Genomic DNA, 72,089 nt, shown 5'->3' with positions numbered 1-72,089 from the left:
AAATCTCCCTGCCAGGATATTGGTCCCCCTAGGATTCAAGTGTAAGCTGTCCTTTTCGTACAGATCACACCTGCGCCAAAAGAGGTCCCAATGATCCAAAAACTTGAATCCCTGCCCCCGCTCCAATCCCTCAGCCACGCATTTATCCTCCACCTCATCGCATTCCTACTCTCACTGTCGCGTGTTACTACCTTTGCGGTCCTTTTTCTCAACTCCCTTCATAACTCCCTATATTCTCCTTTCAGGACCTCTTCCCTTTTCCTACCTATGTCATTGGTACCTATATGTACCACGACCTCTGGCTCTTCACCCTCCCACTTCAGGATATCTTGGACACGATCAGAAATATCCCGGACCCTGGCACCAGGGAGGCAAACTACTATCCAGGTCTCTGGAATGCATCCACAGAATCGCCTATCTGACCCCCTTACTATCGAGTCCCCTATTACAACTGCCCTCCTCTTCCTTTCCCTACCCTTCTGCGCTACAGGACCGGACTCTGTGCCGGAGGCACGGCCACTGTCGCTTCCCCCAGGTAAGCTGTCCCCTCCAACTGTACTCAAACAGGCCAGGCAGCTTTTATGGATAGGAATAAACAGTCGACACTTTGGGGCGAGACCCTTCACCAGTACTGAAACGGAAGGAGGAAGACATCGATAACAGAAGGTTTGGGAAGAGGATGGAGTACAAGCTGGCAGGTGTAGACAAAACCAGGTGAGGGGGGAGTTAGATGGGTGGGGAAAGGGGGAATGAAGTGAGAAGATGGGAGGTGATAGTTGGTGAAGGTGTAGGTAGGTAGTTGTGGGCAGTAAACCTCTACTAGTTTTTTTGGAGACATTTGCTGTGTCTCAGTGTATTATGAGTTCATTACACTGGACATTTTTCAGACAGCAGTGAGCAGCAGGTTACAGGGTGAAATAATTGAGCTCAGTGGTTAGAGCTTGAGCAACATGAAGATCGAGATCAGTGGAGGACTGAGCAGGAAATTGAAGAGTTCCTGGAAGAATTAATATTGGTGAAGAAGTGGGATTACAGGCAGAGTCTATGGAGCATATTAGCCGGTGATGGAAACGGATCTCGGGGTGGGCAGGAGAATTCCCCAGTGGGCATTCACTTTAGATGAGAAGATTAAAAAAGGAAGTTATTTTAAGAAACTTGATATCTGAGATTCCTCAGGAGTGGGTCCTTTAATGCTTGGAAGCCATTAGCATTCTGATTCTACTGTGCTCCATATAACCAAGCTTCACATTGTCCATAAACCACAAATGTATTTGAGAAATGTGATATGTCCGCACAATCAATTTCAGCAATTTACAATTTTCCGATGAAATTCACTCACATTGCATGTAACAATGTTACTTTACAGGAACATATTTTGGAGCTGTTATGTCACTCCCACACTCTTCTGCCTATCACCTCCCCTCACTTGGATCCACCTATCATCTGCGTGCATTTGCTCCAACCCTTCTCTCCTCCCTTTTCGTGCTGGCTATAATGCCATTTTATTCAGTCGACACGAAGGGTCTCGAACTGAAATGTCGACTGTCTATTGCCTTCCATAGATGTTTGCTGATCCACTGAATACCGCTTTTGTGTTTGCATGGTGTAATGTCACATTGGTGATGTCAGTCAAGTATCTTCTCCGAGAAAGGACCTCAATCTAATTTGGAGAAATGTGATATGCCTCCACAATCACATTAAGCATTTAATCATTTTTAGATAAAATTCGCTCACGGTGCATGACAAAATGTTCTTTACAAGAACACTTTTTTGAGCTATTATGTCTTTTATAAGAAAAAAGAATGATTTGCTTACAATAACAAAAACAGAATCAGAATTGGCTTTATTATCACTGATATATGTTGTGAAATTTGTTGTTTTGTGACAGTAACAATACTGTGATAGTGCTTTTTAAATCAAACAGTGAAAGAATCATTGGTTGAATACAGTAAACTGGCCTTTTTAAGTAGTAATGGTGCAATAATGGATCATTTATCTATTATGAAGGGTTAAGTTTGCAATTATCTGATGACTCTGAAGTAAAATTATAGGATTCATAACAGGCTGTTTTATACTTCTCAATGTCTTTTTCTGCTTTGATGAAAATCGTTGATGAACCTGAACGTGTGTTGAAAAAATAAATATTGTGTTGTGACAAGAAAACAAATACTGATAGCATAGCTTTAATTCCCAGCCTGCATTTTCAAAAGAATGCAGCGCTGAATACTGAATGCATCTTGCTTGTGTCTAGGGTGGCTGATTCCACCATTTGAACGAGTCGTGTGGCTTTGAATACTGAGTGAACATTTTCCATTCGAGTCATGGACCTGAATTCTGAATGCACACCTTGTGAAAGATGATCTGACTTTGTATGCTGATGGTAACATTTCAGGAATGTTGTACCTGACATCGATAGCGTCCTTACTTTGCTTCCATGCATAAAATAAAATGCATATTGTGTTAACTTGATACTTGTTTTGTGACTTAACTATATTATTGATATCACTCATTTTGATGGGGTTCTTTTTCCAGGTTGCTGTGCAAATCTTGGATTTTAATGGAAGAGAACAAGCAGAGTGAATGTAAAATATTTCTCTTCATATATAATTTACCAGCTTGTCACTTCACTCTGAATGCTTTGAATTAAGAGCTAAGGAATGGGATTTCTTTTGTTTCAACACTTCTTGACCATTGTAGCCATCCCCCAAATATATGATACATTATGTTTTCTTGTACTTTAAACTGATGGAGAATCTTCATGTACGGATTTGCTGCTGTTGAAAGGTGTGTTGCACATGAAGTCCCTCACTGGGCTCATAAGCAAACTTGGCTCATTAGTTTGCTCTGCTAACAGCCACGTGACTCAATGGTGAGAAGACCAACTTCCGTAAACAATATATGTCTAGGGTTGGCATGATTTGGGGTTCAACCAAACAGGAACGTTGTGATGTTCTGATTAAAGAAACCTCTATCTGAGTGAATGCTGTGTAAATACTGCCCATACACAATTGTTGCTTGGCAAGAAATAACAGATGATAAACAATATAAAATTATAGAGAAAGTATATTTACTAATTTCAGCTTTATCAAACAGCTATTAAGAGAAAGAAAAGACAGAAAAAATGAAGGGGCTTATTACTGTTAAGCCTGTCTAAATATGCACACAACATTGGAGCTTGTATTTCTGAAGCTGGGGAGTCGGGGGTGTAACACTCACAACACGCTGGAGGAACTCAACAGGTCGGGCAGCATCCGTGGAAAAGATCGGTCGACGTTTCGGGCCGGAACCCTTCGTCAGGACTGAAGAGAGAGGAGGCAGAGGCCCTATAAAGAAGGTGTGGGGAGGGTGGGAAGGAGAAGAGTGGTAGGTTCCAGGTGAAAAACCAGTAAGGGGAAAGATAAAGGGGTGGGGGAAGGGAAGCAGGGAAGTGATAGGCAGGAAAGGTGAAGAAGGAATAGGGGAAAACACAATGGGTAGTAGAAGGAGGCGGAACCAAGAGGGAGGTGGTAGGCAGCTGGGGGAGGGGGCAGAGTGACATAGGGATAGGGGAAGGGAGGGGGAGGGAAGTACCGGAAGTTGGAGAATTCTATGTTCATACCAAGGGGCTGGAGACTACCTAGATGGTATATGAGGTGTTGCTCCTCCAACCTGAGTTTAGGCTCATCATGGCAGTAGAGGAGACCATGTATGGACATATCTGAATGGGAGTGGGAAGCAGAGTTGAAGTGGATGGCTACTGGGAGATCCTGTCTGTTTTGGCAGACGGAGCGGAGGTGCTTGACGAAGCGGTCCCCCAATCTGCGTTGGGTTTCACCAACGTAGAGGAGGTCGCACCAGGAGCACCAGGAGCAATAGATGACCCCAACAGACTCACAAGTGAAGTGTTGCCTCACTTGGAAGTACTGTTTGGGGCCCTGAATGGTGGCGAGACAGGAGGTGTAGGGACAGGTGTAACACTTGCACTTACAGGGATAAGTCAGGGATGTATCTCCTACTCATGCGATGGACCCTCAGTCCGCATGAAAACACCTGCCACATTTCCAAACTCCTCTTGAAAACTGCTCAAGCAAGTGGGATCTTTCTCTCTCAGGAATATTGCCCTTCTCTTTGGAGTCATTCATCTGCACAAAGCACTTCTTGCAATGGGGACTCTCCTTCTGATAGCATTCTGAGGCATCTTCCCTTCTGAAATCTTCACGGCTCCCGCTGAAAGTCCCCAAAACAAATTACTGTCAATCACAAATCTCTCTCTCTCTAGAACTTTCTCCTGATTCCACCATCCTGATTAGCTGACGCAACATTCCTAAATTGAACAGCAGGGGCTTCTTATCATTAGCTGAAACCAAAATGTTCTGCCAGCAGGACACACTGCATTTGCAGAAAATGCTAAAATGCAATACCTACATCATAGCAATAGAAATCTTAACCAGGGCATTACACACATTTGCTACTAAGAGAAGGAAAAGACAGAAAAATGAAGGGCCCCATTACTGTTAAACTCACCTAAATATGCACACAACATTGGAGCTTATATTTCTAAAGCTGGGGAGTGGGGGGTGTATCGCCTACTCATACTATTCTCTTAATGGCAAATAGCATTGTAACAGGCCATTCTGTCCCAACGAGCACTACTGCCTCATAAGTCTTTGAAATGTAGGCGGAAACTGAAACACCTGGGGGAAGCCCATGTAGTCTCAGTTAGAATGTACAAACTCCTTACAGCCACATATCATCCACTAGTACTCAACTTCATCGGTGTTAAATAGCTTGCTGAAATGAGAGCATGAAGAAACTTATTTAAGTTCAATTTATTACTCTTATTTGTCAGCAATGCCAATGCCTAGTTGCTCAGAAGGTCATTGATTCTGTGCATTTCTGGGAAGGTGTCATGTTTCAGATCTGATGTTAAACCATGCCTCTCTGTCCATTCATTAGATGTTACATGTCATGTAAAGTTTGATGACCACAGGCAGGAATGACTTCTTATGACACTCTGTGTCGCATCTCGGTGAAATGAGTCTCTGGCTGAATGTACTCCTGTGCCCACCCGGTACATTATGTAGTGGATGGGAGACATTGTCCAAGATGGCATGCAACTTAGACAGCATCCTCTTTACAGACACTGCAGCAGGGATCCAATCACAGACCCAGTACTGTGCACACAGTGACATAAATTGAGTAACAAATCCCAAGGTGCAAACAAAGCCAGCATCAAAGTTCAGGCAGAGATCAAAACATCCAGAAAAATCCAAAAAGCAGAATCAGGAAACAGGCAGAGTCGATACTCAGATAGACAGAGTAGGTACAAATGCTGGAAGGCTCAGGAAAATTCATTGGCACAATCTGGCAACAAACAGGTGAAAACACAGGACTAAAATACACTGAGCAATAAACAGAGAGGCAGATGATAGGTGGAGCACAACGAGACAGAAGTAGCAGCAAGGTAATAATGAGAAACGGGTGAGAGATAGAGTACGCATTAATACAGGGGCCGGAGCAGAGCAGGAGCGGGGACAGAAGCACACGGGGCATGACAGCGAACAAGAGCACATGGCAATACAAAACCACAGACTGATGGCTGGGGGCCACACACAAAAAGACAGTTCATCTAGAGGTAATGACACCTTTAGCATCATTTTGCATAAGAGCAAAGAAACCACCCAAAGTCAGTATTTATTCCTCAGTCAATCCCATTTTAAAAACAAGTTTATCTGGCCCTTATGAAATTGCTGCTCATGAAAGCTTGTTACATTTACTTTGGTTGCAGCATTCAAAGATTCAAAGTACATTTATTATCAAAGTATGTATAAAGAATGCATACTGTAGGCAGCCAGGAAACAAAGAAACACCATGGATCCCATTCAAGGAAACATCAAACACCCAATTCATGAAAAAATAACAAATTTTGCGAATGGCACGGATCAAGCAAACAAAACATAGAATATTTCATATAAGTGACCTTGCAGCTAGAAGTACTTAATTTGCTATGGACTGTTTTGTTGAATACTTGACGTTCTTATGTAAATATTGGATAAAAACAGATAATGTTGGGATTATTCGCCAGATCAGGGAGCATTTTAGGAGCAAGAAATAATGCTTTACATTAATTAAAAATCAAGTTCTATTTAATTATATTTTCTATCTTTGTTTAGCTGACTGGATTTATCTAATTATTTTTTTACAAAAACAAATCTTTAGGTAAATGCAGTGACCAGCAATTCCCTTAATAAATTACAGCTACTTTAATAATAACAACAAAATAATACCTTCACATCCATTTTTTTTTCAAAAGGTGCTTGCTTCCTCCTTGAGTTGTTTGGTCATGTCTTTGAGAGATATATTTTTATGTATTCAGAAATAAATGTATTTGGTCAGTAGCCATGCATAAATCCTTATTAGTTCTCCTTAGTAGGAAAGATTGCACAAAATACATCACCACAGGTAAATAATAAATACTTTTACAAATGCGGTTTTAGATAGAATTCTGGGGTAATCTCAATTCATGCTGTTCAGGTTATGAGTCCAGTGGAAGACAATATTGCTCATTACATTGGTGTATAGAATGTTAATTGTATTGCACAAATCTGTGCTACATTGTCCTATGTCATGTAACTCAAAGTCAAGAGCTCTAATTGTGTGCTACAGAGAATTTTTTCAGCTTGTCTTTCCTGGTCCATTACTTCTGATGTCTCCCAAGACTATACATATTGAGGCCTCACTTAATTCTCATCTACATTCTGTGTCTACTTTCAGCTTCATTTTTTTTTGCTGATGAAGCCCGGCTCTGCACTGCAGTCACCACTCCAGATTCTTTTACCATCTTTAATAGACAGATTTCTTATGCAATAACTGCTGTTAAACACACAGAAATTTCCAGCAGCCAAACATAGAGAAATAATTAGATATAGTATTTTTGCATTATACCCAAACCACCCATTCTGCCTTTCTCCCCATGGCTGACTCAGCCTTCTCACAATGTTATTGTCATATCTGAATCCAAAATGAGCTTTGGACCATAATTTGAAACAACCCTTTATTCATTGTTTAAATCCTCCCTGCCTCATTCTTGAAACCTTGTTCATCATTTTGTTAATTCTAGATAATGTTTTTAATACACTGTTGCACCTGCTCTATCCACTGCAGACCAGGAGAATCACAATACTGCTGCCCAGGTCTGAATTTGCATCGCACTCACTCATTTTCTCTGCACTTGAAGAACTATGTGTAAGCTCAAAGGGCTGAATGGCCTACTCCTGCACCTATTTTCTATGTTGATTCTTAACTAATCAATAATTCAATTTTACAATTACTTCAGAGCCTCGTTGATCCCCATTCCTGCAGCCTCCTCCAGCCCCCCAATATTTACTTCCTGTTAGTTGTTGGAGAGAAGTGAAAGAGCAGAAAATCATCAAGATTATAGATAGCTTTGAATGACCACCTGAAATTGACAGCAGAGTCTGACCATCAACATGTGTAGGTTTACAAGTAATTTATATGAGCAATAAATTCTTGCTCAAGAAAAAGAGATTTCACTGCGCTCCCTTAGGCCAGATTCTGAAGCGTAGCTTAGATGTACATGAAACACCTGGTTTCCTTGGCTGCATAAGACAACCTCTGGCCTCGCCAAACTTTAGAGACTGAGGTACACTGGATCCCACCCCAAACCCCAGTCATTTGCTACTCTGTTACAAATTAATGCCACAAAATAACAGACAGAACACTGCATACAATTAAAGGAATTATATTTATTAATTTTAACTGAAGGGTTAGTAAAGAATAACAAAAAGAAAAGGGCCCATTCTAAATAAACAATCAAATGTGCAAAGTTGGAGCTCATCTTGAACTTCCCTGTCGCTCACTCGCTGGGTCCTCGGTCAATGTGAAAGCACACACCACCTTCTGAATGTCGCTCACAATCCATCTCGAACAAAAGGGCTCCCACTGGATCGTATGCTATGATCAGTTCTCCCCAGCATCTTCTCTCTTCATGTCCTCTCGAACGAAAGCCCAAGACCAACCTTATTGTCCTTCATCAAGAAAAACCTCCTGCTAATTGGATGGCACACATTCCACATCATCCCTTATCTTCAACAATAACCCAAATAGGCTGAAAACAGAACAAACCGCTGTTAGAGAGCTGCTAAATGAAATACCTACAGCATAACAGTAAGGATCTGAACCAGGGCATTGCATACAAATGATGCAGCATGGACCCATACTTAGCTTTACACACACAGCATTATACATTCGCAAACACAAGGAATTCTGCAGATGCTGGAAATTCAAGCAACACACATCAAAGTTGCTGGTGAACGCAGCAGGCCCGCCTCCTGTCCCATGATCCTCTGATATCCCATTTGCCAATCACCTGTCCAGCTCTTGGCTCCATCCCTCCCCCTCCTGTCTTCTCCTATCATTTTGGATCTCCCCCTCCCCCTCCCACATTCAAATCTCTTACTAACTCTTCCTTCAGTTAGTCCTGATGAAGGGTCTCGGCCCGAAACATCGACTGTACCTCTTCTTAGAGATGCTGCCTGGCCTGCTGCGTTCACCAGCAACTTTGATGTGTGTTGCCCACATTTACATTATTGTTTTGGTTGTAATATGAAGAATACTGAGATAATCTCAATGAAAAACATGCAATGCATTAATTCTCCATCAGAACAGATAAACAACATCTGTTGTTATCATCAAACAAAATATTACCTGATTATCTTAAATTCTTATATTTGTACTTCAATTAAAATTTAGTAGAATAATTTCTCCATCTACGATCATGTTTTAAATTTGGATGAGCATTAAGGTATAGAAGGTATATTCTGCATGCACAGTTCCTGAGGAGATGTTGGATTATGCATAATTAGGAACTTGGCAAGGGCCAATAAAAAGAAGTTAGGTTTAAGTAGATTGGCCTTTGTGTGAGTGAGCCAGTGTTAGTGAATGGAGCTGAGGTTTTGATTCATAGAGGCTTCAGTGAGGAGAATCAAAGGCTGCAGGTATATTTTTTCATTTAATTTTTCTTTCTTTCTTATTGCTCCATTAGAGCGGTGGAGATGCCAGACAGGAGAATGGAATGTTCCTCTTGCGGTATGTGGGGAGACAGGGAGACCTCCAGTGTCCCTGACGACTACACCTGCAAGAAGTGCATCCAAATGGGCAGCCAGTGCAGGGAACCCCTGTGGCCATTCCCCTCAGCAGGTTTGGATCCTCTTGGATGATGAAGCAGAGGAAAGCCACGGCAATCCGGCCTCTGGAACTGAGTCGTTCTCAGTCGTTCTGAGGTGGGGTGGGTGAGGGGAGATGAGTGCAGTAGTGATAAGAGATTCTATACTTAAAGGAGATTCTGTGGACGTGAAAGAGACACCCGGATGCTATGTTGCCTTCCAGATGCCAGGGTCAGGGGCATCTTGGATCAGGTCCACAGCACTCTAAAGAGGGGAGCAGGCAGCCAGAAGCCATGATATATATTGGTACCAACAACATCAGAAGGAAAAGGGGGAGATCCTGAAGAAAGAATGTTGGCAGTTAGGTAGAAAGCTGAAAAGCTTGTGGGAGGTGACGAGAAGCTGAAATAACCTCCAAGTTATTAATCTCTGGATTACTGCCTGTGTTACACACCATCAAAGGTAATAATAGGATGGTTTGGCAGCTGAATTTATGACTGAGAAATCGGTGCGTAGGGCAGGGTTCTGAATTTCTGGATAATTGGAATCTCTTCTGCAGAAGGTATGATCTGCATAAAAATGACGGGTTATACCTAAACCTGAGAGGGGCCAATATCTTTCTGGGCTTACTCCTGAGTGGTTGGGAAAGAGGTTGGGAACCAGAGTGATACAGCTAAGGATGGAGTAGTTTGTATACAAGTGGATGTATTCTGCAGTGAGGAAACACAGGCAGATGACAGGGCAAAATTGCAGTCAGTTGGACGAGTTGAAGTGCAACATGGGAGCATAATTGAAACGGGTGATGAATACAGAACTAAAGATGTTATATTTGAAACATAGAAATATAGAAAACCAACAGCACAATACAGGCCCTTTGGCCCACAATGCTGTGCCAAACATGTACTTACTTTAGAAATTACCTAGGGTTACTCATAGTCCTCTATTTTTCTAAGCTCCATGTACCAATTCAGGAGTCTCTTAAAAATGGCCGGCAGCCCATTCCATGCACTCACCATTCTCTGCATAAAAAACTTACCCCTGACATCTCCTCTGTACTTACTTCCAAGCACCTTAAACCCGTGCCCTCTTGTGCTAGCCATTTCAGCCCTGGAAAAAAAGCCTCTGACTATCCACACAATCAAAGCCTCTCATCATCTTATAAGCCTCTATCAGGTCACCTCTCATCCTCTGTCGCTCCAAGGAGAAAAGGCCAAGTTCACTCAACCTATTCTCATAAGGCACGCTCCCCAATCCAGGCAACAGTCTTGTAAATCTCCTCTCCATGCTTTCTACAGTTTCCACATCCTTCCTGTTGTGAGGTGACGAGAAGTGAGCACAGTACTCCAAGTGGGGTCTGACCAGGGTCCTATACATCTGTAAAATTACCTCTCGGCTCTTAAACGCAATCCCATGGTTGATAAAGGCCAATGCACCGCAGGCCTTCTTAACCACAGTCAATCTGCACAGCAGCTTTGAGTGCCCTATGGACTCGGACCCCAAGATCCCTCTGATCCTCCACACTGCCAAGAGTCTTGCCATTAATACTATATTCTGCCATCATATTTGACCGACCAAAATGAACCACCTCACAGTAATCTGGGCTGAACTCCATCTGCCACTTCTCAGCCCAGTTTTGCATCCTATCAATGTCCCGCTGTAAGCTTTGACAGTCCTCCACACTATCCACAACACCCCCAAGCTTTGTGTCAGCATCATATTTACTAAACCATCCCTCCACTTCTTCATCCAGGTCATTTATATAAACCATGAAGAGAAGGGGTCACAGGACAGATCCCTGAGGCACATCACTGGCCACCAACCTCCATGCAGAATATGACCCGTCTACAACCACTCTTTGCCTTCTGTGGGCAAGCCAATTCTGGATCCACAAAGCGAGGTCCCCTTGGAATCTATGCCTCCTTACTTTCTCAATAAGGCTTGTATGGGCTACTTTATCAAATGTCTTGCTGAAATCCATATACGCTACATCTACTGCTCTACCTTCATCAATGTGTTTAGTCACATCCTCAAAAAATTCAATCAGGCTCATAGAGCACAACATGCCTTTGACAAAGCCATGCTGACTATTCCTAATCAGATTATGCCTCTCCAAATGTTCATAAATCCTGCCATTCAGGATCTTTTCCATCAACTTACCAACCACTAGAGTAAGACTCACTGGTCTATAATTTCCTGGGCTATCTCTACTCCCTTTCTTGAATAAGGGAACAACACCTGCACCCCTGCAATCCTCTGGAACCTCTCCCGTCCCCATTGATGATGCAAATATCATTGCCAAGGCTCAGAAATCTCCTCCCTCGCCTCCCACAGTAGCCTGGGGTATATCTTGTCCGGTCCCAATGACTTATCCAACTTGATGCTTTCCAAAAGCTCCAGCACATCGTCCTTTTTAATGTCTATATGCTCAAGCTTTTCAGTCCACTGTAAGTTATCCCTACAATTGCCAGGTTCTTTTCCCATAGTAAATACTGAAGCAAAGTATTCATTAAGTACCTCTGCTATCTCCTCCAGTTCCATACACACTTTTCCACTGTCACACTTGATTGGTCCTATTCTCTCATGTCTTATCCTCTTGCTCTTCACATACTTGTAGAATGCATTGGGGTTTACCTTAATCCTGCTCACTCACCAAGGCCTTCTCATGGCTTCTTCTGGCTCTCCTAATTTCATTCTTCAGCTCCTTCCTGCTAGCCTTATAATTTTCTGGATCTCTAACATTATCTAGTTTTTTGAACCTTTTGTAAGCTTTTCTTTTCTTCTTGACTAGATTTTCAACAACCTTTGTACACCATGGTTCCTGTACCCTACTATCCTTTCCCTGTCTCATTGGAACATACCTATGCAGAATGCCAGGCAAAAATCCCCTGAACATTTGCCACATTTCTGCTGTACATTTCCCTGAGAACATCTGTTCCCACTTTCTGCTTCCAAGTTCCTGCCTGATAGCTTCATATTTCCCCTTACTCCAATTATACGCTTTCTTAACTTATCTGTTCCTATCCCTCTGTATATTGTGATGTTAGGCAGTACAGAAAGTGACTAACAAGAGATAATAAAGTAGTGCTGTTGTTTGTGTGTGGAGGTGTTGAGCAGCCTTACTGCTTGGGGAAAGTAACTGTCTTTGAAATTGGTGCTCCTGACATGGATGCCACCTAGCCTCCTCCCTAATGGGTGTAGTAACAGCTATCCGTGAACAGAGTAGGTCGTATTGTTCTGGAGGTGTAGTGTTCTTTGCTACAAGGATAATGGGAGGATTACTGCTTCTCACTGGAATTGTAAAATTATATATTTTAAAAATCTGACATGATTTTGTGTCTAGCTGACTCAGTGCACAGACCATTAATCTAATAATATGGAGTTGTACAAACACCTCAATTAGTGGTTGTGAAAAATGCCTTATAGGTGATATACTTTCCATGTAAGCTCTGTGATTTTTGTACTGATTTGTCTTTCTAAAGATGATTTAGGTGAGCTGTCAATTAGGATTGTAACTTGCAGCTGGATTTGAGTAGTCGGGCCTAATACGCCAATAGTGACTGTCCATTACTTCTGTACTGAATGAAGTTCCTTTACATAGTGGAAATCAAATTTTAACATCAGCAAGGAAACGCATGGAAATTGAAAATGTTACTTTTTAGCTTTTCTTTTGAGTTTTTACGTTGAAGAGTTGAAAATGTCAATTAAACGTATATGGATCACTTCAATTCAATCAGTCACAAAGAATAGAAAATGCCAGATAATATCAACTACAGTCCGTTCATCCAGTGGACTGCTATTGCAGTCTTGGAGTTTGAAGGATGGGAGAAAAACAACTTTCAGTTCAAATATGACTGTGCTATTTTAACAGCCTCTGTTAATAATGAAATGTTTTGGAATCAAGTTGATTAGCTACAGCAGTATCTTCACTGTAGTTGGAATCGGCTGATAAAACATTTATTGAAATTGTCTCTCTAAGCTGAAAAGTCATAGTCATAGTCATAGTCATACTTTATTGATCCCGGGGGAAATTGGTTTTCGTTACAGTTGCACCATAAATAATAAATAGTAATAAAATCCTAAATAGTTAAATAGTAATATGTAAATTATGCCAGTAAATTTTGAAATAAGTCCAGGACCAGCCTATTGGCTCAGGGTGTCTGACCCTCCAAGGGAGGAGTTGTAAAGTTTGATGGCCACAGGCAGGAATGACTTCCTATGACGCTCTGTGTTGCATCTCGGTGGAATGAGTCTCTGGCTGAATGTACTCCTGTGCCCACCCAGTACATTATATAGTGGATAGGAGACATTGACCAAGATGGCATGCAACTTGGACAGCATCCTCTTTTCAGACACCACCGTCAGAGAGTCCAGTTCCATCCCCACAACATCACTGGCCTTACGAATGAGTTTGTTGATTCTGTTCGTGTCTGCAACCCTCAGCCTGCTGCCCCAGCACACAACAGCAAACATGATAGCACTGGCCACCACAGACTCGTAGAACATCCTCAGCATTGTCTGGCAGATGTTAAAGGATCTCAGTCTCCTCAGGAAATAGAGACGGCTCTGACTCTTCTTGTAGACAGCCTCAGTGTTCTTTGACCAGTCCAGTTTATTGTCAATTCATATCCCCAGGTATTTGTAATCCTCCACCATATCCACACTGACCCCCTGGATGGAAACAGGGGTCACCGGTACCTTAGCTCTCCTCAGGTCTACCACCAGTTCCTTAGTCTTTTTCACATTAAGCTGCAGATAATTCTGCTCACACCATGTGACAATGTTTCCTACCGTAGCCTTGTACTCAGCCTCATCTCCCTTGCTGATGCATCCAACTATGGCAGAGTCATCTGAAAACTTCTGAAGATGACAAGACTCTGTGCAGTAGTTGAAGTCCGAGGTGTAAATGGTGAAGAGAAAGGGAGACAAGACAGTCCCCTGTGGAGCCCCAGTGCTGCTGATCACTGTTGGACACACAGTGTTGCAAGCACACGTGCTGTGGTCTGCTAGTCAGGTAGTCAAGAATCCATGACACCAGGGAAGCATCCAGCTGCATCGCTGTCAGCTTCTCCCCCAGCAGAGCAGGGCAGATGGTGTTGAACGCACTGGAGAAGTCAAAAAACATGACCCTCACAGTGCTCGCTGGCTTGTCCAGGTGGCTGTAGACACGGTTCAGCAGGTAGATGATGGCATCCTCCACTCCTAGTCCGGGCTGGTAGGCGAACTGGAGGGGATCTAAGTGTGGCCTGACCATAGGCTGGAGCAGCTCCAGAACAAGTCTCTCCAGGGTCTTCATGATGTGGGAGGTCAATGCCACCGGTCTGTAGTCATTGAGGCTGCTGGGGCACAGTATCTTCGACACAGGGACGAGGCAGGACATCTTCCACAGTACAGGAACCCTCCGGAGCCTCAGGCTCAGGTTGAATACATGGCGAAGTACTCCACATAGCTGAGGGGCACAGGCTTTGAGCACCGTGGTACTGACACCATCCGGTCCTGCAGCCTTGTTTCAGCTGTCTTCTCACCTGTTCAGCTGTGAAGCCCACTGTGGTGGTTTTGTGTGGGGAAGGGGTGTAGTCATGAGATCAGGGTGGGGGACTGTAAGGAGGGGTAGGAGGGGAGAGTGGAATACGTGTTGGTTGGGGGCCGACAACAGATGGCTCATGTGGGGGATGGGCAGGGGCCACAATGTCATATCTGTTAAAGAACAGGTTAAGTTCATTGGCCCTGTCCACACTGCCTTCAGCTCCTCTGTTGCTAGTCTGCCAGAACCCAGTGATGGTCCTCATCCCCCTCCAGACCTCTCTCATGTTGTTCTGCTGGAGTTTCCACTCAAGCTTCCTCCTGTACCTGTCTTTAGCCTCCCTGATCCTGGCTTTCAGGTCTCTCTGTATTGCCCTCAGCTCCTCCCTATTTCCATCTCTAAACGCCCTCTTTTTAGCGTTCAGGATGTCCTTAATGTCCTTTGTCACCCATGGCTTGTTATTTGAATAACAAAGGACAGTTCTTGTCGGAACATTGCAGTCCACACAGAAGTTGATGTAATCAGTAATGCACTCTGTGAGCCCATCAATATCCTCTCCATGTGGCTCACAGAGTGCCTGCCAGTCTGTCACCTCAAAACAACCCTGGAGCGCCTCATAAGCCTCTTCTGACCATTTTCTCACTGTCCTCGAGGTTGCAGGTTTACTCTTCACCAGAGGCACGTAGCAGAGTTTTAGATGCACCAGGTTGTGATCTGACCTTCCCAGTGGGGGGAGGGGAGAGGAGCTGTATGCATCCTTAACGTTAGCATACATCAAATCCAGAGTCCTCTCCCCTCTGGTTGTACAGCTCACATACTGCGTGAAGTTGTGCAGTGTTCTAGCCGTGGTAACCTGGTTGAAGTCACCCGAAATGGTAATGAGGACACTCAGGTGCTGGGTTTGTAATCTGGCTATGACGGTGTAAATGATGTTACACGTCGATGTCGGATTGACAGAGGGAGGGATGTACACAACAACCACAATTGCATGCTAGATTTCCCTTGGCAAATAATACGGCCGGAGTCCAACAGCAGAAAGTTCAATATCCGGGCTACAAACACGTTCCTTGATCGTAATATGCCCAGGATTGCACCATCTGTTGTTTACCAGAACCACAAACCCCCCTCCTTTACGCTTACCGCTCTCAGTGCAATTCCGGTCAGCTCGAATGGTCTGGAAGCCCTCTATGGAAACGCTTTGATCGGGTATGTCCTTGTGCACCCACATCTCAGTGAAGCACATGACACTGTTCTCCCAAAATGTTTTCTGACTCCTGACAAGTGCCGTCAGTTCGTCCATTTTATTCCCCAGCAATCTCACATTTCCCATGATGGGAGAGGGGAGACATGGTTTACAACTTCTCTTCTCCATATGCCTCTGTTGTCTCAACCCAGTCCTCTTCCCTTGCCCTTTTGATCCCCCTCTGCATCCTCTGTGTGTTTTCCTCCAGATTTCAGCCAGGATGTCCGGGGCTCTGTTCACTAAGCCGGCAGGCATGAGCGCAATCAGTTGGTCCCTGGAATAAACAACGCGGCCATCCTGCTGCCACACTAATGAGACGTGTCCGAATGTAACTATTTCTAGCACTAAAAAAACAAGTAAAACTCTCTCCACCAGAATGAGTTACAACTGTACACAGAAGGCGCAAGATGTTAATATTCTTAGTGGTGCAAATGAAAGTGAGTTGACTATTCTCTCTTATACTGTAGCTTGTCCTGAACTTGCCTTCACATATTAGTTGATATGATCTTTAATCTCTCCAGACAAATGTCTCAAGTTCAAGTCTATTATCATTCAACCATATACATGTATAACAGCAAAGGAAACAACGTTCCTGTGGATGAAGGTGTACAACATAGTAGATATAACTCACACATGATACATAAACTCATATTACCACAAATATATTAACAAGTAATAAAGTATATTTCAGCAGAAGATTGACACTTAGCATAAAGTGCATTTACTTCATGAGTTAAAAGGTAAACAGTGTAATGTTACTGGTGCTTCATATGTGATGAGACCTGGGTGGTAGCTGGGAGATCAGTAGCCTTATGGCCTGGGGGAGGAAATTATTTCCCATCCTAACAGCCCCTATCCTAATGCTACAATACTTTCTGCCTAATTGTACGGGGTTTAAGAGACTATGAGACGGATGGGAGGGATCCTTGACAATGCTAAGGACTCTACATATGCAGCGGTCATGATAAGCACCTTGTATGGGTAGGAGAGAGACCCTAATGTTCCTCTTGGCAATACTTGCAGTCTTTGGTAGGGTCTTGTGGTCAGATACATTGGAATTCTTGTTCCAAACAGCGACACAGACATTTGGCTTGTGTAATCCAAGCCAGGTTTTTCTCAACCATTCCTCTAACAGCTCCACATTGACTAGTTGTTTTAATGGCAAATAATGCTTGACAGGAATCAAGGTGCTTTACTTGAATGTATGCAGTATATGGAATGAGAGAGAAGATCTTATAGGATCACTGGGTCATGGCTAAAAGAAGATCACAGTTGTGAGCTTAATATCCAAGGATCCACATTGTATCAGAAGGACAGGCAGGTGAGCAGAGAGGGGTGGGGCAGCTTTATTGATAAAAAAACATGAAATCAAATCCTTAGAAGGAAAAGGACATAGGTTCAGAAGATGTAGAATCCTTGTGGGTAGAGTTAAGAAACTGCAAGGGTAAAGTGACCTTGATGGAAGCTATATACAGGCCTCTGCACAGTAGCCAGGATATTGGTTATGAATTACAATGGGAGATAGAAAAGCAATGTAAAAATGTACAATGTTATGGGGGATTAAAATATTTAGGTAGATTGGGAAAATTTTGGTTCTGGATCCCAAGAGAGGGAATTTGTAGAAGGCTTTTGAAGTTGCTTTGTAGAGCAAGCTATAGTTGTGCCCACTAGGGAAAAGGAAATTCTGGACTGAATGATATGTAATGAACCTGATTTGATTAGGAACTTTAAGGTGAAGGAACACTTAGGGGACAGTAACAATAATATGATAGAATTTACTCTGCAGTTCAGGGGATACAAGCTAAATCATATGTATCAGTATTACAGTGGAGTAAAGGAAATTACAGAGCAATGAAAAAGGAGTTGGCTTAAGTTGATTGCAGGGGGACACTAGCAGGGATGATAGCAGAGCAACACTGACTTGAGTTTCTTGGAGCAATCTGGAAGGTGCAGGATAGAAATATCCCAAAGAAGAAGCATTCTAAAGGAAGAATTAAATACCTATGGCTGACAAGGGAAGGCAAAGACAACATAAAAGTAAAGGAGAGGCATAATTTAATGAGATGCTGGGGGGTTGGAAAGCATAAAAGAAAGCATAAAAACAATGAGAGCATATGAAGATAAGGTAACCAATGATATAAAAGGGGATATCAAAAGTTTTTGTTTTCTGATATGTAAAAAGTAAAAGGGAGGTGAGAGTGGATATCAGATTGCTGGAAAATGTCACAGGGGCGGTAGTAATTGGAGGACAAACAAATAATGGACAAACTAAACAGATATTTTGCATCAGTCTTCACTGTGGAAAACACCAACAATATGGCAGAATTTGGAGAGTGTCAGGGGACAGAAGTGAGTATGATCACGATTACTCGGGAGAATGTGCTTGCGAAGTAGAGAGATCAGAAAGTAGATAAGTCATCTGGACCAGATGGACTAGTCCCCTTGGTTCTGAACAGGTAGCTGATGAGATTATGGAGCAATCAGTAGTGATCTTTCAAGAATCACTAGATTCTGAAATAATTCTGAAGAACTGGAAAATTCCCGACTAGGAGTTGAGGATGCCATCGTCTACCTGCTGAACCGTGTCTACACTCACCTGGACAAGCCAGCGAGCACTATGAGGGTCATGTTTTTTGACTTCTCCAGTGCGTTCAACACCATCTGCCCTGCTCTGCTGGGAGAGAAGCTGACAGCGATGCAGCTGGATGTTTCCCTGGTATCATGGATTCTTGAATACCTGACTGGCAGACCACAGTATGTGTGCTTGCAACACTGTGTGTCCGACAGAGTGATCAGCAGCACTGGGGCTCCACAGGGGACTGTCTTGTCTCCCTGTCTCTTCACCATTTACACCTCGGACTTCAACTACTGCACAGAGTCTTGTCATCTTCAGAAGTTTTCGGATGACTCTACCATAGTTGGATGCAGCAGCAAGGGAGATGAGGCTGAGTACAGGGCTACAGTAGGAAACTTTCTCACATGGTGTGAGCAGAATTATCTGCAGCTTAATGTGAAAAAGACTAAGGAGCTGATGGTAGACCTGAGGAGAGCTAAGGTACCGGTGACCCCTGTTTCCATCCAGGGGGTCAGTGTGGATATGGTGGAGGATTACATATACCTGGGGATACGAACTGACAATAAACTGGACTGGTCTAAGAACACTGAAGCTGTCTACAAGAAGGGTCAGAGCCGTCTCTATTTCCTGAGGAGACTGAGGTCCTTTAACATCTGCCGGACGATGCTGAGGATGTTCTACGAGTCTGCGGTGGCCAGTGCTATCATGTTTGCTGTTGTAACAGACACCAACAGAATCAACAAACTCATTCATAAGGCCAGTGATGTTATGGGGTGGAACTGGACTCTCTCACAGTGGTGTCTAAAAAGAGGATGCTGTCCAAGTTGCATGCCATCTTGGACAATGTCTCCCATCCACTACATAATGTACTGGGTGGGCACAGGAGTACATTCAGCCAGAGACTCATTCCACCGAGATGCAACACGGAGCGTCATAGGAAGTCATTCCTGCCTGTGGTCATCAAACTTTACAACTCCTCCCTTGGAGGGTCAGACACCCTGAGCCAATAGGCTGGTCCTGGACTTATTTCCTGGCATAATTCACTTATTACTATTTAATTATTTATGGTGCAACTGTAACGAAAACCAATTTCCCCCAGGATCAATAAAGTATGACTATGACTCTGACTATGACTAAATTGCAAATGTCACTCCAATCTCTAAGAAGGGAGAGAGGTAAAAAATAGCAAATTATAGACCAGTTAGCCTGACTTCAGTGGTTGCTAAGATGTTGGAGTCCATTGTTAAGAATGATGTTTCAGAGTACTTATTTAAATTGGCCAGGTCAGCATGGCTTACTTAAGGGGAAATCTTGCCTGGCAAAGCTGTTGGAATTCTTTGAGGAAATAACAGGTAAGGTAGACAGAGAAGAGTCTGTGGATAATGTTTTCTTGGATTTTCTGAAGGCTTTTGACAAGGCACATGAGGCTGCTCAACAAGAGAAGAGCCTATGGTATTACAGGAAAGATAATAACCTAGATAGAAGATTGGCTGTTTGCAGGAGGCAAGCAGTGGACATAAAGGAGCCTTTTTTGGTTGTCTGCCACAGACTAGTGGTGATCTGCAGGGGTCAGTGTTGGGACTGCTTCTTATTATACTATACAAGGGGTGATTGATAAGTTTGTGGTCTAAGGTAGAAGGAGTCAATTTTAGAAAACCTAGCACATTTATTTTTCAACATAGTCCCCTCCTACATTTACACACTTAATCCAGTGGTCGTGGAGCATACAGATCCCTTCTTTGTAGAAGTCAGCGTCTTGTACCTCCAGAAAGTGGTCCACAGCATGGGTGGTTGATAAGTTCATGGCCTAAGGTAGAAGAAGATGATTTATTAACTTCAAACCTTCTGCATAATGACTCAGAGAGTTGAACTGCACGTGCATGTAACAAGAGTTGTATAACTCATCTCCTTCTATTTTAGGCCATGAACATCAATCACCCCTGCTGTGGACCACTTTCTGGAGGTCCAAGACGCCGACTTCTACAAAGAAGGGATCCGTATGCTCCATGACCGCAGGACTAAGTGTGTAAATGTAGGAGGGGACCATGTTGAAAAATAAATGTGCTAGGTTTTCTAAACTTGACTCCTTCTACCTTAGGCCACGATCTTATCAATCACCCCTCGTATGCCAATGATATGAATAGCAGAATTAATAACTTTGTCGCCAAGTTTACAGACAATACAAAGATAGTTGGAGACACAGGTAGTGTTGAGGGAGTAGAGAGTCTGCAGAAGACTTGAACAGATTAGGGGAATGGGAAAAGAAGGCATAGATGGATCACAAAGTAAGAAAGTGTATCATCCTGCATTTTAGTAGAGAAAATAAAGGTGCAGACTATTTTTTATGTGGGGAGAAAATTCAGATTCAGAGCTGCAAAAGGACATGGGAGTCCTTGTGCTGAATTCCCTGAAGGTTTACTTGCAGGGTGAGTCGGTAGATAGGAAGGCAAATGTAATGTTGGCATTAATTTCAAGAGAATATAAAAGCAAGGATGTAATACTTATGCCTTATAAGCTCTTGGCCAGACCACACTTGGAATATGGTGAACAATGTTCAGCTTCTCAGCTGAAAAAGGATGTATAGGCATCGGAGAGGTTCCAGATGATGTTCACAAGAATGATCCCAAGCGTGAAAGGGTTAACATATGAGGAGAACTTGGTGGGTCTAGGCTTGTACTTGCTAGAGTTTTGAAGAATGAGAGGGGATCTTATTGAAACCAGTGAATATTGAAAGGTCTAGATAGAGTGGAGGTGGAAAGGATATTTCCTAGAGTTGAGGAATCTAGGACCAGACAGCCTAGCAACAGGGCATGAAGATGTCAATTTAGAACAGAGATGAGGAGGAATTTCATTAGTCAGAGGATGGTGAATCTGTGGAATCCATTGCAAATGATGGCTGTGGAGGCCAAGTCATTTGATACATTTAAAGCAGAGGTTGCTAAGTTTTTGATTAGTAAGGGTGTTAAAGGTTACAGGGAGAAGTCAGGACAATAGGTTGAGGGGGTAATAAATCAGCCATGATAAAATGTGAAGCAGATTCAATGGGCCAAATGGTCTAATTCTTTTCCTATGTCTTATGGTTTATTATTTACAAACAAAATGTTATATCTGTCAAAGGATTACATACCTTTTCCACACTTAAAACTTGTTTGTTTAGTTCCTGCTCTGCCTCAGTTTATGTGCTACAGATACTGTCATGAGTAACTTTATTACCATAAGCTTGACTATTCCAGCACAACCTGGCTGAATTCCAATATTATATTCTCTGTCAACAAAGTTATTCTAGGGTACTGTTCGTACTGCTAAGGGCCGGATCAGAGGCATCCAGATCTGGCAAACAAGTAAGATGCCAGAGGTCCAGCTACAATCTCCAGAAAACCATCTCATGGGTGCAGTGGCAATTCGGGACTAAACTTGAATCTGTGATAGATGCTTGACAGCCGTGGAAGGGCTTGAATGCTATTACACTTACAAAGTGAAATCAAGAGGTGACAACAGTGCTTTGCCTCCAGGTGAGCTCTTGCTTCAACGCTCCCTTTAACAGTCAAAACATGGAGGAACCTTCACAAACTCCCACAGTCCCCAATGACCCTGTGATTTCAGTTTCTGAGGTTGATGTGAGAACACCCTTTAGGAGGGTGATCCAATAGAAAGCAGCTGCCATGGATAAGGTACCTGGCCGAGTATTAACCATATGAGCTGATCAACTGGCTGGAGTGTTCACTGAGATCTTTAACCTCTCACTTCAGCAGTCTGAGGTACCCATCTGCTTCAAGCAGGCCTCAATCATATGCGTGGCTAAGAAGAACGTGGTTATCTGCCTCAATGATTATCATCTAGTAGCACTTAAATCCACTGTGATGAAATATTTTGAGAGGTTGGTGATGGAACATATTAACTCATTCCTGAGAAGTGAATTGGATCCGTTCCAATTGGCAAACTTTCACAACAGGTCCACAGCAGATGCATTTCATTGCCTCTTCACTCAGCCGTGGAATAGCTGGACAGCAAAGATGTATACATCAGGATGTACTATTGTCTACATCCTCTCAAAACTAATCAGCAAGCTTCAAGCCTTTGACCTCAATATCTCCTTGTGCAACTGGATCCTCAATTTCTTCATTTGCAGAACTTAGTCCGTTCAGATAGCAACAACGTCTCCTCCACAATCTTCATTAGCACAGGTGCAACACAAGGCTGTGTGCTTAGCCCCCTGCTCTATTCACTTTACACTTATGACTGTGAGGCTAAGCACAACTCCAATGCCATATTTAAGCTTGATGAGGACACCACTGTCGTTGGCCGAAATGAAGATGAATCAGCATATAGGAGGAAGATTGAAAGTCTGGTGGAGTGTACCACAACAACAAGCTCTCTCTCAATGTCAGCAAGACCAAAGAGCTGATTATTGATTTCAGCAGGAGAACACAGGATGACCATGAGCATGTCTTCTTCAGGAGATCAAGGTAGAGAGGGTCAGCAACTTTAAATTCATGAGTGTTATCATATCAGGGAACCTGTCCTAGGCCCAGCAAGTAAGTGCAGTTATGAAGAAAGCACAGCAGTGCCTCTACTTCCTCCAAAATTTGTGAAGATTTGGCATGACATCTAATACTTTGAAAAACAAACTAAATGTGTGGTGAAGAGTATATTGACTGGCTGCATCACAGCCTGGTATTGAAACATCACTATTGTTGTAGTGGATACAGCCCAGTCTATTACAGGTAAAATCCTCCCCACCATTAAGCACATCTACACGAAACACTTGCAGGAAGGCAACATCCAACATCAGGGACTCCCATCATCCGGAGCATGCTCTCTTCTTACTGCTGCCATTAAGAAGAAGGTACAGAAGCCTCAGGACTCACAACACCAGGTTCAGGAACAGTTATTACCCCTCAACCATCAGGGTTATGAACCAATGGGGATGACTCCACTCCATTTCACTTGCCCCATCATTGAACTGTTCCAACAACCTATGGACTCACTTTCAAGGACTCTTCATCTCATTTTCTCAGTACTTATTGCTTATTTATTTTTACATTAAACTTTATTTTTTCTCTCTCTCTTGTATTTGCAGAGTTTGCATATTGGTTGTTTGTCCACCCTGTTGGGTGCAGTCTTTCATGGATTCTATTATGGTTCCTAGATTTACTGAGTCTGTCCTCACAAAAATGAATCCCACTGTTGTACTGTACATGGTGGCACATATGTACCTTGATAATATATTTATTTTGAACTTTGAACTTCCAGCCTTCTGACTAAGGGTTAATTACTGAAACCTTATCTGTGTTTCCGTTTCCACAAGTGTAGCCTAACCTGTAATGTCTTTCCAGCATTTTCCTTTTTTTTCCAAAATTCCAGCATCTACAATTTTTTTTCCAATGACTTACTTTGTTTAAATGGTACCTTAATTTTCAAATTTTCATCTTTGCTTTTTGGTCTCTCCATGGTCTTGCACATTTCTAGCTCTGTAATCTTCAACATTCTAGAATTTTCTGAGCTCTCTTATTCGAGTATCCTGAGCGTCCCTCATTCTTATTCAGTAGTTCCAAAATTTTTTTGGGTTACCGCTTCCTTGCCTCCCAGATACAGCCCCAGCTCTCCCCTCCACCTTTCTGGCCATTACATATAAACTACAAAGAATTTTGATTTATAATGCACAATGAAACAAAACAGGAACTGAAAATTCAAAGCAGTGGCAAATAATTGCAAAATTATTTAAGTTCATTTAAAGCTACAAATAAATTTATTTCTTTATTTAATTACAGTAAAAATAATTTCCATCATCAATTTTAGAGCATATATTTGTAGTCCGACAATTCACTATTTCATTGCTTTTTCACTTTTCAATGAGATGGATGGGCTTGGAGCAGTGATGTCAGCTTCTCAATGTCAGGCTGAATGTCACTCAGAAGGTGTCTCAGGTCCCCATATTCAATCATTCGCACTCTGTTTCATTGCTTTGAAAGAAGTTTGATGAGTACATTGAAGCCATTCTCTACTGAATATGATGCTGGAAAGATAACAAAGAACATGTTGACCTTTTTTCCCTCAGTGCAGGATAACATTCAAAGACTTCTTACTGTAACCAGAAGTCTTGATATGAGTTTTTGAACCTTGGCTTCAGCTCAACGTCATCTTGTAGCGAGATCAGTTCTTCCTCCATGTTTCCAGTTAATTTCTCATTACAAGTTTTCAGGAATGGATTTATTACCCAACCTGGAATGAGGATCAAAATAAGGATTCTGAAATTTCTCTGATATAACTTTATGCAGCTTACTCATGTTGGCACAGTATACTTGAAATCATCATCTAGTATTCTTCCTTTCTCTTCCAACTCAGAGATGTTTGGAGACTGGTAAAGCTCACAACGGCCAAAATTGCACTTAAATGGGGTTAACTTGGATGAAAATGTGGAGATGATTTATTTGACTTTAATAAGGTTCACATCATTTCCTTATGGTTGAAGACTGATTTCATTAAACTTTGTGAATAATTCTGACAAATAAGCAATATTATGACTAATATTCCTGAGTTGATTACTGAATGAAGCATTTGAGTCTTCAAAGAATTTTATCATGGTTTCAAAAAGTGTACGAAAGCATCTCAGGCAGTTTCTCTTTGAGAGCCATCTGATTTGTGTGTGCAACAGCAAGTATTCAAACTGTTCATCATTCTCAATACAAAGCTCTCAAAATAGTCGAGAATTGAGAGCATGGACTTGATTTTGGTTACCACTGTGATAACAGTATTTAATTATTTGGGCAGCTGATCACTGAACAGCACACACAATGCTGGAAGCATTCAGCAGGCCAGGCAGTATCTTTGGAAAAAAATAGGTAATTGACTTTTTGGGCCAAGACTGAAAAGGAAAGGATAAGATGACAGAATAAATGGGTGAGGGGAGGGAAAAGAGTGTAGCTGGAAGGTGATAGGTCAAGGGCTAGAGAAGAAGGATCTGATAGGAGAGGAGACTGAACTATAGCAGAAAGGGAAAGAAGAGGGGACCTAGGGAGAAATAATAAGCATGTGAGAAGAGATAAAAGGCTGGGGTTGGGGGGTGGTTGTGAGTTTATTTACCAGAAGGAGAAATTGATATTCATGCCATCAAGTTGGAGGCTACTCAGATAGAATATAAGATGTTGACTGCTTTGTCAAGCACCTCCACACCATTTAGCACAAGTGGGACTTCCCAGTGGCCAAATATTTTAATTCTGATTCCCATTTCCATTCTGACATGTCAGTCCATGGTCTCCTTGTGCCAAAATGAGGCCACCCTCGGAGTGGAGGAACAACAATTATATTCTATCTTGGTAGCCTCAGACCTGATGGCATAAATATCAATTTATCCTTCCAATAAACAAATTTCATTTCCCTCCTTCCTCTGTTCCCCATCCACCTGGCTTCACCTATCACCTTCCAGCTAGCCTACTTCTCCTCTGCCCAACTTTTTATTCTGGCATCTTCCCCCTTCCTTCTTAGTACTAATGAAGCGTTTCAGCCTGAAATGCGATTATCTATTCATTTCTATAGTTGCAGCCTGACTCTAGTGAGTTCCTCAGGCATTTTGTGTGTGTTGTTTTGAATTTCCAGCATCTACAAGCTTTTTCATGTTGCTGATCACTTAGATTCTTTTGTGACAAAAAGCTGTCTGTGAATTACACTCCGAATGGTAAATATGTTAAGTACAGCATTTTTTTCAAGAGAGTAATAACCCCATGGTGGTGTCCCATCTGTTACAAAAGCAAGAATGTTAGTGAGTGGAATGTCCTTCTCTTTGAAAAATTTGCAAAGAACCCAAAATATTGACACTCCTTTGAATCTGTTTCTAGCCCTTGTAATTCTTGATTCTTGAACCATGCTTTCTTCTTTTACTGAGTGAACATAACATAATCAAGAAGCAAAGATTTGTTGCTTGGCAAAGTTAACTCATTCAACTGCAGAGTAAGTTCTGTTGTTTTAAATGTAGTATGTTGCGTAATGTGTCTTCCACATTCTCAGACATTTCATTGAACGGAGTTATTGCTGAGCAGAATCACTTTAAATATTGGTCTTGTGACTTATGTAAAACGGTACTCAGAACCTCCCTTACTGCTGGAAGAATCAGTTCTTCTCAAATTGTATGGGGCTTTCCAGATGTAGCAATGAAATGTAGTATGAAGCATACAAGCCATCACTATTTTGTTTTAAAGTGCTGGTAAACATGTTCTGAAGAACTTCACTTCTCTAAAAGTTCTCATGGAGTGACTAAAGATAAGTCAAGTTCTTGTTTGCTTTGTCAGAGTGCTTTTTGTTCAAATGCTCAAACCTGAATGGTTTCATTGCCTCATTTGAAAAGAAAACTTTTTCACACAACAGACACATTGGCTGCTATTGGTTGCTTAGTCTGGTATAAATCCACTTTTCGGATGTCCCACATTATACTGTCGGCACTTCTTTTTTGTTTGGTCTGCTTCTGACATTTTCATTATGGATTATCAATCATAGTCAATCACCCATTGTTTAAGTCCACTCTCAAACACTGTGATCAATAAAGGGAAAGTTATGACATCATAATAGTTCAGGCAAAAACCTTGCTCTTTTCTTGAAGGTAAATAAAGTGGGGCAGCAATATCTCAGTTTGGCTATGGACTACAGAAGTGCGGTCAGGATCATTTGAAAGGGCAGGTTCTGAACTTTACCCCGTTGAATGCCATATCCTAATTCACAAGAATTGTGACACTGCATATTAAAGTATGGGAAGCGTGCTTGCTAAGACTGTTCTACAGTAGTGATTGCCAATAAAGTGTGGACCTGGTGCAGAAATTACACTATTTCTTCAGTCCAGATTTCTCATGATATGCCAAAAACAGAAGTTTCACATTGTTTTTCAACAACTATAAAGTGCTTCAAGCAAATTCTAAGAGAATAGTGAGTTAGCATGAGATGAGGTGATTACGTGATCATTGCAATCAATTATGAGGCACTGAGGATTAAATGCTTATAAGTAATTCATTTCTTACTTTAAGCCTCTAATCCCTCAGCTTTGCCCTTGCTACTGAGCACCTCCCCACCGCCCGCTTTATTTTTCACCCCCTTAGAATCTGCCACTGACACCAGTGGGGGTGTGAGCAATATCAAAGGCTCAAAGGTTCAAAGGTTGAATTTAGTGTCAGAGAAATGTATACAAAATACATCCTGAGATGCTTTATCTTCACAAATATCCACGAAAACAGAGAAGTGCCCCAAAGAATGAATGACAGTTAAACGTGAGAACTCCAACCTACCCCCCCAGTTCTCCCCTCCCACGAGTAAGTGACAGCAAGCAATGATCCCCCCTCCCCCCACCAGCAAAAAAAAGGCGCATCAGTACTGTCACTGAGCCCAAGCGTGTGCTAAGCAATAGCAAAGGCCCAGACCAAAGTTACCCCAAAGGCTTCAGATTTCATCCGACATTCGGCAAACCACAGGTTCTCTCTCTCCCTAATAAGGGAGAGAGAGGTGTCCCCCATTTTCACAGCAAGCAGGAGACATAACAACAACCCGCTGTTTTACAATGTTAAAAGTCTGTTTTGTTGCTTTTTCCAAGCTCTGTGTCCGAAAAGACCTCGGGTCTTCAGGTCCACAGTGAAAGATCTTTCTGGCCTCCTTGACAACACACTAGCCTCCTGCTGTGACACCGACCCGCTTAGATCTTAGGCTTCTGAACACGATCGAGATTCTCAGGCCAAACCCTTGGCATGTCGAATAACGGCCAGTCGTGGAACCCCAAGAGCGGGTCCCATTCTCGCAAAGAACCAAAGCCTGCGTGTAACTCCAGGTCAGGGTCTTCAAAAGAACTCTGAAAGGGAAAAATAAAGATATTAAAGATGGAAATAGAGCTGTTTCCGAAGATGCAAGCAAAGGAGTCGCCGTTAGGCACAATTATCCCTCCTAAGCTCTGCCTTCTTTGAGAACCACTGCTCTAATTACTTCAGAATTGGATACCAATGGTTTCCGCTGACAAGGTTATTATTTTAATTATTCTTTTCCTAGGAGGGGAGGAGAAGATGGCAGCGCGACGCAGCGCACGTGACTGCTCTAAAATGATATCGTATTTGTAAGTAGGTACCGTGCACAATCCTGATTTGATGGAGGCAGACGTGAGAAGCACAGAGGAACATCTGGAGAAACTTCTAAAATGCCTGATTCGCTGCCACTGCTACTGTGCGATCGAGAATCTCCGGAGGCGAAGGCCCCAAATCCTCAGCTTTGCCTATTGCCTGTTGCCAGGGCCGGGGTCGAAGCACTCAGCAGAGATGGTGCTCGGTGCTCGGTGTCGGAGGGCAGGTCGGAGGCTCGAGGTTTTCAGACGGACTCAAGAGTTGGCTGTGGTCAACTGCTTCCAGGGTGCTGCATCGGCAAATTTGCGGCGCTGGAAGCTCATGGCAGGGAAAGTTTTTTTTTCTTCCTTCTACCGTTTGTGTGAGATGATGGGACTTTCGAGAGACTTTGAGACTTTTTTTTACCCTGCCCATGGTCTGTTCTTTATCAAATTATGGTATTGCTTTGCACTGTTGTAACTATATGTTAAAAATATGTGGTTTTTGTCAGTTTTTAAGTCAGTTTATCATGTGTTTCTGTGATATCACACCGGAGGAATATTGTATCATTTCTTAATGCATGCATTACTAAATGACAATAAAAGAGGACTGTGTGTCCTCATAATCTAATCTAATCTAATCTAAACATCTCTGGGTCTTTACTCTCATTCCTATTTTAAGTAATGCACTGGGGCTAACCATGTTTGACCAAACATTTTGTTAACTGCTACCCTAAATTTCAGTATGAATGGAATGCCAAATTTTACAGCATAATGATCCTGAAAATGTACTTGGGCAAAGGTGTTATAATAGCACAGGTTGTTGACGGCTGTGTGCTTTCATTGGGTATCCATTTCCTTAACATCTACCCAGCATTCAAAAATTTGTGCAGAATCTGAAAATATCTTTACTTGCATTTTTCAAATCAATACAAAGTCAAATTGAGTTTAATCAAATCAAGTTTATTGTCATATGCAGAAGTACAAGTACATGAGAAACTTAACTTGTAGCAGCATCACAGGCACACAGCACCACATAAGTAGCATTCACAAGTAAAAGCCTAAATCAGAGGTTAAAAGGTTTGAAGTTTCAAAGGTTCAAAGGTTCACTTGTTATCAAAGTATACAACTCTGAAACTCTTCTCCAGATCGCCATGAAACCGAGAATGAAAAGGATAGCAACATGATCACAACCCCCAAATCCCCCTCCCCCGCACTCAAAAAGGCTATAAAGATCAGGTGAAAATCACAAAATATAAAAAATTATAACACTAAGAACATGTCTATAGTCCAAGTTCATATCCAAAATGCAGAAAACTTCGGTAACATTCTCCAGCAGGCCACACAGGCTTCCCTCTCCAGAAGCAGAGCGATCCCACTAGTGATCAAAAGATAGTCTCTGCTGTCCAGTAGCAGAGCGATCCCATCAGAGATGAAAAGACTATCAGTCACCTTCCTTATTCGCCTCGATGTTTCAGTCTCCCTCATCGCTTTAATCAGCGAACAATGGAAGCTTTATTCAGTGAAATGGAGTCAAACATCGGCTAGTGCCCTGTCCAGCAGCCTTCTCACCATGAGGCTCACACATACTGCCTCTGCCTCCTGGAATTGTCTCAGAGGCTGCAGAGAGCTAAAACAGCCAAACCATTTCCAAATTGTAAATCACAGGCTCCAACAGTTGGAGAATCACATTCAAGATGAAAAATAAATGTAAAAGACATAAAAGAAGTGAAATATATGGTTTCATGGTCTATCCTGAGATGTCCACTGTGGGAGTGTTGTACGCAGGTGCCATCTTGACCAGAAGTTAAATAAAAGACAAACTTACACATTAATTATACTTAATTTTTACAATAAAGGACATAATTAGAACTAAAAAACAAGTTCATTGTAATTATACTACAGAGTGGCCAAAGTCGTCATATTTTTGCTATGCTAAGTAGTGATTAGGGTTGTGCCTGTTGGATCAAGAACAAAATGGTTAAAGGGAAGCAGCTGTTCTTGAACCTGGTGATGTGGGACTTCAGGCTTCAGTGCCTCATGCTTAACATCATGCATTCTTTCCATCATATTAAAGTTGCCAGTCTTAACCCAATATTTGTCTGCCTTTCTAAGTTGAGGTTATGCATGCAAATCCTACTGAAGAGCCTTAAATACAAAATGTTTGCTGGTTGTAGTTTAAGACCACAGAGGATGCCTTTGTAATGAAATGTTATAATACCCTTTCAGGTGTGTATAAAAGACTTCATAACTATACATGGAGAATGGCTGCAGTTCTCTTGAGTGTTCTCTTTTATGCATTCTTAAACAAGAACACCAGAACATAAACAAATAGGAGGAAAAATTGGTCATTCGGCCCCTCAAGCCTTCCCTACAACTATATATATGTGTGTGTGTGTGTGTGTGTGTGTGTGTGTGTGTGTGTGTTTGAACTCCCCTCCTGTGGCAGTTCCCTGTAGTCCACAATTCTCTGATGTTTTAAAAGATGTACCTTCTTCCTTTTTAGATACTCTCCACAACCATTCAGGGTAGTAAAATCCAGTGATTCAGCACCTTCTGCTCAAAGTGCCCACGTTCCTCAGTTTTTAATGGCTGCTCTCTAATTTTGTAACTGTGCCTCCTTGCTTGAAATGCATCCATTAGTGGAATGCTATAGACATGTATTTTATTTTGTCACTCATCATATGACAATCCCCTCATTGGACAACATAGCTCATGGTCGGACAACAGTTACCAAATGGGTAATCTAATACTTAATTTATTGCCCTCTTTGTGAGCTTGCTGTGCAGAAATGACTATAATAGTTCCCACATTTTAAAAGTGCATATAATTGAAAGGCAATGGAAGCATTAAAAAGTTGCAAGTCTTGTCTTCACTGGACAGATAGGACATTGAAAGCAATATTTTGTTGATATTGAATGTTTAAACCTTTGTATAAAACAACAGCATTTTGTACTTAGATGAAGATTCAAAGCTACTTAATATTCCAATATGTTTTAAAGTATGAATTTTTTAAAGTACCAAGCCACCTAAGAAGCTAATACAGTAAATGGTTCGATGTGTGATCAAAAATTGAGTTTTTAAGAACCATCTTACAAGGGATAGAGAGGTTAAGATGGGTTGAGACTTAGAAAGGTAACTTCAAATTGAGGCCCTTTTGAACTGGAGGCACATCTACTTTTCAACTTAGAAGATGACCAGGATATTATGAGGGGTTGGAGATCTTTACATGTCATAGAACACAGAACATAGAACATAGTGAATGGCAAGACATTATAGTGACTAGAAATCACAGGTCAGAAGTTGTTAAACAAGATTTAATGTAATTGAATCTGAGTTCTGATGAAAGGTTCAGGTTCTGAAATGTTAAATGTTTTCCTTTCCACAGTTGCTGTCTGACCTGCTGTTTGTTTCCAGCACTTTCTGTTTTTATATCAGATTTACAACAGCTGCAGTATGTATTTTTAATTTCCATTTACCTTCATACTTGGAGTTTAGTTCAATCTTCTAGCTATGGTTTGGCCACCTATCAAACTTTGAACAACAGTGACTTGTCTATTCTTTGCAATGTTTCCACTGGATGTAAACAGTCTATGTTCCTGTAGGAACTTACATTTTTCATTCATTTGTGAAGTGGTTGTTTTCTCTTGCTGATTTACAAATCTGTGTTCCAACACAGGAGGGCTAACACCTCAGGTCAACACTCAGCCATATATCTACACCTAAAGGACACGGGACACTCCTTTGACAATAACAATGTGCATACTTTAGTCAGGTAGGACAGGTGGTTTGAAAGAAGGGTCAACAAAGTCATCTTTGTCAAACTGGGAAACCCACCCTTGAACAAAGGGGGAGAAGTACAGTACCGCCTATCAGCTACTTACAATGTAGTCCTATCTTCACGGCAGTTCACACCACCATTCATGCAAAGGTAAGACTAATGATCCTCTCACTACCTCTATGACTCTTAATGACCCTCATGTGATTGCTATACCTTTAAACAACTCACAGAGTTTATAAACCAGAAAACTACCCATCATGAGTTAGAAGTCTCTTGGATGAGTGGTGAAATGTCTTCTAGACAACTCAGCAAGTCTAATTTCCTTGGTTTACAACTGCTCAATTCTCTTACGCGAGGAAATCTGCAGATGTTGGAATTTCAAGCAACACACATAAAAGTTGCTGGTGAACGCAGCAGGCCAGGCAGCATCTCTAGGAAGAGGTACAGTCGACGTTTCGGGCCGAGACCCTTCATCAGGACTTCCTTGGTTTTAGATTAAGTGATATTTTATGTTTTCAAATCTTCGAATACAAATGTTGTTAATTTATCATACAAATGAGAATTTCCGAAATGTGCAGGAGTACAAATTGTTGAGTGATGAATGAATCAACACTCAAATCGCAAGAATTATGTTTCTTTTAATCTAAGTTACATAGAGTGTGATGTATTCTGCTTAAGTAATTACAGTCTAGTGTAACAAACTATTGGAGTTACAGGAGTAACAAGGTTTGTTAGTCTTGTAGGAGTGAACTCCAGACTCGAGTATAAGTTTGTAAAGTTAGAGGTGTAACAAGTGTAGGCAGATGGTAGTCCTGTGAGATTTTGGATTTCAGGGTACCTATGAGATGTGCACCTAACTTCATTTCCTGACTGACAAGGTCAAGAACCTGGAGCTGGAGATGAATGAATGTACTCAGGATTATCCGGGAAGGCTGAAAACTCACAGATGAAATTTTTATTGAGGTGGGCACACACAGAGGGCAGGATTCAGATGGTAGATGGGTGATCACTAGGAAAGTTAAGCAGTAAGTGCATGGGTCCCCTGTGGCCATTCCCCTCAACAACAAGTAAACCCCTTTGGACACTGCCGGGGGTGGGGGAATGACCTGTCAGAGCACAGTCGCAGCAGCCAGGCGAGTGGCACTGAGGCTCAGCAAGGAAGGTTAAAGTCATGTAAAGCAATAGTGATAGTGGGTGGAAAAGACTGGTAAGAGATTCTGTGGCCATGAAAGAGAACCTAGGATGTATTGTCTCCCAGGTGCTATGGTCCAGGACATCTCAGAGTGGCTGCAAAATATTCTCAAGAGGAAAGGTGAGCAGCCAGAGGTTCTGGTGCACATTGGCACCAATGACATAGGTAGAAAGCAGGAAGAGGTCCTGCACAGTGAGTACAGGGAATTAGGAAAGAGGCAGAAGAACAGGACCTCCAAGGTAGCAATCTCTGGATTGCCCCCAGTCTCTGTGCTAATCAGGGCAGGAAGACGATGATGGTACAGATGAATGATTGGCTGAGGAAGTGGTGCAGAGTCAGGGTTTCTGATTTCTTGATTACTGAGATCCCTTCTAGGGAAGGTTTGACCTGTACTAAAAGGCCGGGTTACACCTGAAACCAGGTTTGCTAGTGCTGTAGGGGAGGACTTAATCTAATTTGGCTGGGTGATGGGAACTATAGTGAGGGGGCTGATGATGGGATAGTTGGAATACAAGTCAATGCATTGTGTCATGAGACTGAGGAAGGACAGGCAGATGATAGGGCAAACTTGCAGTCAGTGGAATGAGGTGAAGAGTAACATGGGAAAAATCAAGAAGTGTGATGAATAGAGGGCTGAAGGTGTTATATTTGAATGCATGCAGTACACGGTACAAAGTAGATGATCTTGTAGTGCAGATAGCGATTGGCAGGTATGACATTGTAGGCATCACTAAAATGTGGCTGAAAGAAGATTACAGTTGGGAGCTTATCATGCATGGATACAACTTGTATTGAAAGGACAGGCAGGTAGGTAGAGAGGGTGGGGAAGCTCTGTGGGTAAAAACTGAAATCAAGTCCTTAGAAAGAGCTGACATAGGATGGGAAGATAAAGAATCATTGTGGGTAGAGTTAAGGAACTGCAAGAGTGAAAAGACATTAATGGATGTTGTATACAGGCTCACCAATAGTAACCAGGATGTGGAATATGAATCACAATGGGAAGCAGAGAAGGCATGTAAAAAGGGCAATGTTATGATAGTCATGGGGGGTTTCAATAAGCAGGTGGGGTATATGGGGTGTCAGGGAGGGGTAGCACCTCTGGTGGGGGAACATGTCGCATCCTTTTCAGGGTAGTCAGTCCACCTTTGGTGCCCACCTGGCACTCCGCTCTCACCTGTGGCTCCCCGTAGCTGTTTGCATGCGACAGCGGCCACACCCCAGGCAACAGCTTCGACAAGCCGGCTAAACCAGGTGAGGGTAGCCAACGGGTCTCAAACCCTCGGTGAGATAGGGAGTTGTCTATCCCAGCATGTGAAGACAGATTCCGGCGGATTGAGGGGACGAGACCAATGGAAGGTCCAACAGTCAAGAAGGCGGTCTCTGCAAGCGTCGTGGAACGTGTAGAGCAGGACAAGACACAGAAGACGTCCTGGTCATCCACTGCGCCTAGTCCCATCTCCAGCCATCTAGACTCTGTCTTGCCACTGGATCCAGATGAGAATTGGGAAGAGAGAGTGAGGCTGACACTGCGCAACTCTCCCTCACTTAAATCCAAATCACACGCTAGTCTTGACACCATCATAATGGTGTTGAGGTCCTCATCGACGTTAACAATGGACGAACAACAACAACAATAAGCAGGTTGATTGGGGAAAATCAGGTGGGTGGGGGATCCCAAGAGAGGAAATTTTAGAATGCATACAAGATGGCTTTTTAGAGCAACTAGGGGAAAAAGCAATTCCGTATTGAGTGTTGTGTAATGAACCAGATTTGATTAGGGATTTTAAGGTTTCAATAGGTACATTTAACGTCAGAGAAATGTATACAACATACATCCTGAAATTCTTCTTCTTCGCAAACATGCACGGAATCAGAGGAGTGCCGCAAAGAATGAATGACAGTTAAATGTTAGAACCCCAAATCAACACCCCCAGCTCCCCTCTCCCACACATAAGCACCAACAAAGCAACGAACCCCCTCCCCAGCAGCAAAAAGCATTGGCACCCCCCACCAAGCATTCAAGAATGCAGCAAAGCATCAATAAAGACACAGACTTGCAGTACCTCAAAAAATACTTGTTCACCTGGTATTCGACATACCACAGGCTCTCTCTCTGCTTAATAAAGGAAAGAGAGGTGTCCCTGTTTCATAGTGAGAGGGGAGACATAACAAAGCAACTTGCTGATTAAAGGAGCCCTTAAGAGGCAGCAATCATAGTATGATAGAATTCACCCTGCAGTTTGAGAGGGAGAAGCTGAAGTCAGGTGTATCAGTATTATAGTGGAGTAATATTGGGTGGAGCTACTATGGCACTCGACAGCGACTTCTTCAAGGTCATCTGCGAAAACGGCTTAATTTCTACCTCTAATGGTTCTCTATTTCTTTTTCAAGGCGGATGGAGTTCTTTCGAAGACACTGACCAAGAGCTACACTCAAACTTTGGTACCTTATGGTGATGGGACCCACTCCACCGACCAGCCATTTTTCAATATCCTAAGGATGCAGCGCAGAAGACGAGCGCACCTTTGGGGTTCTGAGGCTTTGCAGCTCTGGCGATGACTCCTTTCAATGCTGGTGTCGCCAAATGAAGATCGTGAGAGAAACGGGAACATTGCGAATAATGAATCAGCTGTTGGGGGCTCTGTACTCAGATCTCTTTCTCTAGTTGGTGGGGGGGGGAGTTTGTTGCCAATTCTCAAGTTGTAGAATTTGGGGGGAAAAAACAATGTGGCAGATCTTAACACCATAAATCAGTGAGTTGTTTGTTTTTGTTGGTCTCCAGTCTCGCTGTGAAAGGGTGGCACCTCTCTGTCCCTTTATTAGGGAGAGAGAGAGACAGCCTGTAGTACGTCAAATTGTGGGATGAACTATTAGATTTTGTTGCACTGCAGATCATGGTCTTTCTTAGGGGATTTGCTATTGCTTGCTTGGTGGGTGGAGGGTGCTGATGTTTTTATTTGCTGAAGTGGGGGAGGAGGAGGGTTGCTGCTTTGCTACTGCTTGTGCATGGGCGAGAGCAGTGGGGGGACTTCGGGATTCGAACATTTTTACTGTCACTCATTCTTTGGGGCTCTCTTCTGTGGTCATGGATGTCTGTGAAGAACAAGAATTTCCTATTGTATATTGTGTACATTCGCAGATATTAAATGGAACTATTGAACTATTGATTAAAGGGAGTTACAGACACATTAGAGAGAAGCTAGCCAGAGTTGATTGGAAAGAGACACTAGCAGGGATGAAGGCAGAACAGTAATGGCTGGAGTTTCTGGGAGCAACTTGAAAGTTGCAGAATAGACACATCCCAAAGACAAAAAAGTATTCTATAGGGAGGGTTAGGCAACTGTGGCTGATAAGGGAAGTCAAGGAAAGCATCAAACCAAAAGAATGGGCATATAATAGAGTGAAAATTAGTGTGAAGTTAGAGGAATAGGAAGATTCTAAAAATCAACAGAAGGCAGCTAGAAAAATGATAAAGAGAAAAAAGATGAAACATGAAGGTAAGCTAGCCAAAAATACCAAAGGATACCAAAAGTGTTTTTTCCAGAGGATAAAGAGTAAAAGAGAAGCAAGAGTAGATATCAGACTGCTGGAAAATGATGCTGGAGGGGTAGTAATGGGGGATAAAGAAATAACAGACAAACTTACTAAGTATTTTTGTGTCAGTCTTCATTCTGGAAGGCACTAGCAGTATGGCCAGAAATTCAACAGAGTCAGAGTGGCAGTAGCAAGTGTGTTTCCTATCACTAAGGAGAAGGTGCTTAGAAGGATAAAATGCCTGAAGATAGATAAGTCATCTGGACCAGATGAACTACACCCCAGGGTTTGAAAGAGGTAGCTGAAGAGATTGTGAGAGGCATTCGTTATGATCTTTCAAGAATCACTAGATTCTGAAATGTTCTGGAGGACTGGAAAATTGTAAATGTCACTCCACTCTAAAAAGAGAGAGGCAGAACAAAGGAAATCATAGGGCAGTTAACCTGACTTCAGTGGTTGAAAAGATGTTGGAGTCTGGAGGCACATGATAAAATAGGCCAAAGACCTATTGGAAATCTTGCCTGACAAATCTCAAAGTTTAATGGTTCAATAGACTTTTATTATCAAAGTAAGTATGCAGATGAAACCTTGATATTTGTCTTCCCGCAGAGAGCCATAAAACAAAGAAACACCCTGGAACCCATTCAAAGAATACATCTAACATCCAATGTGCAAGAAAAGAACAAATCACGCAAATGGTAAAGAATGAGCGAAAAATGCACAGAATATTATGCATTAAGCTGCAGTCCTTGAAACAGCCTAGGAATGTTCAATTTATTTTCGTACTGTGTCACTCATTGACTGCCGATCACAGAACCAGTCCACCCCGATCAAAATCATGCAAAAGAGCAATTAAAAAATGAGTAACCAGAAACCCAAACCACATAGAACATGCACTGCAGAGTTCTCTAAAAAGAAGTCCAATCCACAAACCATGCAGATCAAACCCTGGCCAAGACCCAATACTCCTGTACATTCCTACAGTAGCAGCAGGCAAGACCAGTCAATTGCAAGCATGCATCGCTGAATACAAGCTTGCCTTCTGCTCTTGTCCTCATTAACTTCAATCTTGCTCGATGCTTTAATCAGAGAGTTAGTCAAGAATTGGAGCCAATCATGTGTTTGTGTGCTGCCAATAGGCCGTACACTTCGTCTTCAACCTCGCTCTCAACCATACAAAATTCCCTCAGAGACATTAAAAGTGCTAGATGATTCAGCTGACCCAAAAACACATTATCAAAATGTAAACTATAGGTATCAGCCACACACAAGTTAGTAGTAGAAGTATATTTAAAAGAAGGAGAAGAAGTAGTTTCATGAACTGTCTGCAGGACATCGCCATTGGTTGCTGGCACCACCTTGCCATCAGGTGGAACCTTCTGGAATTGTTTGAGGAAATAACAGGCATGATAGACATAGGAGAGTCAGTGATGTTGTTTACTTGGATTTTCAGAAGACCTTTGACAAGGTGCAATACATGAGGCTGCTTAACAAGATAAGAGACCCTGGTATTATATGAAGATACTAGCATAGACAGATTGGTTGATTGGCAGGAGGAAAAATATCTGAATAAATGGTGGCTATTTTGGTTGGCTGCCGTGAACAAGTGGTGTTATGCAGGGATCAGTATTGGGACACATCTTTTATGTTATGTGCCAATGATTTTTAGATAGAATTAATGGCTTTGTTGCCAAGTTTGCAGACAATAGGTGAAGGGGAAGTTAGTGCTGAGGACGCAGGGAGTATGTTGAAGGACTTGGACAGAACGGGAGAATAGTCAAAGAAATGGCAGGTGGAATATAGTGTAGGGATGTGTATGGTCATATACTTTGGTAAAAAAAAAATAAAGGCACAGACTATTTTCTAAACAAAAAGACAATTCTAAAGTAAAAGGTGCAAAAGTACTTGGGAGTCTTTGTGTTGCATTCCATAAAGTGTTTAGGTATTGATTCTGAGCCTTTATAAGCCATTTGTCAGACCACATTTGGAGTATTGTGAGCAGTTTTCGGCCTTTTATAGAAACAGACTATTTAGAACAGAGATGAAGAGGAATTTCTTTAGCCAGAAGGTGCTGAACCTGTGGAATTCATTACCATGGACAGCTGTGGATGTCATGTCACTGAATATATTTAAAGCAAAGGTTGATGGTTTTTTGGTTAGGCAGGGCATCAAAGGTTATAGGGAGAAAGCAAGAGAATCAGTTTGAGAAGGATAATAAATCAGCCATGATGGAGCAGACTTAATGCGTTGAGTGGCCTACTTTTACTCCTACATTTTATGGTCTTATGGTCTTATAATTCATTCAAGATTAGTTTTATAATAAGCTTTGATACAGCAACCTATCAATTTCTCTGGTTCCATTAACTAAATACATTTTCCCAGGTTTCAAAATCCAAAGTCAAGTTTACAGTTATATGTACTGTTATATTTTGTAATTTCAAAATATTAAATTAATTCAAATATATACAGGAGAGTCCAGAGTACCAGTGTATCTTCAAGTCTACATTAAGCGAGGTGTGCAAATATCACATAGCAGGGTGATGACGTATGCAATTGAGAGATTTATAAATATAACCCATAATTACTTATTTAAATGAACAAGAGTACTTATTCAAATGATATATATCACTCTAGATCACTCAAATATTATTGAGATATCAAATACACAACACTCCTCCCTGCTTAGCTATAAATTCCAACTCAATTGAAAATGCATCTTAACTATATGCACTGTATATTATACAATGCAAATACTATATACAGACATCTACAGCATAGCAAATTTTAAATGTCTTGCTCTTGTGGGATAACACCTTTCCAGACAAGGGTGAACCACTCTGCTTGGCGGTTGAAACTTCTGGCTGTGAAATAATCTTAGGTTATAGGGCCTTCTCCATGGTGGTTGTAGGAGTTGACTCAGATACTGTGATACTGACAGCTCTAGGCACCTTTCTTCTCCTTTTCTCTCCCTAGATCTATTTCAATCCCTTTCATTTTCTTTCTAACATTCCTCATCTCTTTCACATCAATCCTTCTCATTCACATTCTTTCTCTCTATCTCTTTTCTCCTTTTTCTTCTAGTTTGTGGATCTTGATCTTGGGAAGGTCCATTTTAGTTCACTGAAGTCTTCTCATTGATCTTTCTATTGTCTATTTAAGATCTGATCTCTCCTCTTGGTTTCTTCATCCTCAACATCATCTGACGAATCCTCTGTTTTCTTATCTCTATCGATTGCTTTCTTTTTGGAGTTTCGTTCATACAGTTGAGTTTTGGACTTTGCATTTACTTTTATATGCAGCTTTTTGTCTCCCACTTGAAGTTCATGCAATGACCTTAATCCATACAGAGTAGATTCTTGTTCTTTGTACTCACGAAAGATGAATGGTTGCTGCTTTTTTGAAGCTTGTTGAACTCTCTTCCAACTTGAAACCAAGCCACACTTCTCAAGTAATTGCCTGATTAACATATCAAAAGCTTTCTCAGATATATTGCCTATGGAAAAACTGTTGTCATCAGACCACTCTTTATTTCTTTCACACTTCTTCTTCACATTGTCCGTCCTGGGTCCAATATGCTTTCCAAGAAGAGGTACAGAAATTGGCACCAGCAATTGTTTGACCTCTATTGGGCAGCGGCTTATGGTGTACAGCATGGAGGCAGTGTGGCATCATCCAGTACCCCTCTGAATTCACTTTCAATTGGCTTCATTGCTGGGGATGTGGTATGTAAATAGTGGATGGATCCCCAATCAAATTGTAATTGTCTCTGGCAATCCCAACCCCACAATGTTGGTCCTTCTGTTTTTTTTTACCACGTGCAAGCTCAATGTGGCTAGTTAGTTGTGTACTTCACTGTTATCAATGTCATTCCCATGGGAGTTACCTTTTCTTTAGTACAAGTTCTTAGTTGGATATCTGCAGGCACCAGTTTGGTTATTTTTGAAATGTCATGAAAACTCCTTTTGTGGAATGACTGAAAAAGCTGAACTAGTGTCTAATTCCATTTTAATTAATTTGCCATTCTCTTCTGGAGTAAGCCATATTGCTTGTCAATCGTTAATGTTCACACTGTCATGCTCAGGGCTACACAATCCTGTGCCACTCATCATTTTCATATTTAACATCAACAGCATGCAAAATAGTGCTCTTTTTGAAACTGCAACTTGACCTTTTAGCATTTTCTTTTCCCTAAGTAGTCCATTTATGTTTGCCTGCCCAACATACTCTTTGTATGTTTCCTATTTTGTTACATTTTCTGCAGGTTTTGCCTTTAAACCTGTATTTGTTTAATGTATGTGAATCCCTGCCACAATAGAAACACATTTTTTTTCTGCCAGGCCAGTTTCTGTCTAGACACTGTAATTCTGCTCACGCTCACTTTCATTCCTAACTGCAACTCAATTTCACCTCTGTCTGCAATATCTACTGCTCGTTTGTATGTCAGCTTTGCTTCAGTTAAGATGCACTTCGAATGCTTCATTTTAAGATTCCACAAAGTAAATGATCTCTGAGTGTATCATTAAACCTGTTACCAAACTGACAATGCTCAGACAATCTCTTCAATGCAGCTACATATGCTGAAATGGACTCCCCTTCTTTTTGATTCTGCATGTAAAACGTAAAGTGTTCTGATATTAACAATGGCTTTGGCTCTAAGTATTCCTGCATCACTTTTACAATAGCAGCAAAGCTCATTTCTGATGGTATGGCTGGAGCAGTTAAACTTTGAAGAAAACTGTTTGCATTTAAACTTAATACACTTAGCAAAATTGGCACTTGCTGCACGTTGGTCATTTCATTTGCTTCAAAGTACTGTTGCAATAGCTCAGTATTTTAGGTAATTGCCCATTGTGTAATAAAACTCGTCAATCTTTCTGATGTAACCAGCCATTTCAGATTTTTTTAATGATTAGTATCTCCTGGTACTCACAGTTTATGAACCCTGAATTCTTCTGTTTACTGCCTTAAAAAAACTCAGTTCTGTATTCCCTTCCAAAGAACATGTGTTGGCTGCTTTTGTTTTAAATTCAACCCTCTCCCCATGTGCTGGGTGCCCTTTTTAACTCGCTAATGTGCCAGGTGTGTTTTATTTTATTTCAAACATCTCACAGTGCTTAACAGGTTGGTAGCTGTCAGATTCATTTCTTTTTAAAAAACATCGCCGATATTATAGCTTGCAACTTCAAAATATTAAATTAATTCAAAGGAAGACAGGAGAGTCTGGAATACAGGTGCAACTTTAAGCTTACTTTAAGCGAGGCATGCATGTACCATGTGGTAGCGTGATGATGTATGCAATTAACATATTTGTATATATAACCTGTAATTAATTATTTAAATGATCAAGAATACGTAATCAAATTATATACTGTGTATATATATAATATGTGTGTATGTATGTGTGTGTGTGTATGTGTGTGTATATATATACACACACACGCACACAGGATTTCTCAAGTACTCATATAGTATTAAAATATCAAATACACAACAAGCACAAGTCCATAAATGCGCAGATGCAATGAAAACCTTACTTGTAGCAACATCACAGGCATATAGCATCATATAAACAATGTTCACAAACAATACATTCAAATTAAATTGTACATTGTTTTTACAAGAAAGAAGACAACTAAAACTAAGAATCAATTAAGTCCATTTTACTGAACAGTGATCAAAATGGTTACAGTGCTGCTAAGCTGTGGGACTCTGTTTGTAGCTTCAGGAACCGAATGGTTGAAGGGAAGAATCTGCTCTTGACTTGCTGGATGGGAATTCAGGCTTCTGTACCTCCTGCCCAATGGTAGCTGCCTCAAACACAAATAACAATGTGTGCTTTTGTGATTAGCTCCTGCTGTCCAGTCTCTCCATACTCTCATCCTTCAGCTCTGCACTTAAACTAACATGGACTTATTCTAATATCATACAATCTTGGACTCTGCTTATATTGTATAGTCTGTAAATCAAGATGATGGATGCACATTTCATTGTTTACTCAGATCATAATCTTTCCATGTTTGTATCTCTATGGCAAGCTTTTTCTTGTTGTACAGCACATGCTTGAGTTAAATTAGATCTTAATTTTAAGCTTGCTCATACATCGAGAGAAGAACAACACTTCTACGCTCTTGTGTTTTCTCTGTGATAAATGGAATGCCAACATAGATGTATTAAAAGCTCCTAATATAAGGGGAAGGAGGGATTGTCGACTCAGGCCTATGAAGCCAGTGTCGGGCATTTTCATGCCTTACACGGCGCGGAATGAAAGACTGTGTGCCGCACCACTCCTCACATAGACAAAAAGCTGCCTTGTAATATAAGGTATATCTTATTTAATGCCATCCCCAGATAATCAGATGTTGTTTATCTATTTCTTCTTAGGTGGTGCTTTGGAGTTCAAGCTGTTCCTTGCATTATAAAGTGGCTGATGAAGTCAATGTGGGACCTGCAGATTTTGTCCCAGCTGGGGAAAGAGGAGATTGATGGAAGAGATGACAATTATAGGCGATGGTATGCTCCATCTACTTTTTGTCACCAAACTTCTCCATGCTTCTGACAAAGGTGTTTGAGGTACTCAGTGCCATTCCAGATACTCCTCCATTCTGAATAATCATAGGCCAGGAACTGCCACATGCCTGTGAGAATGTTATGTTTTTAGGAAAGTTTTGAATACTTTCTTAATGAATTTCATCTGTCTTACAGCTGTTCTTATTCTGTAAAGGAACAGGAACTGGAGGGCTTGTCTCCTCAGTTTAATGCTGGGCGAGCAAGTGATGGGACCTGTTCATTGGAGTTGAATTGAAATTTGAACCTCCATCTTGGAAATGTTGATTGGGGAGGAGTATGTATGTGGAAGCCATAGTTTGCCTGCAAGCTGGGTGTACCTGTTTACTTGCTTCACGAACACATCCTGGTGAATCTCTCACCCTCAATTGACATACATTTTTAATGCTCATAGCTGTATTGCTGCATGCACTGAGATACTGCTCGATGATTGGGGGTGCTAACAGCAGAATCCACTGTTGAATTTGTTACATTACAGTCAGACTGTCAGCCCCTTTGGCTTCAATCGAAAGTAATTGATTCCTAAAAACCTTTGAAAAGCAACCTTAACCTGTACTATCTATCACTCTGCAATCAACTACCCATGACAAAACTGCTCTTGGCTACTTTTTAAAGTTCTCCACTGACTTAATAGATTGAATGGCTGGCAGGAATCTCATGGCATTTCCAATGACCTTCTATGCCAAGTCATGATTGACTAACTTAATCTTCATTTGGATTCTTTGTCTCCAGGAGATACAATGCATACTTCAATCACTTTCATAGCTGTTTTCCAAAGATACATCCTCTTCTGATTGGTCATTCAATCAATACACTGAACTTCAGACCTTCTGTCCTCTCCAGTCTTTGAACCTTCCAAATGTGTGATCATCATTATGTCATTACCTGAGTGGCCCTTTGCACCACTCCCACAACTCCCTAGTTGAATCCCACTTTCTGAAGGTACATCATGAGTATGTGGCTAGATTCTGCTCAAACTCCATCTTCAAGTTTGCTGATGATACTGCCACAGTGGACCATATCTCAAATAATCCAGAGTCAGTGTACAGAAAGGAGACAGACAGCCTAGCATCTGTGATGAGAGACCTAGGTGAGGATGGTAAGCACTCAAGTGCTCGAACATCCGAGAGTAGAATCGAGACACAATATGAGACTGAGATAAGGACGGGGTTCTAAACTAGGCGCTAGATGAGAATCCAAAGTAGAACTGATGATAGAGCTCCGAACTTCAGTTCAGGTGCTTTTTAACTATTAGAATTCTCATGTCAAAACATGGCTGTCAATTAGTGGGGCAGGCCTGGGTCTTTAAAGGGGCTGCACCAACTGTCTATTTTCCAGAGAAACTCAATGTCTAAACCCCGGTGGCTGGCACTGTCAAGTGCATATCGTAACAGCACCTCCTCCCCTACAGACAAGTCCTGATGGGCCTGGCTGCTTGGAGAGATGATGAATGTAGTCATAGATTAGAACCAGATCCAAGGTGTCCCTTTCAGACACCCAGCACCATTTCTCGCTTCCAAATTCCTCCCAGTCCATGAGGAACTGCTGAACGCCCGAACAGTTCATGAATCCAGAATTCATCTCATGGTGAAGACCTGTTCCCCATCAAACAAGCCGGGATAGCAGCAGAATTGATCGTAGTGGGGCTAATGGACTGGTGTTCACAGGTTTTAATTTGGAAATGTAGGAAGAGAGATTGATCTTGAGTGTCTTGGGAAGCTGCAAAGTGTAAGCCACCAAGTTTATTTTCTTGAGAACTTTGAAGGGTGTAATGAACTTGGGTGCCAATTTCCTAGACACCACTTGGAGAGACAATTCCTGAGTGGAGACCAGTTCTCTTCCCCAGGCTGCAAAGCTGGTCCCTGTCTTCTCTCGCAGTTATCCCTCGTATCAGCCTTCTAGGTAGAAGCCAACAAAATCCTCCTTGCCCCTTTCCATTTTTCCTTGCAGTGTCGGACAAAATCTTTGGCCGCAAAAACCCCAGCCTCATCTTCCTGCACAGGGAATAGTGGTGAAGAATACCAAAGCTGGCACTTGAACAGGGACATCCCACATGGTGTAAAGTATTATGGGTGACCTCTGCCCACATTAAATAGTCATGCCACTCATCTGGTTTTCCTGAGGCCAGGCATCTCAGGGTTCATGCTACATCCTGGTACACCTGCTTCATCTGGTGAAATCCAGAGGAGAGGCTTGCTGTAGTCTCGATCAGCATACTGAATGCCCTCCAGAAATGTGACATGAACTTTGGACCATGCTCTGACACAAAGTCCTCCGGAAATCTATGAATCCTGAAGACTTGATGCAGGACAATCTCAACCCTCTCTGCTGGTAGCAGAAGTTTCTCCAAAGCTATGAATTTACAGGCTTTCAAGAAGTAATCCACAATAATCATGATGACAGCTTTCCCCTTGGAAGGCATAAGACCCATGACAAAGTCTATGGACATGTGTGCCCATGATCTGTTTGGAACAGTTGGAGGATGAAGGAATCCTTGAGGTTGAGTGCAGGGCTTCTTGCTCTGGGAGTGCAACTCATGTCTGCACGTATTGTTAGACCTCTTTAGCCATTCCAGGCCACAATATCTTCTCTTAATGAACTCAAGGGCCCTGGCAGCCCCTGGGTGAGTAGCCATTTTAGATGCCCGTGTACATTGAGAAACCTTAGATCTGACAGAACGTGAGATGAACAGATGACCCAGAGGAACATTCTTGGGAATCTCCCTTTGCACCTGCGCCTTGTGAACAAGTCAATTCCCCAACAAACTGGTGCCATCACCTTGACCTAGGGCAAAAATGTGGTGGGTTTCTCCTCTCTTTCACGATTAACAAACTGCCGACACAAGTCATCTAGTTTTTGATTCTTTGACACCAGTCGATAGTTCAGAATGAAATTGAAAAGGTTGAAGAAAGGAGACCACCTAGCCTGCTTGGAATTCAGTCTTTTGGCCTCCTGAATATAAGCCAGGTTCTCATGGTCTGTCCATACAATAAAAGGGTTCTTGGATCCTTCAAGCCAGTAGGGCTATTACTCCAATACCATCTTGACTGTATTTCCGATGTCGTAGTTCATCTCTACTGGTGATAGCTGCCTGGAGAAGAATGCACATGGGTGAAGTTTACTGTCTGAAGGTGTCCACTGAGGCAAAACTTCACCCATTCCCACGGCTGAGGCTTCCAACTCCATGATGAAGGGAAGATCCGTGTTAAGGAAGACCAAAATGTGAGCTGTCGTAAACCACTGTTTGAGATCAGCAAAAGTAGCCTCCACTTTGGTAGTCCAAGCTAAAGGGCCTGTGGATCTCTTAATATGATCAGCGGAGCCGCCACTGAGATGTATTTCCTGATGAACTTTCTGTAAAAGTTGGCAAGTCCTAGGACTTGTTTCATACTGGATAGTTGTGGCAAATCCTTTAATGCCTATGTCTTAGTAGGGTCAATCCTGAGATTGCCATTAGAGATGGTAAGACCCAAAGGTGAATCTATGGTTATGAGAGATTCGGATTTCTCCAGCTTGACATAAAGTCCTTGATCTAGAATCTTCTTTAAGATACCTCTGATGTGAGCATTGTGCTCCTCCATGGACTTAGAGAAAATTAGGATGTTGTCCAAATAGATAAATGCACACTTATGAAGAGTTTATAAAGGCCCGTAAAACTGCTGGTGCATTAGCAAGGCCGAAGGGCATGACCGAGTACTCATAATGCCCTGTCGATGTGTTGAATGCTGTCTTCTACTCATCGCCCTCCTTTATGCAGAACAGATTGTGCACACCATGCAAGTGTAGCTTTGAGAATACTCTTGTCCCTCGAAAAATTTTGAAAGCAATGTTTATGAGTGGAAAGGGGTCATGATTCTAGGCTGTTATGTGACTCAGCCCTCTATGATTAATGCATGGCCGCAGGCTCCCATCCTTTATCTGTACAAAGAAGTAGCCTGCGCCAGCTGGTGAAGTGGGAGCAAAATGAATCCCATTATATAATCCTGCTCTGTGCCTCTCTCCGGGCTTGAGAGCACATATAATTGACCCTGTGTAGGACAAGTACTGGGCAGTAGTTCTATTGCACAATCATAGGGTCAGTGCGGTGGAAGAGTTGAAGCTTTCTCCTTGCTGAAATTCTCTTCCAAATCCTTGTAGACAGATGGGTTTGTGACCAGTTTGAGTGTTACAACTATCTCTGAACATCCCTCCGAGGATGGCTCCTGAGGCTTCTTGGATAGTGGGGTAATTCAACACCCTCTTTCATAGCTTCACTGGAGCCCCTTGTTGAGGCAGAGTCCATATTTGCGTCCTTGCCCTTCTCCAGAGACTTCTCCAAACGAGTGTCCAAATCTTGATCCGTATCCTCAGATGATGGCAACAAGGCACTACAACTAGATTTTGTCCTCCTGGGATGAGGTACCAAAGATCTGCATTTAGGATTCTTTCCCTTAGACAGAACCTGGCAAGTGGTTCCCTTAGGCTTGGCTGTTAAGGCTCCGGAATACTTGGACACCCCTTTGACAGGCTTCTAGGCTTGCTCCTGAACTTTCTTTGCCATTCCACCGCACCCACAACTAGACAAGGTCGGGGTGTCCATGGTCCTGTTGACTGGAGCTGGCTTGTCTGCAGATGGAGGCAAGTATGGGTCTCCTCAAGGCTTCAGGTTTCCCCAGGCAAAAGACTGCCTCCTCATCGGCCATTGTTCTCAGAGATTCTGGTTGACTGAGGCTTCGATACCCCACTGGGTCCACGTTAGGCTCAATCACATTGTGGTGAGAGACCTCTCCAAGGGTAGTAAGGACCCAAGTGCTGGAGTGTCCAAGACTAGAATTGAGACAGAATATGACACTGAGATGAGGACAGGGTTCTAAACCAGACGCTACACAAGAATCCAAAGTAGAACTGTCGGTTCAGCACTGAACCTCAGTTCAGGTGCTCTTTAAATATTAAAATCCTGGTGTCAAAACACAGCCACTAATTAGTGGGGCAGGCCTGAGTCTTTAAAGGATCTGTGCCAGCTATCCATATTCCAGAGAGTCAGAACCTCCAAACCCCAGATATGGGCACAGTTGGGTTCGTATTGTAACAAACATGGTGTCACAGCAATGGCATTTTCCCTCAAAGTCAACAAAACAAAGGAGCTGGTCATTGACTTCAGCAGATGGCTGTACATATATTCCCATCTACATCAATGGTGTTGAGGTTAAGAGCTTCAGGTTCTTAGGAGTGAACTTCAGTCAGACCACATAGATGCTACAGCCAAGAAAGCTAACCAACACGTCTCATCAGGCGACCAAAGAACTTTGGCATCTGCCCATTGACCATCGGAGTAAACCAAGAGGGAAAATTCTGGAGCTGGAGTCCCTAAGGCAGTCCTACATTGAGTTCAATGCTGACTGGCAACTCCTCGCGATGTAGCTGGTACCGAAATGTATCAGTCTCTGCCGTTCTTTTGGGTTTATCATCTGCATGGAGATGGGGAGCTTGCCACATGGGTAACAGCTTGTTCTCCATACCCTACCACCTAGGCTTGTGGATCGAGACAACTAGGACGCAATACCCATGGTCAAAACTGACCAACAGAGGCCCATGCTATGCCCTCTGTACAGTGACTCTGGGATCAGGATCACCACTCAGTTTTGTTAGGTTACAAAACCTGCCTCAGTTTATAAACTCCCAGATGTTCTTCACAGGCTACATAGAAGTGGTGTATTATCCTCAGAACTCCCATCTGTTGGGGGGATAGTGGAGGGGGCTTTGAGGTTCTAACATTTAAACTATCACTAATTCTTTGGTGCACTTTTCTGTTTCCGTGGCTACCTGTGAAGAGCAAGAATTTCAGGTGAACATTGCGTACATTTCTTTGATATTAAATGGACCTATTGAACTATTTATTTAAAGCTATTCACATGAGGCCTAATAAGCTTGCACATGTATTTTGTGTTTTTTTAATATTTTATATGGTATATCTTTACAAGGGTTGAATAGGCTGTTCAGGTTATCTGTCATACACCAAAGATTTAACTCAGCACTGCGTGGAGCTTTCATTTAATGACTGGACCGCTGATCCTCCTGCAGGCTGAGAGACTAATGAATACCCTGCCACTATCAGGGTCCTGTTACTAGGACAGCGAGCTGTTCACTGTTTACTGTACTGTTTAGAGTTTATCTCTGCTGCGCACCTCATATGCAATTTGAATTGTATTTTATTAACTCATTTGTGATCTTTTTTGTCTTGTGTGCCGTGTGTGTGATAGATGTATTGTGGGTGCAACATGATCTGGAGAAATATTGTTTCATTTGGTTGTATATATGTATGTGTTGGCGTGTGGCCAAGTGGTTAAGGCATGTGTCTAGTGAGCTGAAGGTCGCTAGTTCAAGCCTCAGCTGAAGCAGCGTGTTGTGTCCTTGAGCAAGGCACTTAACCACATATTACTCTGCGATGACACCGGTGTATCGACCCTAGTGCCCTTCCCTTGGACAACATCGGAGGGGAGACTTGCAGCTTGGGCAACTGCTGGTCTTCCATACAACCTTGCCCAGGCCTGGAAACCTTCCAAAGCGCAACTCCATGGTCTCTCGAGACTAACGGATGCCTATATAAAAAAAATGTACATTCAAATGAGAATGAACTTGAACTTGAAAATGGAGAGTAAGTGTTTGACCCTGATCCTTTGATTGATAACATGGCCAGACCCTATAGTTAGCTCTCCATTGCATAAGGTCACCAGCAGCTTCAAAAACAGTTCTATGACCGAATGACAGAACTTCCATTTGTATATCATCTTGAATGAATCACCACTCCCAGGAAATTCTGAGCCAAAGTAAATTTTTGCATTAATACCGTTGCTTTGGATTTTCAAGAAAATTACAAATAAAATGATTGATGAAGGAGCATTGATATTGTTAACATATGGAGTGGGGGGGGGGAATACTGATGCAGCTGGTTGGAATTTTGCCTCATAGCTCCCACGACTGGGATCAAACCTAACCTTCAACGCAGGGTGTGTAGTTTGCACATTCTCCCTGTGAGACTGGAGTTTAGCTTGTGCTTTTCTTGTGAATGCTGCTTGTAGATGCTATCTATGTACCTGTGATTTCAGTCTCTGAGTCCTGGCATCTTTCAGGAGAGTGAACTCACAAAAAGCATAAGCCCAGATAGGGTATTCACCAAGTACTAAAGACCAGTGCTGATCAACTGGCTGGGGTGTTCAATGAGATCTTTAACCTCTCACTTCAGTAGTCTGAAGTACCAACCTGAAACATATCAACACCTGCTTGAGAAGCGACTTTGATCCACTCCAGTTTGACTACCAGAGCAACAGCTCCAAACCAGATGCCATCTTCACTCAACCCTGGAACATCTGGATGGCAATGATGCATAAATCAGGATGCTCTTTATCAACTACAGCTCAACATTCAGTGCTATCATCCCCTCATAACTAATCAATAAGCTCCAAGACCTTGGCTTCAATACCTCCTTGTGCTAATGGCTCCTCTATTTCCTCACTTACAGAGCCCACTCATTTTGGATTGGCGACAGCATCTCCTGCATGATCTTCACCTACACAGGGCACCACAAGGCCGTGTGCTTAGCCCTCTGCTCTACTTCATTTACACTTGTGACTCTGTGGCTAAGCACAGCTTCAATATTATATTCAAGTTTGCTGATGACACCACCTTTGTAGGCCAAATCAAAGGTGGTGATGAATCAGCATTTAGAAGGGAGACTGAAAATCTGGCTGAGTGGAGCCATAAAAACAACTACTTACTCTAAGTCAGCATGACCAAGAAGCTGATTATTGACTTCAGGCGGAGGAAAACAAAGATCCATGTGTCGGTTGGCTTTGGAGGCTCAAAGGTGGCGAGGGTCAGCAACTCATTCCTCAGTGTTATTATTTCAGAGAACAAGGACAATTACGAAGAAAGCATGGCAGGATTTCTACTTCCATAGGAGCTTGTGAAGATTTGGCACGACATCTAAAATTTTGGTAAACTTCTATGGATGTGTAGTGGAGAGTATATTAACTGGCTGCATCACAGCCTGGTATGGAAACACCAATGCCCTTGAACATAAGAGCCTACAAAATGTAGTGGATAGAGCACAGTACACCATGAGTAAAGCCTTCACCACCATAGAGCTCATCCACAAGGAACGTTGTCACAGGAAAGCAGCATCCATCATGAGAACCCCCCAACAACCCAGGTCATTTTCTCTTCTCGCTGCTGCAGCTGAAGAAGGTACAGGAGCCTTGGAACACACCACCAGGATCAGGAACAACTAATACCCCTCAAACATCAGGCTCTTGAGCCAAAGAAGATAACTTCACTCAACTTCATTTGCTCAATCACTGAAACGCTTCCACTACCTTTGGACTCAACTTTCAAGAACTCATCGCCTCATGTTGATATTTATTGCTTATGTATTATTATTGTTTCTTTCCTTTTGTAGTTGCACAGTTTGTTGTCTTTTGCACACTGGCTAAATACCCAAGTTGGAGCAGTCTTTCATTGATTCTATCGTGATTATTATTCTATTATGGCTTTTTTGAGTGTGCCTGCAAGAAAATAAGTTTTAATTATTTTCATAACAAGCTTGTTTTGAACCTTAGATTATGTTTTTCATTTGCATATGTGCATACATATATTTGTGCACAAGACAATAAACTTGACTTGGATTGAATTTAAAAAATGCTTGCATAGATATTTTCAAAATCCACACCTCTTTCTAACTGCTGTGTTGACTTTAAAGAAATTAGTACCCAATGCAAGTACAGAACCATGAACAACTTGTATAACTGTTGTACCTTTGCCTAAATATGTTTTTGGGATCATTAATCAGTAAAATTTAACATTCATTTCATCCAGAAATCTTAGAGCAGAAGTTGACAAAATGTTTGGTCAAAGGTGGTTGATCTCAATGAGTTACTTAAAATAAGAAAGAGAGTAAAGCGCCAGACATGTTTAGGAACAGAATTACTGAGATTATGACCTTATTAGAAGAAACCACTGGAGTCCAATTCTGAAATTATTAGAATGAGAGGTTCCCAGGAGTCTAGAATTGGAAGAGCATAGAGTATTGTAGGGCTAGAAAAGTCTACCAACATAGATAGTGCATGGCCATGGAGAGACTGGAAAGCCAAGATGAACATTTGACTTTTATTCTTAACCAGGGTTGTTTTGCCCCACTTGCCAAATTTCTGGGGGGGGGTGGAATTAGCATTTTTCTGTATAGAGAGATACAAAATATTTTCAATTTCCTAAAGTTTGAAGTTAAGTGCAAACATAATAGAATTCAAATATGAAACATTAAACTCATTTGACCCTTGAATACTGGAGAAAATTTAAATTCAGAAATTATATTATAATATTTAAGAAAGACCGACTTCTGAGATTCTGACTGATGGATCTTTGGGTCTGCTTTAATTTTGTCTGCATGGCATGCTCTTTGTATGTGACCTACTTTATTGCATTCACTGTAAGATTCACCTTTAAACCTACAGTTGTTTGTTATATGTGAGCCCCTGCCGCAATGGTAACAGGATTTGTTCGGCCAGATTGATTTCTGTTCAGACGCTGCAATTTTGTTCACTCTCACTTTCACTCCTGACTGCAACTCAATTGCGTCTCTCTCTGTGGTTTCAATTTCCAGTGCTCGTTTGAATGTAAGCTGTGCTTCAGTTAGGAACTGATTTGAATGTTTTCTTCCAAGATTCCACAAACTAAACAATTTCTTAGTGCATCATTACAAACATTAGCAAACTAAAAATGTTCAGATAATCTCTTCAATTGAGTCACATACAATGAAATTGACTTCCCTTCCTTTTGATTCCACTTATGCACCTAAAGCATTCTGCAATCAACAATGGATTTGGTTCGAAATGTTCCTGCATTATTTTGCAATATCAGCAAAGCTCATTTCTGCTTATTTGGTTAGAGCAGTCAAAGCAAACAGTATGCCTTTAAACCCAATGAACTCAGCAAAATTAGCATTCGCTTCTCATTTGTTATTTCATTTGCTTCAAAGTACTGTTCCAATAGCTCAGTATATATGAGCTAATTACCCGTTCTGTAATCAAACTTGCTAATCTTTCTGATGTATCTTATTTTTTTAAATGATTATCATCACCTAGTACTCACTGTTTATGAGCCAGGAATTCTTCCGTTTACGGACATTTTTTAAAAATGACCATATCTTCCTTTATGAAGATTATCTGTCTATTGGCTCACTTTAACAGGTCAGTATCTGTCTCAGGTTTGTTTTAATAACACCTCATCACCAATGTTATGTTTTATATCTTCAAAACATTAAAGTAGTTCAAGCGAAGATTGTGAGTCCGGGAATTCAGGTCTAACTTCATCTTGTACTTTAAGCAAGGCGTGCACGTATCACATGGTAGCATGATGATATATGAAATTAATGTAGTTTTATATTTAACCCATAATGAATCATTTAAACAAACAAGAATGCTTAATCAAACAATATATACAAAATTACACAAATATTAAATACTCAACAGTTATATCGCTACAAATGTTGCACTATTGTAAAATTAAGTAATGGACGGCATCCTTCATCATCTGTACCAAATCACCCAATGATGCACAACATTCTGTTACATTCGGATTGACATGATAAGGTGCTGAGAAGAATAAATGCATTGTGAATCTCAAACCAGAGTCTGAAAGTCTATTCAACACAAAGTGCTCTTTAAAGTGACAGATCATTAGAATGGGGGATGAAAGATGCACGTTACAAGATATACAACAAAATTAATGAAGGACAAGTCAGAATTCAAACTGCTGACACATTTTAGACAGCATAAAATTAATAGCACAAACAAAAGCCACCATCAACTGGTCTAATTGGTCACTGTAGCTCATCTGGTTTTGGGAAGCTGGAAGTTTCAACGTTTAAATAACTTGAATAAATTATGGTTCAAAATCTTTAATGAGGTGCCCGGTTGATATGAGAAGCTTCAGTACAAAATTAAATCCTGGTTGAGAAATCCTAAGAGCATAAGGCCTAAGAGCAGAATTAGACTATTTGGCCATCAATTCTGCTCCACCGTTCCATACAGCTGATTTATTATTCCCCTCATTCCCATTTTCCTGCCTTCTCCCAGTAACCTTTGATGCCCTGATTAATCAAGGATCTATCAACATCCATCTTAAGTATATCCCATGACGTGTTGCGCACAGTCATCTGTTGCAAAGAAATCCAATCCACAGGTTCACCAGCCTTTGGATAAAAATCCTCTGTTCTGAATGGACATCCCTGAATGCTGAGGCTGTGCCCTCTGGTCCTAGAACCTCCCCCTATAGGAAACATCCTCTCCACATTCACTCAATCTGGACTTTTTAATATTTGACAGATTTCAATGAGAACACCACCCCCCTCACTCTTCAAAACCTTAGTGAGTACAGGTCCAGAGCGATCAAATACTCCTCATATAATAACCCCTTTATTCTTGGGATCGTTCTCATGAATCTTCTTTGGATGTTCTCCAATGCCAGGACATCCTTTCTTAAAGAAGGGGCCCAAAACTGCTCACAATTCTCCAAATGCCGTTAAACCAATGCTTTAGAAAGCCTCAGAATTACGTCTTTGCTTTTGGATTCTAGTCCTCTCAAAATGAATGCTAATATTACATTTCCCTTCCTTACCACCAACTCAACTTGCAAGTTAATCTTTCGTGAATCCTACAATGCACTCCCTTCGCATCTCAGATTTTTGAATTTTCTCCCTATTTACATAATAATTCATGCCTTTATTCTTTCACTTTGCTTCCTCAACACTATCTGCCATTCGACTTATCTTTGTATTACATGCAAATCTGTCCACAAAGCCATCAATTTGCTTCTCCATATCATTGCAGTACAATGTGAAAAGAAGCAATACCAACACCAACACCTGCAGCACAACACACCACTAGTCACCGGCAACCAACAAGACCACCTTTTCTCCCACACTTTGCCTCCTGCCAATCAGCCAATCTTCTATCCATTCTAGTCCCTTTCCCATAAAGTACATCACCTTGTCAAGAGCCTTCAGAAAATCTAAATAATCAACATCTACAGAATCTTCTTGGTCTAGACTGCCTGCTATTTCCTCAAAGAATTCCAACAGATTTGTCAGGCAAGATTTCCTCTTGAGAAAACCACGCTCACCTTGGCCTATTTTATCATGTGCCTCCAAGTACCCCAAAGCCTTACCCTTAATAATAGACTCTTATCTTTTCAAGCACTGAACTTGGGCTAACTGGCCTATAATTTCCTTTCTTCTGTCTCCCTCCCTTCTTAAAGAGTGGAATAGCATTTGCAAATTTCCACTCCTCAGGAACCATTCCAGAATCTAACAATTCCTGAAAGATCATTACTAATGGCTCCACAATCTCTTCAGCTACCTCTTTCAGTACCCTGGAGTGTCGTCCAGCTGGGTCCAAGTGATTTATCTACCTTCAGACTTTTCAGCTTCACAAGCAACTTCTCCTTCGTAATAACAACAGCCCTCACTTCTGTTTTCCAATCCTATGGCTTCCCATTAATTTTTGTTCTATTATATGCCCTCCCTTTTGCTTTTATGCTGTCATTGACTTCCCTTGTTGGTTCATCTTCCATTTAGAATACTTCTTCATTTTTTAGATGTGTCTATTCTGCGCCTTCCAAATAACCCCCAGAAACACCAGGCATTGCTATTCTGCACATTCCTGCAAGTGTCCCCTACCAATCAACTTTGGCAAGCTCCTCTCTCATGTCACTGTAATTCCCTTTAGTCCACTGTAACATTGATACATCAGATTTTAGTTCTCCTTCTCAAACTGTCGGATGAATGCTGTCATATTGAAATCACTGCATTCTAAGGGTTCTTTTACCTTAAGCTTCCTAATCAAATCTGAGTCACTACATAATACCCAATCCAGAATTGCCATTCCGCCAGCTGCTCTAAAAAGCCATTCTACTCATTCCCTCTCTTGGGATCCAGCACCAACCATATTTTCCCAATCTACCTGCATATTGAAATTCTCTATGATTATCACAACATTGCCCTTTTTACATGCATTTTCTATCTCTCATTGTAATTGGTAGCTACATCATGTCTGCTGTTGAGAGGCCCATATTTTTACCCTTGCAGTTTTTTAACTCTACCCACTATGATTCTGCATCTTCCAATCGTATCTCAATTCTTTCTGATGATTTGATTCCATTTTTTTACCTATAGAGCCAACTTACCCCTCTGCCTACCTGCTTGTACTTTCAATATAATGAGTGTCCATGCCTGTTAAGTTCCTAACTATGATCCTTTAGACATGTCAGAGATGCCCACAATCTCATACTTGCTAATTTCTAACTAAGCTACAAAATCATTTATTTTATTCCATATACTGTGTGCATTCAAATTTAACACATACAGCCCTGTATTCATCACCATTTTTGATTTTGATTCCCTGTTACACTTTAACTCACCTCACTGACGGCAATTTTGCTCTTTATTCTGCCTCTCCTTCCTCTCAGTCTCACTATACACTGCATCTACTTGCATACCAAATTCCCCATCCTCACCCCTATCATTCCAGTTCCTATTTCCCTGCCAAATGACATTAACACCCTCCCCTACAGCTCTAGCAAATCATGAAGGAAAAAAAAAATCTGTAAAGGAATAAGGGGTGATATATTACCCTAAAGACTACATTATTATGTAATATCTTGCCCATCAGCTTCTAAAACTTAAAACCTGAATTACTCCTGACTGTGCCTTCTTTCTTTTTTACAGTAACAACAACATCCCATATAATGGTGGCACCATTTTAAATCAGATACCTTGTGATCTGATACCATGGTGTTCTGTCAATAGATGAATAATTTTAGGAAAACACTTGGCTAAGATTCATTTGCAATTATTATGAGTTAACTTCCAGCCACACTAACTGAGAGCCCTCGTGGAGATATTTCCTGACAATTCTCTGAAATAATTAAAAACTATTTCCAATGTGGTTGCTTCTTTTAAGTGATTGTGTATGCAGTCTTTCACCTTAAACTAGTATAAAGTGTTGGTGTGGAAACGCTGTTCCCAAATAAGGAAATTTTAGAAAAATGCCTCAAAAGTCGATCTTGAGTGACAGCCACAATTAAAGACATGTTTTGATTTATGAAATAGGTCACAGTTCAACATCAAATATTTCATTTTGATTTACAGACAATATTGAATTTTACAGGAAATTATTGAATAAATTTGCTAACTACCTCACACCCCATGCTTTACAACAAATTGCTACTTTGTAAGTGAAATTGATAGCTTTATCTGTATTTTGCAATGACAATATATGTTAAACAAGAAAAGGCACAATAGACTAGATTACATCTCATGATTAAAGCAGTTGTGGGATTACTTGACAGTGTGAATCTGTAAGGCCAAAGTTAACAGGTGACTGAAACCTCTTGGGAGATGACGTAAGGAAAAGATATGTTCAAATCATTTTGGCAGACTAGTATCAAATTCAAATTATCTTGAATTTCTATTCCAGAGAACATCAAATGTAATGTTCATGGCCCAGTCCATTATACAAAATGCTGTATTTCTCAAATTTTGTAGCTCATAAATTTAAAGTTGACCTGCCAGTCAACACTCTCTGCCCTCACTTTTCGCTCCAGGTCAGTTAATATGATTCAAAACAAAATAGATCATGCACAACCACATTAACCATGATGGCTATAAAGATGAGGGCCCGGATATACATGGCTTCCAGGTCTTCAGCTCATCACAACCAAGCACCAGCCTGGGTCTCAGCACTGAATGAAACGACAGACCAGGAGTTCAGATCTACTAACCTCCAGCCCAACTTCCATGCTGCGATACAGAGGCACAGAAGTCAGGATTGCGCTGGCATGTGCCATTTGTCTGGCCTATAAGTCTCCGTGCAGTCAATGAGCAGCATTATTCTGCTAATTGCATTTGTTTCCTCAAAGTGCAAAAGTTCAAAGTTCAAAGTAAATTTATGATGGAAGTACATGTATGTCACCATGTACAACACGGAGATTATTTTTCTTGTGGGAAAATCTGTAGAATAATAACTAAAACAGAATCAATGAAAGATCAACCAAACTGCAGAAGACAACAAACTGTGAAAATACACGAGATAATGAGATAAAGAGTCCTTGGTTGTGGGAACATTTCAATGATGCAGCAAGTGAAGTTGAGTGTAGTTATCCCCTTTTATTCAAGAGCCTAATGGTTGAGGGGTAGTAACTGTTCTTGAACCTGGGCGAGAGTCCTAAGGCTCTTGTAATTTGTACTTGATGGCAGCAGTGAAGAAAGAGCACGGCCTAGCTGGTGAGGATCTCTAATGATGGATGCTGGTTTGCTACGTCAGCATTTCACGTAGATGTGCTCAATTGTTGGGAGGGCTTTACCTGTGATGTATTGGGCCAAATCCACTAGCTTTTGTTGGATTTCCCATTCCAAGGCATTGGTGTTTCCATACCAGGCTGTGGTGTACTCTCCATTACTCATCTATAGATGTCTGTCAAAGTTTTACATGACATGCCGAATCTCCGCAGACTCCAAAGTTGAAGTTTATTGATTAGTTTTGATGGGATAATGGTATTAAATGCTGAGGTGTAATCAGTAAAGAGCACCCTGATGTCTGCACCTTTGCTGTCTGAATGTTCCAGGATTAAGTGAACATCCAATGAGAAGGCATCTGCTGTGGACCTGTTCGTCCGATCGGCAAATTGGAGCAGATCCAAGTCGCCTCTTCGGCAAGAGCTGGGGCATCCAGCAGCTTGACAATAGTTCCTGGATCTTATTATTACTGATCTAAAGCTCTGCATGTATTTGCTGCAAACTTAATAATTATTCTCACTGTAGTCGGTTGCAAGATTAAACATGACATGATTTTTATTTCAAAAGATTGGAAAATATTTCTAAGGACATAAGAAAAGAAACAAGAGTAGTTTATATTGAGACTCAGCTCCACTCTTCCATTCAATGGCATGGCTGACCCTAGACCCTGTCTATACTTCCACAGATCCCCATATCCCTTAATCACAGTCAATCCACAGGAATACAAGAAAAACAAAGTCTCACTGCACTGTACATGTCATTATTGAGTGTTTCTCAAATCCCTATACACTGTCTACATAAAGAGTGCACTCAGTGACCAAGTTCTGTATCAAATTTAAAGAATTCCACAGCTCTTCAATCTGTTAAATAAAGAAGTTTTGCTTCATTTTCTAAATAGCTAATCCTCACTCATGAGCCGAAGGAAACAGATTTTCAGTATTTATACTCAGCTCTCAGAATTTTAAATGAAGGCTTTGCAATTAACTTTATTTAGCATAGGTTAACACTCTTCAATCATACCGGAGCCAGTGGTGGAAGCAGATACGTTAGTGAAGTTTAAGAGACTACTAGACAGGTATATGGAGGAATTTAAAGTGGGGGATTATATGGGAGGCAGGGTTTGAGGGTCGGCACAACATTGTGGGCCAAAGGGCCTGTACTGTGCTGTACTATTCTATGTTCTATGTTCTATATGTTCTATCCCACTGGTCACCCTCTCTTTGGTGAAGTGGAGCTGGTCAGTCTGTCCACATTGCCTCCTCAGAAATTATATCTTTCAATGTGTATAGAAAACAAACCATGTATAGCGTTCCAGGTCACAACTGACCAAAATCTTTTCAGAGTGAAAGCCAACACACTTTTCATCTTCTTAATGGGAGGTTTACTTGCATGTGAACTTTGTGTTCCATGATCCAGAGAAGACACAAATTACAAAAGGGCTAAAATCAAAATCCGAGAGAACCAGAGATTGTAACAGAAATTGAGATGTATGGCAAACAATTCATGAAATCTCCCCATGTCCTTCATCTGAAAATACATCTATTCCCATAGTGTATGGATCTAATAAGTTCTTGAATGTTGGAATGAAGAAATCTCTTGAGTTTAATATTCACATGTTTCCTTGTGATAGGATGTGAAACTGAGTTACATCTTTTAGTACAGGAAGTTTCACAGGCTAGGCTATCCAAATTTTGGAAAACTGTTTAATTTTAATAAGATTTGAGTTCCATAAGAATTACTGAGCATTAAATGGAGCTTCTATTAACAAATATACCTCAAAGCGTCAGAGTTGAAAATATACTATAAAATAAAAATGGAATTTAATTGCCTGAGCAATACTTTTTTTTTATTTCTTCAACAACTTTCAAAAACAAAGCCTCCAATACCATGAAAATGGTATGTGGGGACAACACCACTTTCAACTCAAATGCGATCTGACTTGGATGTAATTTGATGTCCACAAGACAATTTGAAATTTGTTTTCAAAACTACATGAGGCTTTGCAAATGCCATACATTTTGAATTATAATCACAGGCAAAATACAGAAACATAGCAGCCAATTTGTGTTTAACAAATATGTGGAGTGAGAGACAATGAAACAGCTACCAAGAAAAAATGGCAGAAATAGAAAAGATAATGGTTTTAAAATTAAAAGGGCATAGATATGAAAGGCTATTAGAAAATTTAAATGGGAATTAAGAAACCTGAACTGGTCAAGTCCTCAGTCCAGAAAAATGTGAAGGGTTCTGAGCTGCAGCATTTTCTGAAGCCATATAGTTTTACACTTTTCAGTGCATTTAAATAAATGTAAAAAATCTTAAAGTTTTAACTTTCAAATGCTTAAGTTTCTTCCTTTTATAAATTTTTGGTTAGATTGCTCCGTAAACTTTGAATGGCGGTACAGTCTCTTAGGGTTAAGCAAGTTTACAGATTAGGGAAATAAAATCAGGAGATCCATAAAATGACCAGCTGCCTTTTAAAGCAGCTGTTTAGCATGGGGCAGCACGTAGCTTGGTGGTTAGTGTAATGCTATTACAGCACCAGCAATCAGCAATTGAATTTCAATTCCCACTGCTCTCAGTAAATGACTTTGTATGTTCTCCAGTGACTGCATGGGTTTCCTCCAGGTGCTCCATTATCCTCCAATGGACCAAAGTTGTATGAACTAAGGTTAGTAAGTTGTGGGGCATGTTGTATTGGCGCCCTAAGTATGGTGACACTTGCGGCCAGCCCCCAGCACATACTCGCACAATGTCAGTCGTTGATACAAATTATGCATTTCACTGTGATCTTTACCATCCACATAAACTCAGGATCTGCCCCAATGTGAATCCATTGCAATGTTTAACATATTCTCCATTGAATATTACATGCTAACAACATACTTTACTTCAGATGTAATTTGGTAATTCAGGTCTCACTCTGCAACAGAAGCTGCCCTTCTTTTGTGGATGGAGCATTTTTGACAACAATACAATTTTTCCAAATCAATCAAAGGTTTTAATTATATTTATAAACAATTTACTGATTCCCTAAATTTGCCTGGATAGGTCCAATATTGTTTGAATCAGATTCTCTATTTTTGCACAGGCGTAATGACATTACCTCAGGGTGTGCCTGGAAAATCATCTGGCGTTATAATACCAGGGAGTGCAGAAAAAGGAAAAAAAAATCTTTTCATTGTTATTTTCACGTAGTTAAATGAACTTCAAGCAGTAAATCACACATAAATTTTGATAACTAGGCTATTGGAAATGCCAGTGTCACTGTGTTTTTGGATATATTTAATTCAGAGAGTTATTTTTACCTATAGGTATATCTATGAGGTATGAAGCTTGTATAACCTTACTGAGCTGTGAGAATAAAAGTAATTCTCATGAGGTCTGGTAACTGATGTTTCAGAACTCAATCGTAATGTATTAGCATATAATTTTAATGGGCATTTACAGTAACCATTGAACATCCTTTCAAATTGTACGCTGTTTCAGAATTCTGAGATAAAATAGCCTTAAACCAATATTGTGCTGAAAATATATTACAATAAAACCACCAAACGACAGTGGTGAATTAATAGAATTTACCAACTATGTAACTCTTTCTTAATTGTAATTCATACAATATCAAGAAATAAAATAGTTTTTGTTAAGTACCATTAGTACCAAAAACACATTTCCATTAATAAAACACTTTTTAAGTTGTTTCACTAAATATATATAGTCGGTCTGCAATGATGGAGAGAAGAGCACAATAACATGGAGTTTAAAAGTGGGAAAATGGTTTCCAGAATCAGTGACTTTAGGAAGAAGTTCCAGACTGTGGACTGAGTGTCAGTACTGTCACCAATTTCTGAGCAGAGTCAAAGGGAGACACGGGAAGCTGATATTGCTTGGTATTGTCCAAGATGTAGAATTCAACCCAGTTTCATAGATAGCTTGGAACAAAGCATAGAGGTAAATGCAAAAACTGATAAAAGCTGAAATCAATCATTTGAGGGTTAAGACAATAGAAACTCATAATGGACCTTTTCCTTATTTTGCTTTTGTTTCCTTTCCTTGTTTCTTTTTTTTTGTTCCCAGCCTTGATACTAGAGTACATTTACCATTAAGTAGCATTATTGATTTTGGTAAAATAGTATGCAAATCTACATTTGTTGTATACATTACAGTATATCAATATTTGACCTATTAACAAATCAGTAGCGTCAGTTTAAGATGGCACTACTGAAATTGGGTGATACCTTACTGGTAGTTAAAGAGGCGAGAAATATCAGTAATATACTTTTTATGAGGTAAATTGTTGTAAACTATTACTGCAAACAATGAAGAGGCAAGTGGAGGTGAAACTGATTCGAGGGATGAGTCATGCTGGTGTGTTGAAAAGTCAGAGCGTGTTCAAGATGGTATTGCTGCCAGAGATGGAGTTGGAGCGAGTGATTCAGGGACGAGCTGAGTCATAGGAGTTTTGATGCCCATCTACCTAAACCAGGTAGAAGGTTGGATTGCTGTAAGCGCCAAGCCAGTTTGGAGAATTGAAGAATAGTTTTGGGTGGGCAGCAAGGTCTAGGCCCAGAGATTATTGTTGGAGAACAAGATCTAAGTAGGGAGCATATTGCTGGATGATGGGGTACAGGCCCAGAGTGTATCGCTGTGGCGGGGTCTGTGTCCCAGTGTGTGGTACTATCCCGTATTTGAATGGTATAAATGTCAGCCCAGGTAGACTGGAAAGACTGGAGGTGAGGGTCAGGCTGTTATTGCGCACCCTCCAGCAATGTTCAGTCCTCTCTCTGCCCTGCTGAGGCTGCGAGCTCCCGCTGCTACATGCTTTGAGTCTGGTTCGGAATTCTGTTGTTCGGTGCTATTGTTTTTATGATTTGTGTTTTTCTTCTTTCTCTATGCATTGAGTGTTGGTCTTTCTTTTTTCAGTTGAGTTTTTTTAGGTATCTTGCTTTGTGACTGCATGTAAACAAACAAATCACAAGGTTGTATAATTTATACATACTTTGAAAACAAATGTACTTTGAATTCTTTGAAGCTTATCTGTTCCAGCAATATGCTTTATATTCTTGAAGAGAGCATTTTGAAGAGCATGTACTTTCAATTATGTTGTTTACATTATCCAGCAAATTCTGGATGCTTAAGAGTTAAGGTGGTTATTGTCATTAAACTTAAGACTTAGAAATTATGTTTTTAAAGCTCTCAGATGTACACCATTGGCTCCATGAGGTCTGTTGATTTAGCTTCCCAATGTCAGCAATAGAAAAATATTAGAGCCAGAAGAAAGGCATAAAATCAATTGGAGGTCTTATTAATGGCTCCACTGTAAACATAATAGGGATTAAAAAATCAGAGGTATTTGTACCTCTTTGCAGTGTTTGAGGTCACTCAGACCTTCTGCACAAGGGAATAATGAGGTTACTGAATCACAAATTAATGGCCTTATATTGCTTGAGAAAATCACACTGAGGGGCAGGAGATTCGTATTTGGGCATGCAGCTAAAGACAATGCATACACGTTATACTTTGCTTCTAAAGTTCAATTCCACAGCACTTCCACAGAAGGAAAGTTCCAACATATAGTCACTATTTTGGATTTCAGTTCTGTGACCACCAAAAAAAAAATTCTATCCCTGATTCGCTTCATTGAATAATGGCATTAAATCCTTGATCATGTGAGAAATTGACAGCAAATAGGGTCAAAGTGAATAACTGGGTGATGGCTGCTCATGACTCAGTTTCCTTCATTTGTAACAGAAACTTATAATTATTTTTGATGGACAATGACCATTGCAGTCCTAAAGCTGTTAACATATATCGATTAATGAAATAAATACAGAAAGTTGTGAACGTGTAGGAATAATTTCACAACCACAGCTGAACCTTGCAATACTGAATGACACAAGAACACAAATTGAAAATAATCTTGATTCTTAAATGTTTAATCCCAGAAAATTGTATAATATTAATCCAGTTTTGCATGAATTGCGTAACTATATTTTCAACATGATTTAAACGCCTTGTCTGTAAACCATAAATGTCATCAGTTAAGTTCAACTTTATGACCTACTTAGCATCATCTTAATGATTTTGGAGAGTTTATTACAGACCCCCAGAGAGTCATGTTATTCCTTTACTTATTTTACATTTTCTTTATTTTTAGAGAAGTCAGCATTAAAGGCAAGGATCGCATTTATCACATTTGAATTTAATTTATTAATTTAAATTAACTGCCATTAATGCCCAAAACCATAGTTTTGCTACATGAGGTTCAAATTCCCCAATACACACTTAGTCAAACTTCTTCAAATTTTCCAAGAATAAACTCCCATTGACTAAACTCCACTGGTCATAATTCAAAGTAAGTGCTGGAAATCTGAAATCTAGAGATATACTTGACCTGTCAGAAAGCGTCTACAGAGAAAGAAACAGAGTCAACATTTTGGATTTATCAGAATCAGAAAGGTGGAAAAATAGATGAATTTAAGTTGGAGGTTAGAAAAAGCAAACTGGATGTCTGTGATTGGACGGATGACAAGAAAATACAGATAATATAAATGCTATTGGTGTCCTCCAGGTGAATGTTTGTTGATCAGAGTTTATCTGTGAAAACGAGACGCAAATAAATGGCATTTTTAGAGAGAGAAAGACCGATTTTATGTTACTGATTGAGGACCTTACATCAGAGCTGACTAAATTCAGACACAAACAGTAAAGATTGGTCATCTGAAATATTTTAAGTTAATATTGGGTCTCAGGTTGAAAGTGCCTAGATGGAAGGTGACATCTGATCCCCTGAGCTTATATTGGATTTTGTTGGAACATGTTGTCTGAGTGCAAATAGACTGAAGAATGAAGTGACAGTAAATTAAGTGAATTAAGTTACTGAAGTAGAGAAGATTGAGTTACTGGCTCAGTCATTTGCTGCAATTTATAATCACAATAATTTAAGTGAAGAGGCTAAACAATGTAAGGATAAGATTCTAAGTGAATACCCTGCTGTGTTGGAGGCCAGATGTGGCAATGAGTTTTCTTTGTATGAATTTAAGAATGCTGTTAATAGTACAGGTCAGGTAGCTCCAGGAAAGGATGATATATGTTATTGTATGTTTAAACATATGGCTGACAACCCTCGAGATAATATTAAAAAATTTTAATTTATTTGGAGTTTAGGCTATCTTCCCTCCTTATTGAAAATGGCAGTAGTAGTGCCTGTTCTGAAACCTTGAAAACCCCCATTGGATCGTTTGGTTATGGATCAATATTATTAACATCTCATTTCTGTAGACTTATGGAACATATGGTAATAGAGCAGTTGAATTATATTTTGGAAAAAAGAGCTTTTTACCAGAACAGATCTTGGAAAGGTAGAATGACATTAGTTTCAAATTTATGTTTGGAAGATAATATTAGGAAAGCACAGGTAAATAAAGAAGTTGTAATAGCAGTATTTTATAAAATTGAAAAGGTATAAGATATATTACAGAAAGAACACCTTTTGATTAAGTTATGGAAATTGGTGTGAGAGGAAGGCTACATAATTTCTTTTCTGAGTTTTTTATTTGGATGCTCTATGCCAGTAAGGGTAGGTAAGGTGTATTCAGGCTTCTATGAGATAGGGAATGGGGTGCCACAAGACTATATTTGTAGCCCTTTATTGTTTAATATTATGATTAATAATATTTTCTCTGAGATAGGTACTGGGGGCGGTAAATCACCTTTTGCAGATGGAGTTTTATGGATCAGAGGTAGAAATTTCAATTAAACTGTAAATAGGATGCAATTAGCAATTAATAGGGTCAAACAGTGGGCAAATAGATGGGGTTTTAAGCTTCCAGTAGCTAAAACACAAGTTATATGTTTTACAAAGAGGATCAATAGACCTTCAGTTGATTTGAAGTTATATCGTCAAACTCATGAAGAAGTGTCAGTGGTAAGATTTCTTGGCATGTATCTGGATAATAAGCTGGCATGGAAGCACCATATCAGTAAAATAATTGATAAATGTAAAAGGGCATTAAATATCCTTATTTGTCTATGTTGGTATTTTTGGGATGCTACATGAAAATCTCTGTTGAACATTTATATTTGTTTAATTGGATCTACACTTGATTATGGCCATGTGGCTTATGGATCAGCTTCATCTTCATATTTAAAATGTGATACAATCACAGACTTTAAGACTGCGTTGTGAAGCAGTAAGTTTGTCTCTTGTTTCGGTTTTACTGCTGGTGTTGGAACAATTACCCTTACAGTTGCAGAGGTTGAAGCTGATGTTAACATACTGGATTAATTTGTCGTGGCAGAGAAATCATCATCTAGTTGAAGGTATGTTGGAGGTCTGTTGGGAACATCACAAGAAGAGTGTTTTCAGTGTTGGGGGGCTAGGTTCTTATCACACTAGGAATATGAGTTTGCTGGATTATATAATATGTCCCACTGTAACTCCACCTTGGTTTTTCCCCATGACTTTAGTTGATTTTAGGTTGCAAGTTTTAATGAAGTCCAAAGATCCTGATATGCTTGAGAATGTGTTGGTTCATCACTATATTAAAAAAAATTATATTGTGATATGTTAACCATTTTTACTGATGAATCAAGAGATAATTTAACTGGAAACATTGGTGTGGCTATTTTTGTATCTGAGTTACAGGTAACTATAATGAAACATATCACTAACCATCTGTCAGTATACACTGCAGAACTGGTTGCTATCATTTTGGGCTTAGAGTGGGTGGTGGAAATTTTTCCTCGCAAAGTTGTAATTTGTTCAGGTTCTTTTGTGGTTTTGACTGGTCTTAAAACAGGTCACTCTAGCAGTAGCAACACACATCAAAGTTGCTGGTGAACACAGCAGGCCAGGCAGCATCTCTAGGAAGAGGTACAGTCGACGTTTCAGGCCGAGACCCTTCGTCAGGACAGTAGGAGAGATTTACTGCTAGAAGCTCTTCAAACTTTATTTCATATTCAGAGTATTGTTTTACATGTGTACTTCTTATGAGGCCCTGCACATAGAGGTGCTGAGGGGAATGAGCGGGTTGATTGTTTGGCCAAAAATAAAGCTGTTAAAAGTTGAACTGTAGATAAAGACCTTACACTTAATAAATCAGAAGGGACAGGGTTGGTGGGGCCAAGAATTACGGGATCGTGGAAAGATAATGGATGTAAGGGGAGACACCCTTACAGGGCACATAAAACTGTTGGATTGATGGGAGAAGGATGTAAAACAAGGAAAGGAGTTATATTGACTTGACTTAGAATTGGGCATACCATGCTTAATTATTCCTTAAATCTTGTTGGAAAACATGACTCTTGGGTGTGTAGGTGTCATCATCATTATGAAACAGTTTAACACATTCTTTTACAATGTGGAGCACAGAAGGTTGAACAAAAGCAAATGCAGACTGAATTACTATCTTTGGTGGTTGATAGTTTTCATTTAAAAACTTCACTAAGTTATGGAAGTGTCTTTAATTTAATTCACAATATTGTCTTTCATTATTTACAATCTACAGGACTTCCTGGGTAATTTAGTTTTCATTTGATAAAGAACTATTAAGGGTTTTATTCCCAACTTGCTACACCACACTCTAGTCCAGTTGGTGACAGTAATGTACCTTTAAGTCGGACTGCCAACCACCATTAAAAGTCAGAAGACGTCGTCTCAGGGTCACCTTGCAAACTGAATGGATGTATTCCATGAAGCAGTCAGTATATCACCATTTTTTTTCTTAATGTATAGGAGTGCTGAACTGAAAAAGCATAGAAATATTTATTTCATCTAAAAGGACAGTTTGACTTGGAAGAGAAGTGCTATAAGGCCAGGATACATTTCTTGTTTTTGCTAGAGAAAGTGTCATGAGAAGGGTTTTGGAAATATTTACATGCCTACCAAGGAGTTGTGGATGGAATGTTCCCTTCAGAATGCTGAAAGGGGCGGTAATGGGAAGGTGAATGTGACTGTGGAAGCTCATTGAAAGCAATGGGAATTGTGGAGATTACGGGATGAATTCCTCTGGCTGAGAAAATGTGAGAACAGGGGAGCAGAAAAATGGAACATATATGGTGGAAAGTCAAGTTAACTAGTCTGCTAGGAAGCCAATGTTAAAGAAAAGTGGAACTGCCTTATAGGCTCTGGTAAAAGTCATACAGATATTGTGGGGATCTGTTAGCCTATCACTGAAGAGATAGAGAAGTCAAGAAAGGAAAAAGAGGAGTCAGCTACACCAAAGGGGAAGTGAGAACAGAGTAATACTAGCAATAAAGAGAATGAAATTCATTAATTAGAGAGGAGTTTGGAAATGAGAATGACAAAGAAATAGTTTGCCTTTTAAGGAGCTTTTTCAATTCTCAAAAGTGCTTGGACAGCCAATGAATGACATTTTTGGAGTACAATTGCTGTTTTATTTCAACATACTGTATAGTGTGGGCACGTGGCCAAGTGGTTAAGGCATTGGACTAGCTACCTTAAGGTTGTGAGCTCGAGCCGCAGCTGAGGGAACATGTTGTGTCCTTGAGCAAGGCACTTAATCACACATTGCTCTGCGACGACACTGGTACCAAGCTGTATGAGTCCTAATGCCCTTTCCTTGGCCAACATTGGTGTCGTGGAGAGGGGAGACTTGCAGCATGGGCAACTGCTGGTCTTCCATACAACCTTGCCCAGCCCTGTGCCCTGGAGAGTGATGACTTTCCAGGCACAGATCCATGGTCTCATAAGACTAATGGATGCATTTACTGTATAGTGAATCCAATTTACTTATGATCACGTTTCAAAAATAGCAACATTAACATTAGCACATTAACTTACTTTGCAGGTGTTTTTGAAATGTAATTATTGGAATGAATGTTTTATTTAATTACTTGAGCAAAATCATAGTTGAACAGGCCGGACCTTACTTTCATTTCTTACGTGAAAGATATCATATCTGCGATGCCTTGATGGCATTGTGTTAGCCAACTTAAGTTCTTATCTGCTGGGGTTGTCCTGAGGGCCTCGGCATTCTTGACCCTGAATTTCATATTGTAGAATGGAAGTTTGTTGTGTCTGGATCATTTTTATATGGTGCACCACAGAAGGCATAGCAGAGCAAGGATTTTGACAATACTTGGAGCACAGCCTTCTCATAACAATTACCTTTATCCTTCAGAGGAACAAGCGGAAGTCTTCATGGCAATACTTGCATCAAAGCTCTGAAGTCTGTTAGATTGTACAAAATCTTAAAGGTGCTTACATCACCCACACTATGATAGGTACTAGTAACCGTTCAACTGACCACTGCCTAATCTACTATTATCTCCATCAACCAAAATCCAAAACAATCAGCATCAAAAAAAAAACATTGCTATGGGAGGAAGCTTATAGGCACCTCAGACAAATCATTGCTCTAGATAACATATAGCTGGGGCTCGGTAAGTGATCTCTGTGGCCCCCGAATAGTCAAATTATGCCAACTCAAGAAAGACCCATGTCTTCCCACTTTTTGCTTTCACTTTGTTAACCATTTTGTTAATCTAATTTCTCTGAGGGATCTTATCAAAATATTGTGAAGATCTAAGTACAAAAAAAAGCATTGGATAATGACATAGATACCAATGATTTAGAGCAATATGGGCCAAGTGTGGACAATTGGGACTAGCTTGGTAAATGTGGATGGTTGGGCTGAAGGGTCTGCTTCTGTGCTGTTCACTCTTTGACTCTACCATGACAATCAGTTCTCCATTATTTATTCTACAGTCACATCCTCAAAGAACTCTGCAGACTGTTAAATGTGACTTCCCATTCATAAATCTGTGCTGACTGGCTTCTATTTCAATATTCTACTCCAGATTTTCTGTGACCACATCTACACTATACATTCCAGCATTCCCTTCACTACTGGAGTTGCATAGCAAGAGGGAGTTACCCTGAGCTAAAGATGTCAGGATGGCCCCTGACTGTGCCTGGCATGAGGTAATTCCAGCTGTCTCCTTTCCCGCAGGTGTGACAAAACCCAGTTATCTGAGCAAAACAGAAATAAATTGCACATTCTCACACAATACATCAGGGCGAACTGCAGCTACACTGAAAGCAGTTGTTATGAGCTATCTATATATTTGGTTCAGGGAATTGTTCAATTGCGTGCTATGATCAGTGCAGCTGGTCCTGCAAAGGAGGGTTACTTCTTTTGTCATCTGGGTTCTCTTGAATAACCTCTGGTGAACTATGTTGGAGCTAGTATTGCTGTGTGGAGGGGTAACTTTATGTGAGCAGGCTCCTGGTGAACAATCCCAAGTAATGCCTATGCATTCAGTACCTTTCTCCTTCAGATCTATTGGAAGATAAGGTTGGTGGTGTTCTTCTGGGACTGAAAGTCTTTGTACTCCAGCACAAGAACAGGCTTTTCAGCCGATCCAGTTCATGCTGGTCCGTTTGTTTTCTGCCTAGTGCCATCTACCTGTACCCGGACCATAGTCCTCCATACACCTCTCATTCATGAACTTATCCAAACTTTTCTAAATGTTACAATTGAACTTGAATCCACCACTTCCACTGGCAGCTCATTCCACACTTGCATCACTCTCTGAATGAAGACTTTCCTCCTCCGATTCCACTGAAGTTTCACCTTTCACCCTTAACCTATGATCTCCAAACTTAGTCTCACACAATTTGAGAGGAAAAAGCCTGCATGAATTCGCACTACCTATACCCCTCATAATTTTATACACCTCCTTATCATTTCCCCTCATCCTCCTGTGCACTAGGGAATATAGTGCCAACCTAATCAACCTGTCCCTGTACCTCAAGTCCTCAAGTCCCAGCAACATCAATGCAGATCTTCTGTGCACTCTTAAGCTTGTTGATATCTTTCCAGCAAGTAGGTGATCAGAAATTAGAATCAGGCTTAATATCACCAGCATATGTGGTGAAATTTGATAATTTGAAATGCACACAATACTGTAAATTTACCCTCGCTAATGTCTTACATAAAGAATTATGGATCTGTGTTCCCAGGTACCTTTGCCATACTATAGTCGTCAGTGTCCTGGTATTCTGAATAAGTCTTCTGCTGGTTATTTCTCCCAAAGTGCTACACCTCGCAATTGCTTGCATTGAATTCCATCTGTCATTTTTAGCCCATTTCTCAGTACTC

Source organism: Mobula birostris, chromosome 4 (assembly GCF_030028105.1).
Source record: "Mobula birostris isolate sMobBir1 chromosome 4, sMobBir1.hap1, whole genome shotgun sequence".
Lineage (NCBI taxonomy): Eukaryota > Metazoa > Chordata > Chondrichthyes > Myliobatiformes > Myliobatidae > Mobula > Mobula birostris.
This window is presented reverse-complemented; position numbering follows the sequence as displayed.